Here is a 72,089-nt window from a genome sequence, read left to right on the forward strand (position 1 = left end):
CTGGTCCTACTTCTTCCTTAGGAGACCCTTCCCTTATCATTTCTTGGCCAGTTTCAAGCGTTTCCCTCAAAAATAGCCTGTGCAAAGAGGAAGGAAGGAAGGAAGGAAGGAAGGAAGGAAGGAAGGAAGGAAGGAAGGAAGGAAGGAAGGAAGGAAGAAAGAAAGAAAGAAAGAAAGAAAGAAAGAAAGAAAGAAAGAAAGAAAGAAAGAAAGAAAGAAAGAAAGAAAGAAAGAAAGGAGGGAGGGAGGGAGGGAAGAAAGAAGGGAGGGAGGAAGGGAGGGAAGGAAGGAAGGAAGGAAGGAAGGAAGGAAGGAAGGAAGGAAGGAAGGAAGGAAGGAGAGGAGGAGGGAGGGAGGGAGGGAGGAAGGAGGGAGGGAGGAAGGAAGAAAGAAAGAAAGAAGAAAGAAAGGAGGGAGGGAGGGAGGGTAGGAAGGAAGGAAGGAAGGAAGAAGAAAGGAGGGAGGGAGGAAGAAAGAAAGAAAGAAAGGAGGGAGAGAGGGAAGGAAGGAAGGAGGGAAGGAGGAAGGGAGGGAGGAAGGAGGGAGGGAGGGAGGAAGCAAGGAAGGAAGGAAGGAAGGAAGAAAGGAAGAAAGAAAGAAAGAAAGAAAGAAAGAAAGAAAAGAAAGAAAGAAAGAAAGAAAGAAAGAAAGAAAGATGGGAGAGAAGGGAAGGAAGGAAGGAAGGAAGTAGGGGAGGACGGAGGGAGGGAGGGAGGGAAGGAGGAGGGAGGAAGGAAGTAATGAAGGAAGAAAGAAAGAAAGAAGAAAGAAAGGAGGGAGGGAGGGAAGGAAGGAAGGAGCGAAGGAGAGAGGGAGGGAGGGAGGGAGGAAGGAAGGAAGGAAGGAAGGAAGGAAGGAAGGAAGGAAGTAACGAAGGAAGAAAGAAAGAAAGAAAGAAAGAAAGAAAGAAAGAAAGAAAGAAAGAAAGAAAGAAGAAAGAAAGGAGGGAGGGAGGGAAGGAAGGAGCAAAGGAGGGAGGGAGGGAGGGAGGGAGGGAGGAAGGAAGGAAGGAAGGAAGGAAGGAAGGAAGGAAGGAAGGAAGGAAGGAAGGAAGGAAGAAAGAAAGAAAGAATGAAAGAAAGAAAGAAAGAAAGAAAGAAAGAAAGAAAGAAAGAAAGAAAGAAAGAAAGAAAGAAAGAAAGAAAGAAAGAAAGATTTTTTTTCCCGCTGTGCTGGGAGCAAGACTAGTAAAGAAAACCAAAAATCCAGCTGACTCTTTTCGGAAACATAACCTAAAGCACAGCATCTCCTTCTCTGCCCCCCTCCCGCCTCACATACCCCCCCTCAAACCGTCAAGCCCTTTAAAGCAATGTCTACTATTTTTCCAACATCATTTAAGTTTCTAAAGTATTTTTGTTTTCTTTCTTAAGCAAACCATCTACCATATGTTCCACCCTGAAAGGAGCAATTGTTGACTGATAATTAAGACACTGTGGTTCACGCTCGGGGATCCCTGCACATTATCTGTCCCTACCGCTCTTTCAATGCCGCTTTGCAACTCTGCTTTTCTAACTTCCTTCTCGGGGAAAGAAATGAAAGAGCACTAAAATGACCTCTTCACAACTCTCCTGCACCTTCTTTTCACTGATTCCCATCAACACCCAAAAGTAATTATGGCTTGATGTTGTGCCGCTCTCCTCATCTGTTGCTCCGACAACTTGAACAGCAAAAAAATGGTTGAGATGCTTCATATTAGGGGCTTTGCAAACTTCTGCATTTGTCTGCTGCCAATGATCGTAAGGATTTGGATCATCAGCCCCCAAATCCTTAGGGATATACAGCAGCTGACAAAATGTTGGCTTGTCCTTCATCTGTAATATACTAAATTGCTTTAGTGAGATGTGGAAATTAGCTAGCTGAAGTATAAGCCATGGAAATGGTCTCTCAGGAAAAGAGCAGAATTTCATAGACTAGAGCATTCATTCATTGACTTAAGGAGGATGTACATTTACCATTGTACATAAATGGTGAGGAGGTGGAGAGGGTTGGTAGTTTTAAAATTCTGGGCATTTATATCTCGAAGGACCTCTCATGGATTACGAATGTTAACGTGCTTGTGAAGAAGGCACAGAAGAGGCTGTACTTCCTGAGAATGCTCAGGAAGATAAATCTATTTCAGCATCTATTTCTGTCCTACTATCGCAGCACCATTGAGAGTGTCCTGACATACAGCATTCTTGCATGGTGTTAGGGTGTGTGTAAAAAGTATTTGTTGCTTGTGCAACGAGCAGAGCAGAAACACACAGGGAAGGAGATAAACGTCCAGCTCGTGTGAGAATAATACTTTATAGATAACAAGCAGTCTCGGTGTAAGTAAAACAGTCCAAGGTCATAAACAGTAATATCAGTCCAGTAAGTATCTTCCCTTACCAAAGCAAACAGACTTTAGTAACTCTTGGTATACAGTACCATACGCAGTAAGCAACAGGATACAATCAGGTTATCAATCCGGAAGAAGCAGGAAGAACCAGGAAGAACGAACGCTTCTCTGTGCTGCTTATTTATGCACTGTAGCCTAATTACAGGGTTCAGCAAACCCTGATTACGTGGCTCAGTTGTTTCTTAAAGAAACAGATATTGCCTGACCAACAAGTTAGGAGTAAGCTGCAAGCTGAACCTAACATTCTCCCCATTGGGCAGGACAATATACACAATAGATACAGAAACAAAAATACACATCCAAATCATACATTGTACAGTGGTATCAGTTACATTTCAGATTCTTAATCCAAATCTTTCACAACAATTGGTGTGTTTAATGGCACCTTGCGCTTTAGTAAAGTTATCGGCAATATTGTCCTAGATTTCTAAGTTTAAATTTTGTTTGCAACTGACCGATAATCTCTCTGGCCTCAGCGTCAGTTCTGGTAATTATGGCAATGTCGTCTGTAAAGAGTAACAAGAATGAAACACATCCATCCTGTTCTTTTTTAAACAGACATTTATCTGCTACGCCCTCATAGAACCCAATGTTATGTAATTCCTGCACTATACATTGGTTCCACTCGTAACCTGATTGCCTTAAACCATATAGGCTTTTCTGTAGCCTCCAACACTCAGTTCTATCCTGTGTATCATAACCAGGAGGTTTCTTCATATATATTGTATGCCTCAACGGAGCATTCAAGTAAGCTGTCTCGACATCTAAATGAGTAATAGAGCATTTATTTCTAGCTGCCCAAACAAGCATCGTCCTCAAAGTGCTCGCTCGTAGACTTGGAGCAAAAACCTCATCATAGTCTCTATCTGTCTGTGAGAACCCTTGTGCAACAAGCCGAGCTTTATGGGTTACTACCCCATCTACACTTTTCTTTACCTTATAGACCCACCTACAGCCTATAAGTTTCTCATTTGGTGGTATTCTTACAACTTCATAGACACCAAGCCTCTTCAAAGAATCAATTTCTCTATCCATTGCCTCTTGCCAGGCTTTTTGCTCCTTTTCTGGATATAATTTTATATCATGATAAATGGATGGTTCAATATCTACTTGGCAAATCACTGTGGCTTTATAGCGATCTGGTGGATGCCGGTCCCTGGAAGATCGTCTAGGCATAACAGGACTAATATCAGGTATATTGGGTTCATCCTCCCCTAACCCTGATTCCTGTTCCTGTTCTTCCACCTTAATAGATGGTTTATCATCCATCTCAGATGAACTATCATCAGGAATATGGTCTATCCTAACATCTACATCTGTAAAACCATAGTCTGCCTTTTCTAACCTGTCCCAGCCTTCATGTTCTAGGAATTTAGCATTAGTGCTACACAAAACTTTTGTTGTTCCTTTTTCCCAGAACCTATAGGACCTATGGTTAGCCTCATAGCCAACAAAAATCATTTTCTTTGCTCTCTGTTGGTCCTTCCTTCTCTGACTAACTGGTATATGCACCCAGGCTGGTGCACCAAAAGTATGTATATAACTTAAATCAGGCTTCCTCCCGTGCCATAAAGTAAAAGGAATTTTTCCTGTAGAGGAATGCACCACATTATTTAAAATATGATTGGCACATAGTATTGCTTCTCCCCACAATTTATCAGGTAAACAAGCATCAGCCAGCATAGTCCTAGTCATAGCTTGTAGAGTCTGGCCTCTTCTTTCAATATATGCATTATGTTCTGGCCGAAAAGAGGCAGAACGTTTATGCTGTATCCCAGCATCCTTCAAAAACTTAGCCAACTGATGGTTAGTAAACTCAGTTCCATTGTCAGTAACAATGCATTTCACCTTAAACCTCTGCTTCCTTTCTACAAAACGAAGCCAATTTGTGATACATTGGAACGTATCACTTTTGGACTTCATAAGGTAGCAAAAACCATATCTGGTAAAGTGATCAACTATACTCAAAATATAGCATGCTCCCCCTAAACTGGGTTTCTTTGGCCCTATTAAGTCTAAAAAGACTACCTCCAAAGGTTTAGTTGTTTTAAACCCATTGCAGCGGTTTGCAGGTGTAACTTTACTTTTATGCTGGTTACAAGTATTACAGTTCAGGTATTTGCTGCAAGCCCTTAACTTGATGCCTTTAGACTGCTTAACAGTCAATTGCAACAACCTGAAATTCAGATGACCAAGCCTTCTATGTAGTAAATGTACGCATTCATCATGAGGCTTTACATTTCCAAATTTAGCTTTTGACTGAACTAACAGTAATGACTTATCCCTAATGACAAATAAGTCGTTTTCTAATTCTGCAGTAACTACAGTGCCTTCACATTCCAGCAAACATTTGTTGTTTTTAAAAGTTACTGTAAACCCAGAATGTAGTAATGACTTTACAGATAAAAGGTTATATTTCAAACTAGGGATATAAAGCATGGGTAAAGGGTGCTTACTAATAGAACATTGAACAAGTCCCTCCCCAGCTACAGTCACATTCCAGCCATTAGCTAATTTGACCTTTTTAGTACTTTTCTTCATGTTTAGAAACAGTTTTCTGTTTTTTGTTATTGATTGAGAGGCACCGCTATCAATCACCCACCAATCATCTTTTATATTATTAGATGAACTGGTTGCTAAATTACACCCTTTCCTGGGTTTAGCAAAGTTTCTAGCAGACACTTTCCTATTTTTACAATATTTTGCAATGTGCCCCTTAGCCCCACAAGCATAACAGCGTTTAACAATATTGACATTCTCATATACAGCTTCCGCTTTTGGTTGCTGTTGCATCCTTAACTGGTCTTGTTCTTGCCTACGTTTGGCCTCATCCAGTAACCTACCAGTTATACTGGCCAATGTTAGTTCATCTCTAGACAATACTTCTAATGATGAAACAAAAGAGTCATAACTGTCATCCAACGATGAAAGAATAATATAAACTTGCTGCAATTCAGTAAACACAAGGTCTTTCTCATGTAGCTCCTGGAAAAGCCCTGTCATGGAGTCCAGGTGAGCCATCATGTCTCCTCCTTTCTGAAGATGTAAGCGAAATAATTTCCGTGTCAAGTAGATATGGACACCCACAGAGTCACGAACGTAGAGCTTCTTTAGCTTTGTCCAGCACCTCGCAGCAGACTCTTCGCCCCGGAAATGGACAAGTTGCTGGTCTCCCAGTGTCAGGCCAATGATGCATAAAGCACGCTCGTTGTCCCTGTGAAACTTCGCTATCTTTTTGGCATCTTCTTCGTCAGCAGCATTCAATGCAGTTATGTCCGGTGGATTATTAACCATGTCCCACAGTCCTTCTTTTCGCAAAAGTAGACAGCATTTTGTGGACCAGGTAACATAGTTTGTTCCATCCAACCGGGTTATAGTAGAATAACTTGTACCTTGCTCAAAAACCATCATCTTGACTACTACACCCACTGCCTGCACTTCTCACTTCCACAAAAACAAATTAAAGAGCCCTGGAACGTTCTGGGCCCATAACCAATGTTAGGGTGTGTGTAAAAAGTATTTGTTGCTTGTGCAACGAGCAGAGCAGAAACACACAGGGAAGGAGATAAACGTCCAGCTCGTGTGAGAATAATACTTTATAGATAACAAGCAGTCTCGGTGTAAGTAAAACAGTCCAAGGTCATAAACAGTAATATCAGTCCAGTAAGTATCTTCCCTTACCAAAGCAAACAGACTTTAGTAACTCTTGGTATACAGTACCATACGCAGTAAGCAACAGGATACAATCAGGTATCAATCCGGAAGAAGCAGGAAAAAGGAACGCTTCTCTGTGCTGCTTATTTATGCACTGTAGCCTAATTACAGGGTTCAGCAAACCCTGATTACGTGGCTCAGTTGTTTCTTAAAGAAACAGATATATTGCCTGACCAACAAGTTAGGAGTAAGCTGCAAGCTGAACCTAACACATGGTATGGGAGCAACTCAGTAGCGGACAAAAATGCTCTACAGAGAATCCTTAAAACTGCCCAGAATATCATTGAGCTCCAGCTACCAGTCCTGGACGACATCTTCGAATCTCGCTGTTTGAGGAAGTTGCATAACATTCTTAGAGACTCTTCCTATCCTGCTTACAATCTTTTTGGACTGTTGCCTTCTGGCAGAAGATACAGAACAATTAAAACTTGGACCCCACGTTTTCTGAATAGTTTTTATCCCAGAGCTATAATTGCACTCAACAATGAACTAAAGGGCCACCATCAGCATTACTTGGTCTGTTGTGTGGATGTTTGGGTGGTTTAGGGGTGGGGAATTTGTGGTGGGTGGGTGGGGGTGTTTGGGGATTGTTATGTGGGTTGGGCCTGGTCTTTGGGTGTTATGTGAATTTCGTTGTATGGGTATACTGTGTATATACGTACAATGACAATAAATTTATACTTATACTTAAACATTTAGAAGGCACTGGAGCATGTCAGTATAGACTAGCGATCCTTGTGATATCTAAATTATGGATTGTTTATACACCCATGTTCCCCAACTCTTTGGGTGTCTAAATTGTGCTGAGCGACTCATATGGCCATCATGCATTCTGTTTGGTCAGTAGAAGCAATGCAGGTCGACTGAAGGAAGGACTAGGGGTGACATGATAGCAGTGTTCCAGTATTTGAGGTGCTGCCACAAAGAAGAGCAACCTATTTCCCAAAACACCAGAAGGCAAGGCAAGAAACAATGGATGGAAACTAATCAAGGAGAGAAACGAATCTGGACTTAAGGAGAAACTTCCTAACAGTGAGAACAATAAACCAGTGGGACGGCTTTCCTTCAGAAGTTGTGGGTGCTCCATCACTGAAGGTTTTTAAGAATAGACTGGACAGCCGCCATTTTGAAATGGTACAGGGTCTCCGGCTTGAGTAGGGGGTTGGACTAGAAGACCTCCAAGGTCCCTTCCAACTCTGTTATTCTGTAAGATTTGCATAGAGTATTTGTCTAAAGAACCTGGGCCAATTCCTAATTAATGTTGCTGATCTGTAAAAGCAGGGCGGGAATTTGCTAGTATTTTGAATGGGAGATCACAAGGAAATTTTATTTTTTAAAATAATTTATAAATGTTAACAGCGATTATTTTCATGTATTTATTGTTTTAATTTATTGTTGCATGCCACCCAGACTCACTTTCTGTGAGATGGGGTAGCTATAGAAATTTGATAAATAAATAAGGACTGGGAATAAAAAAAAAATCTATCTTGGAAGCAAGGAATAGTGAATCACTTCCATATTGTATGCCAGATGGGCCTAGGATAATCTGGGAAAGAAGATCATCTCAAAGGAGAATATACACTGCTCAAAAAAATAAAGGGAACACAAGCAGAAGACATCCGAGATCTGAATGAATGAAATAGCCTTATTAAATACTTTGTTTGTGACATACAGTAGTTTTGTGTTCCCTTTAGTTGTTTGAGCAGTGTATAAACTACTGTATTAAAGAACAAAGTATTTAATAAGGCTATTTCATTCATTCAGATCTCGGATGTCTTCTGCTTGTGTTCCCTTTATTTTTTTGAGTAGTATACTTTTAGGAGTGAAAAAACAAAGAAAAGTAAAGGATGATATACCAAGTTTCCTTAACAGGAAACATTGCCTCAAAGATTGAATATTCTTAGTTCAAATCACAATTAGGATCTAGATGGAAGATAGGAAACTGCCTAATATTAGTTCCCCAACCTGATGCTCTGCTGGGAATATAATCTAGCTAGGGTTAGGGTTAGGGTTAGGGTTAGGGTTAGGGTTAGGGTTGGGGTTAGGGTTAGGGTTGGGGTTGGGGTTAGGGTTAGGGTTAGGGTTGGGGTTGGGGTTGGGGTTGGGGTTAGGGTTAGGGTTAGGGTTAGGGTTAGGGTTAGGGTTAGGGTTGGGGTTAGGGCTAGGGTTAGGGGTGGGGGTGGGGGTGGGGTTAGGGTTGGGTTAGGGTTAGGGTTGTAGAGTTAGGGTTAGGGTTAGGGTTAGGGTTAGAGTTAGGGTTAGGGTTAGGGTTAGGGTTAGGGTTAGGGTTGGGGTTGGGGTTGGGGTTAGGGTTAGGGTTAGGGTTAGGGTTAAGGTTGGGGGTGGGGTGGGGGTGGGGGGTGACGGTTGGGTTAGGGTTAGGGTTGTAGGGTTAGGGTTGTTGAGGCCATTCTTTTGGATCAAAATCGTCAGGCTCACAAAGCACAACACCACAAGCTCTCCCCTCTTGCAGGCACAGGCAACATTGACACACATTCAAAAGCAGCGGGGCTCACATGGCAACTGTCTGCCAACTTGCTGATTTTTACCTGCCCATTGGATGCCGCTGGTTCCATGGATCATGTGTGAAACAGCTGGCCTTCTGGACTTACATGAAGAGAAAATCACATCACATGAATGTCTGTGGAGATTCTCAGTCATCCAGGTCATAGTTGTCCCAAAGGTGCTTTTTCAAGAGGCAACTGGACTTTCTTGTTTTTCTTTGAAGACATTTCAATTCTCATCCAAGAAGCTTCTTCAGCTTCAATCAAGAGCTGAAGAAGCTTCTTAGATGAGAAGTGAAGTCTTCAAAGAAAACCCAGAAAGTCCAGTTGAACTCTTGAAAAAAATCACCTTTGGGGCTTCACATGAATCTTTCCTCTTCCAAACACAGCAACAAAGAGAGAGAGGTAGTTTTCCTTTCCGGGACTTCATAAAGTAACCCTCCACAAACCGGAATCCACCACACGGCTAATGGAGGCGACTTTGAAGTTATACATATGGCCATGTGGCACAGTGCAAAGTTGTCCTATTAGCCATTTCTTGAGTTTGTGTGCTCATCACCTACTCCACCCCACCATCAGTCTTCTGAATTTGGGCTAAGAGTTCTCTATTTTGTGCCAGCAGAAGAGCCCTCACATGGACATTTGAAGGCACACAAAGGAGAAGCCTTTGGAGGTCCTAGGGAGCTTTAATGGGGCTACAGTTCTAGATGCACATCATCAAGCCACTGAACTCTGCACCTCCATTGAGCTGAGGGTGGTCACCTTGTAGGAGTTTAGCACCCACCCCTCTCCTAGAAGAATGAAATATTCTAGGAAATATTAAAAAGGCAGAATATTATATTTCCCTGGATGAGAAATGGAGAAACATGTTTTTTTAGGCATGAATAGCCCCCACCCTCCTCAATAGCCCAAGCAGATGTCCGCACTTAAGAGATAAAGAGATAGCTAGGTCTATTCATAAGCAAATACCCTCACCCAAGATCCAACAAAGGTAGGATTAGCCCTCTCTACCCATCTAGCAACAGAACTCACCACATGGCATGTGGGGAGATTGCATCATCACCCAGCAAGATTCAACCAGGAACCCAAAAGACAACCTACAAAGTTACCCCTACATCAGGGGCAGGTTTCAAAACCCATCGTTTCACTCATGGGTATGCTCACACACATGCCCACGTTTCTCCACATGTGCAGAAGCGTCCGGGAGTGGGCGGAGCCTCCCGACCGCTGCTGCTACTGGTTCACCCAAACCACGTGCGGCCCTCTCAAGCTCTGTTTTTGCTGGCAGAGGGTTGCAGGAGGCCATCCCAGCCGAAAACAGAGATTGGGAGCCCGTTTTCTCTGGCAGAACACTCGGGCCACCACAGTCACCCCCGACAGGGTGACGTCGAGCTGGCCACGCTCACCCTGGCCACGCCCTTCCCCCCCCGCGAGGTCAAACACAACCCTGATGCGGCCCTCAGTGAAATCGAGTTTGACACCCCTGCTCTAGTGGCTCTGGTGACCCCCCAGGGGGAGGGCCTTCTCTGTGGGGGCACCTACCCTCTGGAATCAGCTGCCCCCAGAGATAAGGAGAATTCGAGACCTCGGTGTCTTCCGCCGTGCCCTTAAAACTTTCTTTTTCCAGCAAGCCGGGCTGGCTTAACATAACATTTTTTAAAAACATTTTTAACTGGTTTGTCATTTTAAATTGGGGCCAAATTAATATATATCCTTTTAATTGTTTTTAATGTTTGTATTGTATGTTTTTAGCTGGCTGTACACCGCCCTGAGTCCCTCGGGAGAAGGTGCGGTATATAAATTCGAAATAAAATAAAAAATAAATAAATAAATTATTGTGAAGTGAGTTGCATGAATCCTCTCCCTGTGTGAAAATGTGGAGGTTCTAAACACGTTACAACATCCTTTCCCCAAGCCAGGTTGCTCAGTTGTTGTTGCTGTTTTTTCTATTAAAGAGCAGAAGCAGCCAAGAGATTCCGGAAGGGCAGCAGGTGGAGTCTTGGGAATGAAACTGATGGAACAGGTGCACCTGAAGTTGGTTAACTGTGAGCAAACAGCGCCCTCTGCTGACCAGAGTTGGATAACTTCTACCTTCCCTTGCTACTAGACAACACAGTATCAACAGTAGAGACCTTCAAATTTCTACGTTCTACCATATCGCAAGATCTAAAATGGACAGCTAACATCAAAAACGTCACCAAAAAAGCACAACAAAGAATGTTCTTTCTGCGCCAACTCAAGAAGCTCAAACTGCCCAAGGAGGTGCTGATACAGTTCCACAGAGGAGTTATTAAGTCTGTCATCTGCACCTCTATAACTGTCTGGTTTGGTTCTGCAACCCAACAAGACAGACCCAGACTTCAGAGGATAGTTAGAACTGCAGAAAAAACATTGGCTACCAACCTGCCTTCCATTGAGGACCTGTATACTGCATGAGTCAAAAAGAGGGCTGGGAAAATATTTACAGACCCCTCACATAAACTGTTTCAACTCCTGCCCTCAAAACAACGCTATAGAGCACTGCACATCAGAACAACCAAACATAAGAACAGTTTTTTCCCAAATGCCATCACTCAGCTAAACAAATAATTCCCTCAACACTGTCAAACTATTCAGTAAGTCTGCACTACTATTAATCATCTCATCGTTCCCACCACCCATCTTCTTCCACTTATGACTGTATGACTGTAATTTTGTTACTTGTATCCTTACGATTTATACTGATATTGTTTCCTGATTGCTTATTTGTACCCTATGACTAACGTGTTGTACCTTATGATTCTTGATGAACGTATCTTTTCTTTTATGTACACTGAGAGCATATGCACCAAGACAAATTCCTTGTGTGTCCAATCACACTTGGCCAATAAAAAATTCTATTCTATTCTATATTCTATTCTAATGAACATTTTAGTGTGATTAATCCAGAAGAGTGGGAAATCCCCTCTGCCAGTTTCTCTCACAGAACCATAAGGCTGGAAGGGAGGGACCTCAGAGGTCTTCTAGTCCAGCCACCTGCTCAAGGCAGAAGACTCATACCTGATTGCAAATGGATTCCCAGATGTCCATTTGGCTTGGAAGATTTCTGAACACAATAGCATTCAGGTCAGGGGCAGCTAATGGCTTTTATTCTCTGCTTGTTGAGCCCTTGAAGGAGATGAAGAGAAGCAGAGGGATATTTCAGGGTGATCGAAAATGTCAAGATGGCAACCAACACTCTTATGATCAAAGCCCTGCCTCTTTTAAGATATGCAACACACTTGTGGGGAAGTCAACTGAACAACAACTGTGGCTGCCATCTTTGAACTCTCCTAAAACAGACACCCACAGAGGATGCTCCCGAACGCAAGAAAATAGATTCCTTCTTTCAGGAATTTAAATTGTGGGGCCAAACACAAAACCCTCTCCCTCCCACACACATGAAGTTGTGGGAAGAAATATCCATCTGGTTCAGTTCCAAGCCGGGAGAAAGGCACTGGAGACAAAATGGAGTCTGGAGGCTGATTAGAAAGAGGGTCCACTTATTGATGAAGCAGAACCATGTGGATTTGTGGTTCTGGTGCAGCTGACCACATGGAGTTGGGGGAGGGGGGCATTATACCTTCTCTTGAGGGATGTGGCGGCTCAGTGGCTAAGATGCTGAGCTTGTCGAACGAAAGGTCGGCAGTTCAGCAGTTTGAATCCCTAGTGCCGCGTACTGGGGTGAGCTCCCGTTACTTGTCCCAGCTTCTGCCAACCTAGCAGTTTGAAAGCACGTAAAAAATGCAAGTAGAAAAATAGGGACCACCTTTGGTGGGAAGGTAACAGCGTTCCATGCGCCTTTGGCATTTAGTCATGCCGGCCACATGACCACGGAGATGTCTTCGGACAGTACTGGCTGTTCGGCTTTGAAACAGAGATGAGCACTGCCCCCTAGAGTCAGGAACAACTAGCACATATGTGCAAGAGGAACCTTTACCGTTACCTTCTCTTGGGCTTTGCACTTGAGCTACCTGTTCCTGTGCAAGAACATGTATTCTATTGACTGTTGTCAGACTTCCATGGGGTTATGTAGGGGTCATAGCTGGCTCTATAAGCAAAGTACAGGCCTAGATGTTTGTCTGAGTTAAGTTTGGTTGATGTTTCTGAGGGTGATGCAATGAAGGGGCTTCTGTTCTGAAAGGGTGTTGGGAATTCCTATTGTGGCTTAATGACTTTTTCCTGTGTTGGATCTTGAGTGAGGGGCAGAGGTGGGTTTCAGCAGGTTCTGACCAGTTCTGGAGAACCGGTAGTGGAAATTCTGAGTATTTCGGAGAACCGGTAGTAAAAATTCTGACTGGCCCTGCCCCCATTTATTCTCTGCCTCCTGAGTCCCAGCTGATCGGGAAGAAATGGGGATTTTGCAGTAACCTACCCCTGGAGTGGGGAGGGAATGGAGATTTTACAGTATCCTTCCCCTGCCACGCCTACCAAGCCATGCGCACCAAGCCATGCCATGCCCACCAAGCCACACCCACAGAACCGGTAGTAAAAAAAATTTGAAACCCACCACTGGTGAGGAGCTGCTTCTAATCCTACCATTCTGCCTTTGTTTCAAAATATCTTGTCTTGAATGGATTACCAACTCTGCTTTTCTAAAAGCTGCCCTCACCATCTGCTGGGGGCTATTAAGAAAGACTTGGAGGCTGCTTTCTGTCTCCAAGAGTATGTTTCTCCATTTCTCCTTTGCGGAAATATACTAATCTGCCTTTTTAAAATATTCCTCAAAATATTTCATTCTTTTAGGAGAAGGGGTGGGTGCTAACTTTCCACAATGTGTTTCGGTATGTTGGGTACAGTACATTTATTCTGCAGAGGGAAGACCCAGTGTTGCTATGCGTGTTGCAACATCATTGTGCAAATTATGCAAATTACACCTTATGTAATTAATGCCGTGGCCCACAAAATGTCATCATGGCTTTACCAGAAAGTTGGATAACTGGATACAAAGTTAGATCCATGGATATGGAGACAATTATTTTTTTAAAAAAAAACCCATAATAATACAACAGCATATAATAACTTTATTGTCACTGTACGTGTATACACAGTATACCCATACAATGAAATTCACTTAACACCCAAAGACCAGGCCCAACACACATAACAATCCCCAAACACACTCCCACCCACCACAAATTTCCCACCCCTAAACCACCCAAACTGATTGTTCAATTCTTGGAACAGGCAGGCAAGGTAACAGTAATCACTATCCATGACTCGCTCCGTCAGCTAACACCAGTGAGAGCAAGCGCTTCCTCACGATTGGACAGCTCTTTTATACTAGAGCTATCAGCGTCCTAGCCAATGGGAATGAGCCTTTTTCCTGCCGGCTGCAGCGCCACCATCTAACGCGCCTCATTCGTCATGTCCTCTGACATAACGCAACACTGATGGTGGCCCTTTAGTTCATTGTTCAGTGCAATTATAGCTCTGGGATAAAAACTATTCAGAAAACGTGTGATCCGAGTTTTAATTGTTCTGTATCTTCTGCCAGAAGGCAACAGTCCAAAAAGATTGTAAGCAGGATGGGAATATTGAATCTAAGGTATTAAACAACTATCAACATTGTGTGGGAAAGCATGAAATAATTATTAAAGGGAGTACCAGGTAACTTTTGCAAGCTGTGGCAACTTTTTGTCCATAGAAATTTGACAGCCCTTTTGGAAATGGCTTTGATCTCAAAGTGATGACTTCCTGTTCAGAAGAACAATTAAGATTCCTAAGAATGGGTGTTCTGTGCTTTTGTATAGCAGATACTCGGGTCTAGCAGCACATGAGGAAGTGATGCATCCAAGGGCAAGTACAGATACAATTTTCATGGTGGTGGATCTGCCACTTGTTTCCCTGACTGTCCAAATCAGATGAAAATGAAGTCTCCTACATGAAATGTTTAAATATTTTAGAAGTTTCTAGGAATGAACCAGAGGTGGTATTCAGCCGGTTCGGACCAGTTCAGGGGAACCGGTAGCGGCGACTGTGGCTAGGCCAAATCCACCCGCCCCGGCGTAATGCCATCCTATTTAGCCACATTTTCAAGGCCGGGCACCAGGGGAGGGTTCTACTTACCTTTACTACCGATTTGTATCGTGCCCGCATGCACATGCTCGCTTTGCTCACACGCGCGCTCTTCTGCACATCCACAGATCACTTCTGATGATGTCCGGGTCAGTGGGCAGAGCCTCCCACTGGTTTTATTACCGGTTCTATAGAACCGGTCCGAACCAGGGGCAACCCACCACTGCCGGGCACATGCACAGAAGGCACACATACGAGCAAAGTGCATTCACGGAAGGCTGGGAGCATGCACAGAAGATGCACACACATGCACGAAGCGAGTGTGAGCGCGCAGGGTGAACTAGTGATAAGAATATGTGAAACCCACCACTGAAATGAACTGTTGCATTTGTTTCCCGGAGGCTGGAGACGTGTGAGATGAGTGAAAGGAAAACATCCACGGATAGCAGAATCAACAGCAACTTTATTGAGCATCAGACATAGTTTATATAGTTTCTAAGTTTCTCAGTTCTCACCTACTATGCGTGTTACTTTATTATTGGTTAACAAATCTCCAAGGCACAATAATTGGTTAGTAATTACATCATTGGTTATCGTGAGAATATGCACGTGTGCATGAACAATACAAGCAGCAAATGTTACAGATTATACTTTGTTTCATCCTGTGTCCTTGTACATGCTAGTTTCACTGCTCAAGGATGAGAATTGCTGAAGTTTGCAATTACGTGTAACTGCATTTTCAAAAACCATACAGATGAACAAAGTAATAACCCTACAATGAACCAATTACTGAGCTAGGTGCAGTTTCCCCTTCTATATTATTTATTTATTTATTTTATTTTATTAAATTTCTATACCGCCCTTCTCCCGAAGGACTTAGGGCAGTGAACAGCCACGAGATAAAACACATAAATACAAAAATTTAAAATGAATTAAAAACTCAGTAATTAATTTTCACTTCAAGATAACGCTGTTAATATGAGTCATTACGCTGTGGTCTGCTCTGATATGACTACCTCTACTGCCATCTGGTGGCATATCAACTTGTAAAATGCAATAAGCATTTTCGCAAGGCCTCAGAAAGACAAAGGCAGTGAAATATCCTTTCTGTACAGCAACTTTAAGACTTGTGGAGTTCAATTTCCAGAATTCCCCATCCCATGCTGTCTGGGGTTACATACCCTTACTGTACAGCATCGAAATAAACGAGGCCTGAGTATACAGCCACAACTCAGAGCTCTAATTTTTAGAATCAGGATGATACCTGCTTGTTTATTAAATAAGATTGATAAATAGATCGGTAGAGTGCTAATGTTATTCACACTTACAAGGGTAAAAACTAATGCAAATTTTAAAAATATAAAAAATAGAAGATGCAGAAAAGAAATAAAAATAAGAATACAATATGCTCAAGGTTGATTCAGCCTTCCATCCTTTCTAAGGTAGGTAAATTGAGGACCCAGTTTGTGGGGGCAATAAGCTGACTTTGTATAAATATACAAAAGTATGAAGGCTATTGCTTAACGCACTGTAAGCCGCCCTGAATCTCCGGAGAAGGGTGGCATATAAATCAAATTTTTTTAAAAAAAAAATTAAATAGATAAAGTGATTTCCCCTTTCATCATAAATATAAACAATTTTAGTAACTTATCACATTTTCTTAATATACGTACATACAAATCTTCTCTTCTCTCCATATGCATAAAGCCATAAAATATATGGATTGTTCGCATTGCATCTCCTCAGCGCATTGACCCCCTAGGAGCAATACATGTAATCCAGTTGTGAAATCCATTTTTTTTTACTACCGGTTCTGTGGGCGTGGCTTGGTGTGTGTGGTGTGGCTTGGTGGACGTGGCTTGGTGTGCATGGCAGGAGAAGGATATGGCAAAATCCCCATTCCCTCCCCACTCCGGGGGGAAGGATATTGCAAAATCTACATTCCCATCCCACTCTGGGGCCAGCCAGAGGTGGTATTTGCCGGTTCTCGAATTACTCAAAATTTCTGCTACCAGCTCTTCAGAACCTGTCAGAACCTGCTGGATTTCACCCCTGATATAATCAAAGGTAGTTTGAGGATGCCCCATATGAGTCCTTTCTACTCCTTCTGTTGCTACCTATCACATCTCCAGCTAATTAGACTAATGTTTATAGAAATGTCATCACTTTTGGTTTTTGTTCCTTGGGCCCACAGTACTTTCCTCTCCTCTGGATCTAGGTACTACAATAGTGGCCAAAATTGTGGAAAACTTTTGATGGCTATGTTAAGGATATTCTTGGCTCATAACTGATGTTATGGGTTATTGAGCAGAGTACCCCTTGAGTATGCACATGAAAGCAGCTGAGAGTGAATAACTACAGTTAATATACTGACACACTGAGTTGTGGTAGTCTTTTACTTTTTAGAAAAAAGTAAAGCAAAGTCCAATAACAATCCAAGTCATACACAGATAAGGCGATATCAGGGATATTCCAAGTACAAAGTCTTCTTACCAGTTGTTGTCATTACACAATAAAACAGTTCTTCTTGAGTTTCAAACAGGAACAAGTTCAGTATTAAAACATTCAATAAATAGTAGAAAACAACAAGTAGCAATGATCAAACAGTGATCATACAGAGAGAACAGGTAGAAAAGTAACAGCAAACAAGCAGTTAAAATGGTGTAGTGTCCACAAGCCATGATTCAGGCTTCCCCTTAAGTACATTGGCTACAGAGTTTAGCCAATCAGGATACAGGATGATGCAATACAGTCTTAAAGCAATATAATACCTTTTGACAAACATGTATTGATAGTTTATATATTGCCTGACCAACTAGTTAGACAATAGCCATTTCCTAACAGGCTAATAACACCACTTTTTTGGGGGTAGAGTTTCAAGATAATCCTATTCCACTGCTGGAATGGCCTGGGAATAGCCCAGACCTTAAGCCAATTGAAAATCTATGGAGCCGACTAAAGAAACTTGTTAGTCAGAAGCAACCCAGCAATAAAACCCAGTTAATGGAAGCAGTCCTTCAATCTGGGTTTCACATAATAACAGCTACAGAACTAAAAGACTTGGTTCACTCCATGGGAAGACTTTATAAGGCCGTAATTCATGCTAAAGGATACCCAACTAAGTATTAACTGACATGGTGATAATTTTTATATATCTTGTTTTTCTATGGCGATTTTTGTATATCTCGTTTTTTTCTATGGTAATAATTTTTGTATATCTCATTTTTTCTACTTGTTTCACTTTTCTTCTTTATACTGTAACTGCTATTCTAATAGCAAATCCTTCCTAAAAGTTATTACATTACATTCTTGATTCAATTATCTTTGCATTGATATATAATTTTATGGTACTACTCCAAAAAAAAAGGGGATGTTATTAGCTAGTTTTAGAAAATACACTTTTCTCAAAAGGTTTCCACAATTTTGGCCACTACTGTATATCAGATCACATCTTCCAGGTCCCATAAGTTCTTCATTTTTTGTAGGCTACCCAGTTGTAGTTCTGGAATCTAGTTATTGCATCCTAAGATCTATTTGCACCACAAAAGGATAGTCACATCTGAAGATACTGGTCCATATTTTTCTTGAAGACTTCAATGTGAAAGGATTGCAATCTTTCACCGAGTCCACCTTTGCTCAATTGGGTGACCAAGCTAAGCTGGCTGGGGAAGATGGGAAGTCTAGTCCAACACATCAAAAAGTTTCCCACTTGGGAAAGGCTCCCATAAAGAAGAGCTTCTGATCCTACTACCAAATTCTCCTTTATATGCACCAAGGGAATCTAATCTACTCTAGGTCCAGTTTTGGGCATTATCTTGAGTGTGATCAGGATGGGGGTTTTAAACCTTTTTTTATTATTATTATTATTTTTCCTAGCCATAAATCCTAAGAATCAGAGTTCTGCATATTTTCTGAACAAAATATTTAACAGATATTAAATATCTATTTATTTATATTTAACAGCCTGGATTCTTTAGACAAGTACTCTATACAAATCTTATAGAATAACAGAGTTGGAAGGCACCTTGTAGGACACTTAGTCCAACCTCCTGTCCAAGCAGGAGACCCTACACCATTTCTGTCAAATGGCAGTCCAGTCTTTTCTTAAAAGCCTCCAGTGATGAAGCTCCCACAACTTCTGAAGGAACTTCTGTTCCATGGGTTGATTGTTCTCACTGTCAGAAAATTTCTCCTTATTTCCAGGTTGAATATCTCTCCTTGTTCAGTTTCCATCCATTATTCCTTGTCTGGCCTTCGGGTGCTTTGGAAAATAGCTTGACCCCCTCCTCTCTGTGACAGCCCCTCAAATATTGGAACACTGCTATCATGTTTCCCCTGGTCCTTCTCTTCGCTAGACTAGCCACGCCCAGTTCCTGCAACCGTTCATTGTCTGTTTTAGCCTCCAGTCTCCTAATCATCTTGGTTGCTGTTCTCTGCACTCTTTCTAGAATCTCAACATCTTTTTTTTTATAGTGTGGTGACCAAAACTGGATGCAGTATTCTAGGTGTGGTCTTACTAAGACTTTATAGAGTGGTATTAGTACCTCACTTGATCTTGATTGTATCCCTCTGTTAATATTATTTGTATCCCTGTTATTTGCAAATCTTCAAATCATATCTTGCCAGCTACTCTCTGTTTCCTCTTTCGTGATGGGTGAATAAAGTCTGGAATTATCAACTTGTACAGATACCGTGTTTCTCCGAAAATAAGTCCCTGTCTTATATTTTTTGAACCCCGAAATAAGCGCTTGGCCTTATTTTCGAGGAGGTCTTATTATTTTGGGGCGCGTGGAGCAAGACGGGGCTCCTCTTACCATCTTACCTGATTTCCAGCTCTGTCTCCCTAATCCTAACCAGAGGAAATGGCGGGGACCGGCTGTACATGCAGTTAAATATTTTCAGGGAGGGTTTATTTTCGGGGAGGACTTATTTTAGGCGCATGTGCTCAAAAGTCCAATTGGGCTTATTATCCGGGGAGGTCTTATTTTGGGGGAAACAGGGTAATATGTGGGGAGAAGTGAAAAACCCTTTTCAGGCACCAAGGATTTGACACACAAACTCAGGAATTTAAGACCAAAATGCCAAATTTGTAAATTAACATCTAGGATAACATGGAAAGATTTTTTTTAAAAAAAACCTTCCTATTTCCTATCTTCTTTTTGAAAATCAATGGCATCCCTGCAAAGACTTTTATCCATCCAGCAAGGCAATTTCAATGTTAAGCTGGTTTGCATTATGACCCAGGATCATAACGGTAGAGAGGAGGAGCAGAATACAGAAGCTCAATGAGGCTTCTTCTGAAGCAAGGGAGGAACTATCTTAATTAAAGTTAGCTGATTGCAGCCTGATTTAAGAGGTAGCCCTGATCCCTGTTTCTCTTGGAAATAACCCTCCATTCTCCTGTTCTGGGGTTGTTCCTGTGAAGTCTGCTTGCAAACCCTGAAACTGATCTTTGGACTGGCTGACAAACCTGATTTGGTGCTCCAAATCTCAAAATTGAATGTTGGCTTCTCATCTGAAAAACTACCCAGGCAAGCTTTTATTCCAGAGACTGTTTCGATTTTGATGTTATGTTCCTTTCCTTGTTATCTACTTGGCCTTGAGTAAATTGCTGGTCTGATCTAGCAACTGTATGTGAGTTGGAAACCTGAAACGGGACTGCTTGTTCCAGACAAACACACTTTTCCTGCCTGAGAAAGAGTGGGAAAAACTTTTGAAACTACAATGGAGCAACTCACAGGTGAACGTGTTCAGCCAAGCCGGCAAATGACTCCATCTGCTACTCGGCAGCAGGGGCTATTAAACCAGCCAAATGCTGAAGATCACATTCCTTCTCCTCCTCGCAGGAGAAGCTTGGTGGTCAACCCAGACAAATCTGATAAATTGCTGGACCGTTTGCCAGCTTACCTGACAGGGTCCAAATTCCAGCTGAGCGTATGGCCTAAAAACCTCCCAAATGAATTCTAATCAATTTGTTGTCTAGAGTTAAGAGCTGCTAAATGGGCTACTCCTTTTGTTGTGGCAGCAGAACCTTCTGGTAGGTAGGTTTGATGACTTTAGCCAGCAATTGTAGTTGATCTATAACCTGTGAATAACCTTGGCGTATCAACAAGCGCATTCTTGAATTGAAGCAAAGGTGTGGCCCATCAGCACCTTCAAGTTATTGTACCAAGATTTGGACTGGAATGTTGTAGCTTTGACTGACCCTTTTCAGAAGAATCTGTCCCAAAAAATGTCTTGTTGAATTGGTTCTAAGTGTCCAGGAACCCTTCGAGAATTAATGCAGCTCTGTCTACAAGATGGACGTCTACAGCAAAAAAGGGCCAGAATTCAAGCTTCTGAAAGATCTTTCTGGCCATTCCTGCAGCTGAGGAACCCATGCAAGTAGGCAAGACCCAACCCAGTCCATTCCAGAAGACTTAGACATGGGGGGAGAGGTTATATTATGGGGACCTGAGTCACATGGCTTCCACATGTCTGGTAAGGCACTACCAACAAATTAGATGGTTGTGAAATGAGAATCTGAGATACAATCTTTGTTTAGATTGCAAAATAGGATTTTGTCAAATTAGTTGTTTCCACTGAGTGAATATCTTTGTTCTCTTCTTGATAAAAAAAAAAAATCAGGAAAGCAAGAAAGGAAAAAATCTAGACTTATTCTTTTCCTACATTTATTCAAGTCATGCAATATGTTATTGCATGCTCTCCTATAAATTGTTTGTGTCAATCCTGAGATATCTTGAATCCTCCATAGAGTTAGCCATAAGGATATATAATCTATGTCGATCAGCTGGTATCATATTTCAAGTTTGGAGCCACTAAACTACTTCAGTTTTTGAATGCTGTAAAATCTTAAATTTAATCCTTGGTCTTTTTGGGAGCCATGTGTAGTTCCTTTCCTGTTTATGCCAAACACGTTATAACTTGTTTTCAATATGTATTGGGATCATTTGGAAAAGAAAGTTAAGTCTATTCATTTTGATGGTTGTATTCTTCCTAACCGAGTTCAGTTTAATTTTTTTCCACCTCTGAACATATAAGCTATATCTGATTTATTTTTAAGAAATTATTTTTGTCCAGGAAATACTGTACTTTAGTATTTCATCTGTTTTGCAATAATGTTAAACCTCTGTCAGATGCAGAATTTTGTCCCTTTGTTAAATTCCATGTCATATTTTGAGTTTTATCTTCATTGATCTAATAACCTGATACAAACCCATATTTATGTATATATTCCAATAACAGTATTAGGCAGTCCTCCAGCTGAGTAACTGTGAATACTATATAATTGGCATATAATTTCCATGTGTGTTCTTGAATTGTTAGTTTAACTCCTGGTATTCTATTTCTTAATGTTATTTTTGTTACCAGTAGCCCTAATGCTATTAAAACTACAAGAAAAAAATTATCACCTTCTCTGTTCAATAGGACTCCTGCTTTGTCAAATTGCTGATAAATGCATTTGCACGTTGTTTGATTTGACTCAAGATCTGCAGTGTCTGTTCCATGCTTGCTTTCAGCTTGATTGGAAGACATTTCTGTTCTGTATAGTATTATGAATGTTTATAAAACAACTGCCATGAATTCTCTTTGCTTTCATTTTTAGAACATTTTCCGCTCTGAATTTTAGAACTGGGATCATTTCTCCCCCAATTATGATCAATATCATGCCTGATTGATCATGATCCCAGTTGGAGTTTAATCAGGGGTGAAATCTAAATTTTTTCCCTACTGGTTCTGTGGGCGTGGCTTGGTGGGGGGGGTGTCCTGTGACTGGGTGGGTGTGGCCAACTCAATGTCACTCATAGCCACACCCACTCAGTCAGAAGACTCCCTTCCATCAAGCCACGCCCACAGAACCCGGTAGGAAAACCTTTTAAATTTCTTTCTCCCGTGGCTCCGCCCACCCGCCCCATTCCCCGGACTCCTACTGCTCATCTTTCTCCCGCGGCTGGCTGTCAGGGAAGGCAAGCGCCCGAAAGGTACCGGAGTCGCTCACTCTCCTTCTTGAATGAGCCGCTCTGGTCCACGCACTGGCTGCGCAAGTGCACATCGTTTATTTAATTCAGCGGCAGGTTGGGTGTGCGCTTGCACAGCTGGCGCGTGGACCAGAGTGGCTCATTCATTGCCTTCCCTAACAGCCAGCCGCGGGAGAAAGGTGAGCAGTAGGAGTCCGGGAATGGTGCATTCCCCAAGTCCAGGGAATGGGGCAGGTGGGCGGAGTCTCCAGCTGCCATTGCTACCAGTTCTCCAAACCACCGGCCATCATCGCTACCTATTCGCCCGAGCCGGTCCAAACCGGGAGCATTTCACCCCTGAGTTTAATCCTTGGTGTAGAGTTCAGTCCTCTTCATTGTTGCTTGGCTTGATAATGCCAATTCCATATTGGAGAGGCTAACCTGAATTAAATGATCTACAGATACAGCATTAAAAGGTTCCACAGTTTGCTAGGGATTGGGAAGGGGAAAAGATTTGCTGAGCTCAAAATGAATTTTATTTCCATTTGCGTCACTCACTTTTAGCGTTCGCCCCAACTCCCCCTCTTTTCAGAATTGCAGTACCATCAATTTAATTGTAAACTACATAGTTAACTCGTTACTCTTGTGGTGAAATATTCTAGGAGCTATAATGTATGCCCTTGTTTCTCAATCTTAACTAAGATGTGTTCAAAAAGTGACAAAGGCTTCTTGAGACCAAAACAAAATGACAACAGGCTGTTTGAAGAGCTTTGACTTGTTAGGAATTAGATACCAGTACTTGTTTCTAAACATTTCTGGGTGTTGGAAGACACCACCCAATTTACCTGGAATTCTCTAGAACAATGACAATTTTATGTTGTGTGAACTTCAACTCCTAAAATTCCCTAGCTAGCATGCTGGCTTGAGAGTTTTAGGAGTTAACATCCATATATCATAAAGTGGACAAGGTTTGAGACCCTGCGCAGTGAGTAAGGAAAGGATAAAGTACCTACAGTACAAAATATGGAATGCCTGCATTTCCTGTTTCTGTCTGATTTTGTTAGGTTTTCAGACTAATACACTTGATTACAGTAAGGGACCAAGAGAAGGGAATTGCCACAACTTGAGAAACTTACAGAAGAAAAAAAGATTGAAAATGTGTGAGGGGGATGATGGAGAGTGGGAGGGGACAATTTTCTCTGACTCTTGGAAGCCTTAATGTAATCAAAAACAACTATCTCTTAAAAGAAAAAGAAGTTGTTTGTACCCAAGTCCTGGTGCATACCCAGGCTTTAAAAAAAAAAGGGAAAAATCTCCAAAATTTTGAGGGCTCTTGGGGGGGAAAAGGAAAGGGGAGGGTAGTCATCCCCCAAAGCTGTTCTGGAATATGAAAGAAATCCTGCCAATGGTGAAATCCAATTTTTTTTTACTACTGGTTCTGTGGGCGTGGCTTGGTGGGCATGGTGTGGCTTGATGGGCGTGGCTTGGTGGGCGTTGCAGGGGAAGGATACTGCAAAATCTCCATTCCCTCCCCACTCCTGGGGGAAGGATATTGCAAAATCTCCATTCCCACCCCACTCTGGGGTCAGCCAGAGGTGGTATTTGCTGGTTCTCCGAACTGCTCAAAATTTCCGCTACCGGTTCTCCAGAACCTGTCAGAAGCTGCTGGATTTCACCCCTGAATTCTTCACAAATGTCACCTAAAATGTTCCATACCAATGCAAACTCATAAGATGCATAAATGTTTACTTTTCTCATCGCCAACATTTTGAATAAAAATATGTATACTTGGGACAGATGATTAGTGTATATTTCAAACGGTTTTATTATGGACAATTGCATAAAAACCTGTCAGAGGAAATGTATTAAAAATGCTTGTGGGAAAACTGCATATACTACATTGGATAAATCTGTGTGGTAGAATTTGTTTTTGTCTTGCTTGCTCAATGAACAATAGTTCATTGTTAACATTAGTTCTTTTGAAATGTCTTTGAATATTAGTAGCATGGGTTGGTAATTACATTGTTGGTTTGAGCTCCAAGACTGCCAATTTCGTTGCAAATTAGTTCTTTTATTCTGTTATTTCATCTTCAATATCTACATGTAAAAATCCATGCTGAGAGTATATTTTTTCATGTTTTAGCCAATAGCAATAGCATTTAGACTTATATACCGCTTCACAGTGCTTTACAGCCCTTTCTAAGCGGTTTACAAAGTCAGCATATTGCCCCCAACAATTTGGGTCCTCATTTTATCCACCTATTTACTCATTAATTAACTAACTGTTGACTAGAGAATGCTGTTGCAATAATGTATGTCTTATAGGTATTAATCAATTGCATGCAACATTTCTAGGCTAACTTTTTGCAGAGGGAGAACTATTATAGCCTTTAAAAAGAAATGAAACATTTTATGTCAGGAAACCCACTCAGTTTCCCCAACTCCAAAGCGAAAAAATTATATTTTTATTTTACAAAACCATAACTTTTATTTTTCATGTAAACAATATAATTTTTCAGTGGCACATCTGTACACCCCTGAATTCTGTTTAGAAACAGAAGACAAATACATTAATTAAGGATATCAAATATATGAAACTCCATACAGTTAAAAACAAATTTTAAAAATTGGCATCAAAATAAGCAGCTTTTAGTTAACTGATCACACAGTGGATTAGATCAGGAACGTACAAAAGACACAGCAAAGGCCCCTAAAATTCCCAGTTATCTGTTAGAAGCAGCATAAAAAGTTGATTGCACAAGAATGAAAATCAAGTTCCTTAAAATACTTCATTGGCTAGGAATCAACACAGAAACAATTGGAAAGTTAAATGTGTTTACCTAGACTCCCACACAAGACTTCACATTAGATTATTCCCAGAAAAATTACAGTATTATGATTTGCAGTGATTATGTAATCTGCATGAAGAGCTTGAAAATTACGTTCATTTTAAAAACAACACTGCAGCAAGCCCGAGTTTTTAAAAAAGCAAGAATTCACCCAATTAATAATACATAGGAGCCAGATATATTATCCTTCCATAGAAAAAGAAGAGTGTGTGTGTTGTTTCTGACACAGAATTATTTTATGGTGGGTAATCAATACAAATCTGGATTTGTGAAACATTTCCTGCACTGGCTGACTAGCCATATTCTAGCAGTAATGGGGGAAAAAAAGTATAATTTCACCTTGCTATATATACTGTTAGGTAGATCAATTAAGTATAAAGTCAGTTTGCATATAATAATTACCTTAGAATAAATTATTATTTCTCTCCTGGATTATCATACAGCAGGAAACTGGCTAGGCTTTTTTTGGATGTCACAAAAGAAAAGAGATTCCAACATAGGAACAAATCCCGCTGTAATAAGGAACACTTGGAGATATCTTCTGTTAATGATGTCTGAAAAGTGTCAGGACGTTTGTCATCTATTACTTACAAATCACAGTACATTCAAGTTTACATTCAAGGCACAGTGCAAGGGGACATTAACTGTTAGTCTTGGTCAAAGGGCAACCTGGTGTTACTCAGGAAAACACATACAGCACCCAGCTCCAGCTGGCTCATCATCACCCCTCTGTCTCCTTCTTGCTTGAAGCAGGGACTCATTCAACTTGTGTTCAGTAATTATGTCTTCTACTCGGGTGATGTACAGCAAAGTGATCATCACTCCAAAAAACTGTCAAGCAAACAAACAAACAAAATTGTTCACGGACTATCTGTTTTCCAATTCAGTGGTGGTATTCAATTTTTTTTACTACCGGTTCTGTGGGTGTGGGTTGGTGGGCATGGCAGGGGAAGGATACTGTGAAATTCCCATTCCCTCCCCACCCCACTAACCTGCTTTCCAGCTCCATTCTCCTGTGCAGGGCAACAAAAGAAGACCCAGCCAATCAGCTGGGACTCGGGAGGCAGCAAATAGATGGATGTGGGGCCAACCAGAGGTGGTATTTACCGGTTCTCGGAACTACTCAAAATTTCTGCTACCGGTTCTCCAGAACCTGTCAGAACCTGTCAGAACTACCTGAATATTGGCTCTGATCCAATAGCCCTTCAGAGGACAGCAAGGACCCATGATTTTTGCCCAACTTTGACACTGCATCATGAACATTACACAAAGCCCAAAGAAGTAATGATGCTGAGTACGAGTTGTGAGTTCTAGCTTTTTCTCCTATGATCAGGAGAGGTTCCTGACCAGGCAGGACTCTGCTGCAATCTATGGTTCAGGATTCCTTGCCCACCCAGCAACCTGGGCAAAAGGAGGTGGTGGAATCTAGACCAGGGGTGAAATTCAGCAGGTTCTGACAGTTTCTGGAGAACCAGTAGCGGAAATTTTGAGTAGTTCGGAGAACCGGCAAATACCACCTCTGGCTGGCCCCAGAATGGGATGGGAATGGGGATTTTGCAATATCCTTCCTCCAGGAGTGGAGAGGGAATGGAGATTTTGCAGTATCCTTCCCCTGCCACGCCCACCAAGCCATGTCCACCAAGCCACACCACACCCAAGCCACACTGACAGAACCGGTAGTATAAAAAATTGAATTTCACCACTGATCTAGAACCAGACACAGAGGGAGGGAGGGAGGGAGGGCAATGCTCCATCTATCTTATAAAAAGAGTTACCTGCGGAAGCAATATACCCAGCAAAATCCAAGCCATGATGGCATAGTTGTCCGTAAACCAAATGAATACAGCATTTGTACATCCTCTGATATATATGACGTGTTGAACACTCAGGTGCTGTAAAGTAATGAATTACAAGCTTGTTAATGCAGGGAGAGAAAATGGCTTTCCACTTTCTTAATTGCCTACAGCTCTCGCACGTTTTATGCAGACAACCCACTATTGGAGTAAATTGGCAAGAATAGCTTCTTGTCAAGCAAATTTCCCGGAGAAGGCTTGGCATGGCTGAGATATCTGAGTGCCCATGACCAAATTCTATTTGATCATTTAGATTGAGGTGCTGGGGAAACAACAAAGTCACAACGGTGGCTTTGATTACCATCTTCCTTGTAGAACTTCCTCTCCAAGGAATTCCACACAGGCCAATTTATTTTTTTATACTTCGAAAGCATTCCTCAATCTGGCACTTTGAGATAACGGGCACACCTGGACAGCTTTATATTGCTTTATATTACTAACGGTTTGCAATGGGAGTGCATGTGCGCACTTCTGCGCATGCGCAGATCATCCATTATGACGTCCAGGCGGGTGGGCGGAGCCTCCCGCCGCTTTTACTACCAGTTCGCAAGAACCGGACAGAACCGGGAGCAACCCACCACTGATATGGATGTTATAGAAATTATGGAAGACAAATCAAGATTTCTACCGTCTCTCTAGTTATAAGACTGTGTGACATCATACTGATGTTGCTTCACCCCAAACTAATGGACGATTTTTCTCAGTGGTTTCATGTAGAAGTTAAACAGCGGGTGGGGAGAGAGACTTGAGTTTGAGGCACCCCACAACTGAGCACCCACTGTGCTGACTTTCCTAGCACCACCCACAAGAACTGAGAAGGAGCACGATGCCTCTGACTCCCAATCTTTATAGAAGATACCATGGTCACTGATGAGAGATTAAATGCATGGCTATCTGACTAGAGAAATCCATAGGCCATTATCTGATAAAAGTTTTATGTTTTTTGATACAAATAATGTTTTTATTAGTTCAAATTGTATCTGCATTTTATTTAAGGGTCCTAATTTAAATCATGAAGTATGGATAAGAGAAAGGATGTGCAATTCACTCCTCTTTTCTGACTGATATTATTTACATCGTAGCAATTGAAACTAAATGCTACCCCACACTGCAAATAATAGAATGATGAATTTACAGCGATTTCTCCTGGTCTACCTCTCAAAATCTGGATGTGGCTTGCATTTTGTCCTGTTCTCCTTGGTGTCTGTTTCCATGAAGTCAATACTTTTATCAAGCTTTTAATCACAAGGAACACTGGAATTTATGTACTGTCTTTTTTGTGGGTGTGTTTGCCAAAACAAAATAAAGAGCGTAAGACGAAAGTAAGTAGTGGAAGGCTACTAAAAATGCATTAAGAAAAAATGCATAGAGTTAGCCTTCCTTAAAACAATAAATGGTTAAGTGCTAAATTTTGTTCTTCAGACACTATGTTCTGTCTGATTTCTCGCAACCCCATGGACTATGCCAGGCCCCACTGCTCTCCGCTGTTTCCTTGAGTTTGCCCAAACCCATGTTCTCTGCATCAATGACACCATCTAATCATCTCGTCCTATCCCCTTCTCCTTTTGCCTTCTATCTTTTCAACATCAAGGTCTTTTCCAATGAATTCTCTCTTTTAATTTGGTGACCAGAATATCTGAGCTTCAGCTTCAGTATCTGTCTTTTCAAAGAACCTTTAGGGTTGATTTCCTTTGGGATCGACTGATTTGATCTCCTTGCAGGCCATGGGACTCTCAGAGAGTCTTCTCCAACACCACAATTGAAAAACATGAATTCTTCAGCACTCAGCCTTCTTTATGGTCCAACTCTCACAGCCATACGTTACTTCTGGGGAAGCCTTGACTATAAAATGGTAAATTTTATTTATTTATTTATTTATTTATTTATTTTTATATTTATATATATATATATAGTTTGTCAGCAGAAAAAAGGCCCAGAAACTTGTGAATGAGATTTCACAGAACCAGGGCTGTAGAACAACTTAGTTTATGTAGGTAAAACCTGGCTAGAAAGAATATGCACATAAAAGCCTACGAAAAAGGAAAAAAGACACATTGTACCTTTACAGGGAGGATATCTGAGAAGTGGGTGTGGCTCACTGATGACGCCTTAATAGGCAGAAATAACTATCTGAGTCTCCCAGAGAGCAACACAGAGTTGCAGTTTGTCAGCAGAAAAAAGGCCCAGAAACTTGTGAATGAGATTTCACAGAACCAGGGCTGTAGAACAAATTAGTTTACGTAGGTAAAACCTGGCTAGAAAGAATATGCATATATATTCACTTCCTTACCTCTTCATTAATCACTTTGTATCCACACATGGTATTAATGACCGTTGTCTGGGGAAAAAACACATATAAACACATTTACTTACAATGTACCATGAACAGATTTACAGTTTGTTTTAGAACTTGATATAAAAATTATAACATAATCACATATTTTTTTACTTTTCCTTACGTAAAAATTAAAGAAACAAGAAAAATTAAAACCCATTATGTGTATATTACAGTTTGAGTACAAAATATTCATTTGTTGTATGAAAAATATTTTCTGTTAATGTTCAAATAGCTAAGAAAAACACTAAAAGGTGAAAAATCACTACCTAGTTCTGCCACATTTTTAAGTATCTTTTTAAATAATTTGATTAGCTTTCTTGATATTTTTATTAGGTTTATAATATCTCAAGAGGAAGTATTTGGGAGCACAAATGAACCTCCCTGCATCAAATTATTACAATTCATTTTAAATAGGATAAAATGTATTAGTATCTAAATGCTCAAGCTTCTATACATGACTTTGACATCTATAATACTTGTTTGAATGTATATTTCAGTTCGTTGATTTACTGTACATACTTGGCCATTCAACTATTTTCCTTCATAAACTTGGTTTCATTAGACCACTATTTCTCTTGTAAATAGCTGGTGAAAGGATTAAGCCAAGGATCTTTCCCTGAATATCCCTGAAAATTCAAGATTTGTTGTCCCATATGTTTAAGTCTTGAACAAGAGCATTCAAGTTGAATTAAGCAAAGAAAGTTACAAATTTACTGGGATTATACTCTGAATGCTAACCCCCTAAAGGGAATCAATTTAAAAAAACACACAATTTCCACCCATTTCAATTGCTTAGTACCTGAATAACCCTAAGTACTATCTTCCAAGTAATCATACTTGTACCAAAAAAGATGCTTGTCTGATTTATTTATCATTATAAATTTACAAATTTACAGAGGGAAAGGATCTGGACTGAGTCAAGCCACGCTCAGCTTTAAATCATGAATCTTTCCCTGAATACCCCTGAAAATTCAAGGTTTGTTGTCCCATATATTTAAGGTTTTTTTTTTTTTATTTGATTTATATGCCGCCCTTCTCCGAAGACTCAGGGCGGCTTACAATGTGCTCAGCAATAGCCTTCATCCTTTTGTATATTTATACAAAGTCATCTTATTGCCCCCACAAACTGGGTCCTCATTTCACCTACCTTAGAAAGGATGGAAGGCTGAGTCAACCTTGAGCCTTGGCGAGATTCGAACCCTGCAGTAATTGCAGGCAGCTGGTCTTAATAACGTCTTGAATATTTATTTATTAACGTCTTAATAAATAAAGTATTGAACAAGAGCATTCAATAACATGAGTTAAGGTATAGGAAAGGATCTGGACTGAGTCAAGCCACGCTCAGCTTTATCCTGTGTCAACTATTTCATAGCCCTACTGTACTTAGTTGAATGTTGGCAAATATACATGTCCCTGGATAATGATGCAAAATCAAATGTCTTATGCTAGAGCACAGGTGTCAAACTCGATCACGTATCGCAACATGTTTGCCTTTGGGGATCCAGGATCGGTGTGGCCTACGTGTGATGTATCCGGCCTGCGGACTGCCAGTTTGACACCTCTGTAAATGGGCTTGACTCATGCAACATCCTTCCCTAGACCTGATAAGTACACTATTATAGATAGCAAAAAGTCAGCTTTTTTGATCTGGCAAGATTTTCTGGGCTTGAAAAGCCTTTATTTACACTATCCCAACAAATTTTCACTGAAATGGCAAAACCTATTATCCAGATCTTATCTATTCCATGAAGCTCGCCCAAAAATAAAGGCATCAACCTCACTTATTAATTATATTTTTCCATGACCGTAGAATAAATGAATAACTGCTGCTCACATTTGTATTTTTCCAGTGAAAAAGCCAAGCTACTTTTGGTAACTATGTCAAACAGTTAATATTTATTTGGCTTGATTTATTTTTAGAGTGGTGGTGTGGCATCTTTCAGATAAATGGGTATAACACAAGACAGCTTTGAAAAGATGTTCAGGAGTATTATTTTGGATGTTTACAGTTTTAATTTTATAACTAAAAACACTGCTATTTTTATCCTTCTGAAGGCATTTGAAAAAAATACATAAAGGCAGTGGGTATTACCCTCACATTGCTATTGGTATTATCCAATAAGACTGAAAATAAATGCATACATTTTTCTTATTGATAATCATATCAGAGTCTTACAGTTAGTTTACCTCCGAAAACTATTGCCTAGAGATAAATTACCCTATTTCCCCGAAAATAAGACCCAACCGGAAAATAAACCCTAGCACGATTTTTCAAGATGCTTGTAATATAAGCTCTACCCCCAAAATAAGCCCCAGTTAAGATCATCAGCCAGATGGACACAATTAGTACCATATTTCCCCCAAAATACGACTTAACCAAAAAATAAACCCTAATGCATCTTTTGGAACAAAAAATAATATAAGACCCGGTCTTATTTTCAGGGAAACACGGTACTATAAACTTAGCATTATTGAACCTAGATTTACTTCCTTTCAGGAACTGTAATGATACATATCCTGGATATGAATTTATTATTAGAATTGTATGGCCTTTAAAAAGCCATATTTCATAGTGGATTTGTGACTGTCACAAAAAGAGTTACATCATATAATAAGCCTCAATGATGTGATAGAAGGAAAAAAGTCTGGCTTGCTTCAAAAATATTTTTAATAAGGCAAAAGTTTTCTTTATCAGTAGAAAAGCCTAATACCAACAAATTAATTTGTTTTTAGGTTTATCCATGTGTAGTCTAGTAAAAAGTTTTGTTTTTAGATTTATCCAATTTATTCAAATTCTTGTTAGGGAAATTGTACTTAGAGTCTATACTCCTAATATAACCATGAATTATGTTTCCTTTTGGTTTATTTTATACAATCTTTGTGTGTTGTAGTTCTTCAAGTCAAACTAGATTTCTGGCAACTACTACATGCAGTTTTCTTGGCAACATTTGTGAAACCAGTCTGCCAGTACCATCTTTTCTGGGCTAAGTGGCCAGCCCAAAGTCACCCATTATAACTTCCGCTTTCCTAGCCTTTTAACTACTATATCAAACTGATTCTCCATATACAATCTTGGCATGTACAAATGACTTCAAATAAACTGATGGATAGAACATAGACTATAGAACAATAGGGTTGGGAAGGACCTTGAAAGTGTTCTGGTCCAACTTCCGGCTCAAGCAGGAGACCCTATGCCATTCCAGAGATTGGCTGGTCCAATATCTTCTTGAAAACCTCCAGTAATGGAGTACCCATAATTTCCAGAGGTAAACCGTTCCACTGATTAATTGTTCTCACTGTCAGGAAATTTCTCTTTAGTTCTAGGTTAGCTCTGATCTTCTACCCATTACTTCTTGTCCTGCCCACAGGTACTTCGGAGAATAAGTCAACTCCCTCATATCTGTGACAGTCCCTCAAGTACTTGAAGACTGCTATCGTATCTCCCTTAGTCCTCCTTATTAGACTAGACATACCTAGTTCCTTCAATCGTTCATCATATGATTTAACCTCCTTTATGTCTTTGTTGCTCTTCTCTGCACCCTTTATTATGAATGTTTCCACAGACAGATTATTCTTTTTTGTTGACAAGCTTAGCTTTTAGGGGGAAACTATTGATTTTACACAATGTGACAAAAACTAAAAAAAGCTTCCCAATTCATTGAGAATAATGCATTGTTTTTACCTTATTTGCGACACAACAAGAGTATGGGACTCCACAGGCTAATGGTCCTGGAGCAGAACAATCATGATACTGATTTTTTGACCAGTCTTTAAAATCTTCTCCACCACAACACTTAAACTTGAAGAGAAAAAGGTATTATAAAGTAGCATACTTAGCATCATTGCAGAATGTAAATATTCCTCATTTAAAAATCACGATCCAGTCAAGGAAAAAAAATACCTATTAACAGTGGTTATATAGTATGTGATAAGCAATAATCTTCAGAAAACAGTTTTGGAAAAGATTCTATAGGGGAATAAGGCCTTAAGATTTGATCTGACTAGATTTCAGTCAAATCCCAAACTACTGTATACTTCAAAGATTAGTGATTAAGGAGTATATTGTATGTATGCAAGAAAACATTTGTTGAATCATAAAGAAAAAGAATGTGAGTTAGTTTGAATTTTAAAAATAACAGTATTAAAGTAAAAAATAAAGAAATGTAAAAAATTAAATGATTACATTTTTAAAAAGATTTTTGAAAATCCCAATGCATATTTGAATCCTAACATAAATACAGAAAAAATGTGAGAGCTGGAAAGCAGTAAAATCGTAAAATACAATATATTTTTTCTTCCAAATAATGATGCCATTGTACTTTAATTTAATTATTTTTAAAACAATATAATACAATAAATATAATTAATATAATATAATATAATATAATATAATATATAATATAATATAATATAATATAATATAATATAATATAATATAATATAATATAATATAATATAATATAATATAATATAATATAATAATATAATAGATCCGTTCCAGTCGGGCTTCAGGCCTGGATACAGCACGGAAACGGCATTGGTCGCATTGGTAGATGATCTCTGGAGGGCCCGGGACAGGGGTTGTTCCTCTGTCCTGGTCCTATTAGACCTCTCAGCAGCTTTTGATACCATCGACCATGGTATCATGCTGCACCGGTTGGAAGGGTTAGGGGTGGGGGGCACCGTGTTGCGGTGGTTCTCCTCCTTTCTCTCTGATCGGTCGCAGTCTGTGTTGACAGGGGGGCAGAGGTCGACCCCGAGGCCCCTTGTATGTGGGGTGCCACAGGGGTCGGTTCTCTCACCCCTTCTGTTCAACATTTATGTGAAGCCGCTGGGTGAGATCATCCGTGGTTTTGGGGTGAAGTATCATCAGTATGCTGATGATACTCAGCTATACATCTCCACCCCGGACCACCCCAATGATGCCCTTAAAGTGATGTCCCAGTGCCTGGAGGCTGTACGGATCTGGATGGGGAGGAACAGACTCAGGCTCAACCCATCCAAGACCGAGTGGCTGTGGTTTCCGACGTCCCGATATAGTCAATTGGTGCCATCACTGACTATTGGGGATGAGTCATTGCCCCCCATGGAGAGGGTTCGCAACTTAGGCGTCCTCTTGGACTCACGGCTGTCTTTAGAAGAACACTTGACGGCTGTGGCCGGGAGGTCTTTTTATCAGGTTCGCCTGATTCGCCAGTTGCGTCCCTTTCTGGATCGGGACTCGTTAAATACGGTCACTCATGCCCTCGTCACTTCACGCCTGGACTACTGTAATGCTCTCTACATGGGGCTCCCCTTGAAGAGCACCCGGAGGCTCCAGCTGGTCCAGAATGCGGCCGCGCGGGTAGTTATGGGAGCAGCATGGCGCTCCCATGTGGCTCCCCTCCTGCGCGAGCTGCACTGGCTCCCTGTGGTCTTCCGGGTGCGCTTCAAGATCTTAGTTACCACCTTTAGAGCGCTCCATGGCTTAGGACCGGGGTACTTACGAGACCGCCTTCTGCCACCAATAGCCTCTCACCGCCCAGTACGCTCCCATAGAGAGGGGCTTCTCAGGGTGCCGTCAGCCAAACAGTGTCGACTGGCGGCCCCCAGGGGGAGAGCCTTTTCTGTGAGGGCACCCACCATCTGGAATGAGCTCCCCCCAGAGATACAGAAGATTCCGGATCTGCGCACTTTCCGCCGTGCCCTCAAAACATTTCTGTTTCAGCAGACCGGCCTGGCCTAACTTTCCCTTTATATTGCTTTTTTGATTTTATTTTAAACTGGGATGTCTTGAATTATCTAGGACCAGAGTGTTTAGTATATTTTAATTGGTTTTTTATTAACGTTTGTATTACATGTATTTTTATCGTTCGCTGTTCACCGCCCTGAGTCCCTCAGGAATAGGGCGGTATATAAATTTAATAAATAAATAAATAAATAAATAAATAAATAAATAAATAAATATAATATATAATATAATAATATAATATAATATAAATTAATATAATATAATATAATAATATAATATAATATAATATAATATAAATACAATATATAAATGTCACTGCTCCTCCACACCTCACATTCATTCCATTCAGCTTGTGTTCCAATGTATCTATATGATCATAGGGGATTCACAAGTTCATGAGAATTTTAATAACCTATTTCCTTCACAAAGAGTTTCAGTTTCAACAAACTTCTTATTGATCAAAACATTCAGCTCCATCCAGGCTTTCATTCTATTAAATTCAGTGGGGCTTATTTCAGATCAGATATGTTTATAATTATGGTATAAATTGTAATACTGTAGAGCAAATGATTAAACAAATAAATCTCCATTCTTTGATAGTCTTTTATCATAATTTTATTATAATGTCGCAGTTTTAGTATGGTAATGTGTCAATCTTAGAGACATATTAATATCTAATATATTATTACTACAGAATTGCATTGAAACAGAGAAATTTCCAGTTATCCCTTTTCTTACCCTATCTGAGAAAGGACTCCCCACTCATCCACTATTTCTAGAGCAGTGGCACTAGAAAAGCTAACGAAGAATTTTCTCTATATAGCTAGAGGCTAGAGTTATCAAAATCAGTGGGAAAGCTATATATATGGTTAAATATAAACTACCGGTATATATTGCAATGAAGAAAGCCACACGAGCACCCAAGTTTTATAACTGATGTTATACATCAGAGATGAAATATGGTGTATGTGAGTCAAGCCTAACATAAACTAATAGAGATTATCATGGTTGGAAGGAACTGGAGAAAATAATTTTTCTTTTTCTTTCTGCTGATAGATGGCTTCTGTTTATAATCCAATGGATGTCACCCATTAATTTTATTATGTTCAATGGAAGTTGCTCATGGAAGGAGCAGAAATGGCCTGCAGTTTTGGCAGATTTCCACAAAAGCTTTTAAATATATTACTATGAAATGAATTTTATTTTTCTGACTGCGTACACCATAATACAATATATTTTTAAACTGAAATTATTTTTGAGACTTTGTGTGCAATCGCCAATATTTCACAAGCTCTCCTAAAGAAACACAAAAATCTAGCATGTCTCTCCTGAAATTCTGAAATTCTTAAGGCGCTTCAGGGGAAGAAAGTATCGTCAACTGCTAGAATATTAATGAATCTATATAGCAGTTTGGGCAAGATTGAGTTGATATTGAAAAACAAACCTCCTTTTGAACAAAATCCATAATGTTTTTGAAGTCCAAGTCATCGTAGTAATTCTGAATTCCTCTTCCAATATTTTCATTTAAAAACTCAATTGTCTTTAAAAGGAAAAAGAAGAAGTGGGGAAAAAACGAGTCAGCATACATTCATATAAAGCTGAGTACAGTAGTTGACAACAGAGCTTCTTGGAGACATCTATAAAATTGTAATTTTTCACCATAATAATTCAAGCTCCATCCCTTTCCTATGTGTGATATCACAATGCAGGTACAAAAGATTTTTTGTTTGGGATTTTATATTGGCTGTTTTTAGGATTTCTTATTGTTGCATGTTTTTAATTCTGTGCGCTGCCCTGAGTCCTACGGGAGAAGGACGGCATATAAATTTAATAAAATAAATAAATAAATAAATAAATAAAAGGGGTGCAGCTTAAAATGCAACAGCACAACCTTGTTTTCATCATTTGCCCTCCCCAAATACCTCTGTTTACGTGCCTCTCCCAAGGCCTCCTGATCTCTCCCAAGTTACCAAGGGTGTCACCAAGTTAATATGGTAGCCGTAACCTATGATCAATCCCTGTGACCAATTTTTTTCATCAAACATCAACAAGGGCAGGATGACTTTGATCACATGGTTGCAGCTTCCATTATGACTGTTTTGACCCCCTTCCCACCCCTGCTCACTCTGTAGACAACCAAATAAACAATAATACTGTACAACAGCACAATCAAAAGGCTGCCTGGCCTTGATACAGAATCAATTAGAAACTACTTTAATGTAATTCATTAGTGAAGCTTAAGGTGACCAGATTTTAACATTGGTAAAGAGGGACATTGTGGGCGTGGCTTATTTTGTGGGCGTGGCTAGCTGGTCATGTGACTGGGTGGGCGTGGCTAGCTGGTCATGTGACCGGGTGGCCATGGCTATGTGTATAGGGTAAGGTGAACAGATTTTAACATTGGTAAGAGGGACACCATTGTGGGCGTGGCTTATTGTGTGGGCGTGGCTTGGAGGCCATGTGACTGGGTGGGCGTGGCTAGCTGGTCATGTGACCGGGTGGCCATGGCTATGTGTATAGGGACTACTCAGAGGGCTGGAAAGTCATTTCTGACAGGTCCTCACACTTTTGACTGGTCCTCATACTTATGACCATCCTCACATTTATGCCCGTGCAGCATTCTTAACAACCATGTCACTCATTTCACAACTGCTTCTCTTCACCATGATGACAAGATAGGGCAAAAATGTAAAATGTGAGGACAGTCGTAAGTTCGAGGACTGGTCAAAAGTGCGAGGACCAGTCAAAAATAACTTTTTCAGCCCTCTGAGTAGTCCATATGCACAAAAGGACTAACCAGAGGGCTGAAAAAAGTCATTTCTGACAGGTCCTCGCACTTTTGACTGGACCTCACACTTATGACCATCCTCACATTTATGCCCGTGCAGTATTCTTAACAACCACTTCACTCATTTCACAACTGCTTCTCTTCACCATGATGACAAGATAGGGCAAAAATGTAAAATGTGAGGACAGTCGTAAGTTCGAGGACTGGTCAAAAGTGCGAGGACCAGTCAAAAATAACTTTTTCAGCCCTCTGAGTAGTCCATATGCACAAAAGGACTAACCAGAGGGCTGAAAAAAGTCATTTCTGACAGGTCCTCGCACTTTTGACTGGTCCTCACACTTATGACCATCCTCACATTTATGCCCGTGCAGCATTCTTAACAACCATGTCACTCATTTCACAACTGCTTCTCTTCACCATGGTGATAAGATAGGGAAAAAAACGTAAAATGTGAAGACAGTCGTAAGTTCGAGGACTGGTCAAAAGTGCGAGGACCAGTCAAAAGTAACTTTTTCAGCCCTCTGAGTAGTCCATATGCATTAAAGGATTACAGCAATAGAGAGGGATGAAGGAATGGAAATTAGAGTAGGAGTGAGGGTAAGAGAGGGAGGAAGAGAGGAGGAGAAGGAGAAAGAAAGAGGAAGTAGGGAGGAGAAAAAGAGGGTGGGGGGAAGAGAAAGTAAGAAGGAAAGAAAAGAGAGAGGTGGTAGGTTTGAGGAGAAAGATTGCTGTACAATAAAAAAGATGAAAGGGAAGAAAGCCAACCCCAAGCAAATATAAAGATATTAAGATAAAGAATGAATTGTTAAACTTTAAAGAATAAAAGAGAACAAATATGAATAAATAGCAATAATTAGAAACATACATACAAACATACAATGTATTTTCTTTGAACAGAATATTTGGCTGGTTCACAAATTTAAACAGCGTTTAGTCATTTCAATTAAATTTACAATTTCTATATTTCCTTTTTGCCATATTTATTCCTCATCTATTTTTTTAAAAAACCAATATTACCCTTCATCCTCATCTCTAATCTTAATCAAATTCAATTTTTCCCTTCTATTCTATATTATACCCCTTCCCATTATCATCTATTTTTATATCCATCCTCACATTGTTTAATTATGTAATTATGTAATACAGTTGTTTAATACAAATTCAACATTTTAATATAAATCAATTAGTTATAAAACTATCTTTTTTGTATATTAATCAATATGAACATGAATATTCCAATTATTTCCATGCCATCCAATTTCTTACAAATCAATTAATTATATTTACCAATAATAATAAACCAAATAATTTCTCCCATATATTCCTCCGAACCACAACTTAACCATTTCTGCTTTCAACACAATATACAATTAATAGTATCTCAATTATTACAATTCCCTAGTTAAATACAGCTTTTTTTCCTTTGTGTTTTAAAATCTTGAAGTCTCCTCCTAAATTTCCCATTGTTTGCAGTTTTTCACCTACCTTTTTTGGGGAGGAAAAATAAAAATAAAAATAAATCTCTCTCTGCCTCATTTTGTCACGCTGCACCAAAGACCCTGGTTTCGGTTTCGGTTTCGTTTCTGAAGCTTAGCTAGGGGAAAAAAAAACTGCTTTACACTGATTGCCTGTAGGGCGGCCCTTTGAAGCCCCGGGCAAGAGTTTAAACAGTTTTTTTTTCTTCTAGCCATCAGCTGGGGCTCAAGAAAAATCGGGACTTTTTTGAAACGCCGCGGGACGCGGGACAAATTGCTCAAAAGCGGGACTGTCCCGCCAAAAGCGGGACGTCTGGTCACCTTAGTGAAGCTACAAATGAAAGATATTGAGGGAGAGGAGCTTAATGTGTTATATGACAAGTAGTAAAGTTTCTATTTTTCTAACCAGTGGTGGGTTGCCCCCAGTTCACACTGATTCTATAGAATCGGTAGTAAAACCGGCAGGAGGCTCCGCCCACTGACCCTGACATCATCAAAATACTTCTGCGCATGTGGAGAAGCTTTTGCGCAGAAGAGCGCGCGCACACGTGAGCAGAGCGATCACACGCACAGCCCCATTGCGAACCGGTAGTAAAGGTAAGTAGAACCCACCCCTGTTTCTAGCAGAAGTTTATTTATTAAACTGTTCTTATGTCACATTGCCTTCATCTTAGAAAAATGACATTATATTAAATTTAATTGAATTATTAACGGAAAGCAATCAGTGAATTGATAATTGTGTAGGCAAATAAATGATTTGCCAAATCAGCTTGACCAAACTGTAGCAAAATCATGAATTATTCATACTAGACAAAGAGCTAGTTTGGTAAAGCAGTTAAAGGTACCAGACTAAAAAAACGGAGGCTGGGAATTCTAGTCCTGCCTTAGCCGCAAGGCCAAGGCCAAGTGACCTAGGACCAGTCAGTCTCTCTCAGCCCTGGGAAGCAAGTAACGGCAAACCATTTCTGAAAGAAACCTTGCCAAAAAAACCTGTAAGGACCTATCCACATATTCACCAGGAATCAACACTGACTGAAAGGCATAAACAAGCAAACTGAAACTCCTACAAAATGATGGCTTCTTTGAGATCTTTCAGATGATATTATTATGCAACAATTTTTGTTATTCATTTCATATTCAGGATCTAAATAAACATCTAAACAAATAACTCATCTGCTTCTGTTAGACAGGTTTAATTCTTCCAAGTATTCCAACTGCACTGTTTTTCCTCTATTTCACTGTGTTTCATGGGATCATATGGCTACAAAGTGAAAATTTTCAATAATAGTGGTAACCAGTGGTGGGATTCAGCCAGTTCGCACCACTTCGGGAGAACCGGTTGTTAACTTTCTGAGCAGTTTGGCAAACTGGTTGTTGGAAGAAATCATTAGGGCACAGAACCGGTTGTTAAATTACTTGAATCCCACCACTGGTGGTAACGCATCCTGAAGTTAATCTGTGGGGTAGACCTGGAAGTGTCCTACTTCCCTTATGATTTCTCATTTACAGCTACATGTCTTGCAGCCAGTTTCCATCCTGCTAGTTTATTTAGAGCAAGGGTGGGCAACTGTAGCCCCTTTATGACCTGTGAACTTCAACTCCCAGAATTCTGCAAAGGTTTCCCAGGGATTTCCAGCCAAACTATCTTCTACCTGAGTCTGTTCCCGTGTGAAGGACTTTGTGTTGGGAGGAAGGGAGGGGTGATCAGTCCGATTCTTGTTCCCTCCCCCTAACCTCCCCCCTTTGCACCCAGTTCCATCTCTTGCAGAACCAAGTGGAAGTGGTAGGCAGCAGTGGGGCTGGAGTTGCTGGCTGAAGTTCGGAATTACTCAGTTCTACAGAGGAGGGTCAGGCTAAGTGGGAGTCCTGATTCCAGCCCCTCTTTGCTGCTTCAAAGGGTCACCGGGAGGTGCATTTAAGTGTCCCACACACAGCAAATTGCCCAGGGACAAACGTCCCGCAGTGAATTGTCCAGGAGAAGGAGGCGGGGCAGGAGCGCTGGCAGACCATTGCCAGGAGAGGAATGCAGGTGGACGGCCTACCAAGCATAAATGCTGGTGGTGAGTTAGCTGCTGGGGGGGGGGCTTCAGAGAAGGGGGCATGGTAATATGACAATATGTCCTTATGACAATATGACAATATATCCAATATATCCCTATTGTTTCTATATTATTGCACACATATTACATCAGAAAAACCCCTGAAGTATAATAAAATACCATGGGCAACATACAGATGTTTACCTGTCTAAATCTTTTTAAAGCAATGTAAATCTTTATAAGCTTCCTAGTGGCATATATAAAGCTGATTTCAGTTTTGGGCTTGTTATCAGAGGTTTCAGTCATTAATTTTAAATTTGAAAGTTGCTTTTAAAAACTACATTAGAGAAAAGACACATTTATGATACTCAATCATCAATATTTCACTGACGCAACAGATCCATCATTATTTTAATACATGAAAATGCTATCAATTATATAAGAATAATTTTCAAAGCTTAAAGTTTCCAGAGTGAGAATATTCTAAAGAGTTAAAGATTATGCAAGAGAAAAAGCTAATTCTATAATGCCGAATGAGTTTAAACAGATGCTTGCATTCTGTTATGGCACAAAGGCACACAGGATATTGTATTAAATACTGGCTCCAACTTCCAAAGAAATTAATTTTTCTAGACTTCATGGTTATCAAGGTAGTTAAAAATATGTTAGAAAGCCAGAAAAATTAATGAAAACTAGTCTGGCTGGGATAACGTCAAATGCAAAGTAATAAACATTGCAGAATAAATTGTACAAAATGAAAAAAAAATTAATTGCTTGGTTTGCAGAATAGAAGTTGTCAAAATTCAGTTTATGAGGTGCTTTCTCAGAGCCAAGTATAATCTACCCTACATATCATCTTACTTCAGACACTTAGTTTTTAAATTAAGTACATTTTTAATTACTAAATTTTAATTACAATTTAAATTTAATTTAAACTAAATTGATCATCACTGCAGTCATTTCTCACAATATTTTTGTTAATAATATACATACATGCAATTTAATTAATAATGTTAATATATTAGTCATGCAGAATCCGGACTCTCTTTTAACCTGGCTTTAACTGGTTAATTTGGCAAACCATTTTCTTACCTTATTTCGGAAAATTAAGGCTGTAACTCCACCAATTAGTTCAATGAGCAAACAAATGCCCAAAATGTACATGAACTGCAAAAGAAGGATTAAAAAAAAATTTACATAAAACTTGTACAATCCAAAAGCCTTCGTTTTGAAATGATGAATGTTTACTTTTACAATATTTAATAGGAATAACTTTCAGAACAATCGGAGATGAGTTTAGTCAAGTGTATTTGAGATCTCACCAAGAATGTCTGCAGGGTATGGTCAAAAAAAGATATGGCTGTATGGTTACAGCTCTACATCAGAGGTGTCAAACTCAAGGCCTGCGGGGCCGCCCTGCAAACAGCAAAGGACTGTGGTGTCTCTGCCAGTGAAAATGGAGGTTGGGAGGGTCGCTGTTTTCGCTGGCAGAGGGTTGCAGGAGGCCATTGCAGCCGAAAATGGAGCTCGGGAGTCCATTTTCACTGGCAGAGAACTCGGGCCATCACAGGCGCTCCCGACATGAGTGACATTGAGCTGGCCATGCCCACCCCGGCCACGCACACTCCGGCCCCCCAAGGTCAAAGACAACCCTGATGCAGCCCTCAATGAAATTGAGTTTGACAGCCCTGATTTCTACCTGGTTTCTATATTCATCATGTGTGTTGGTGTGGGTCAGGTAGAGCTTTGATTGCACCACTGTAGCCACCATTTTGACTTTTTTGACCAAACCTTGCCAACAGCCCTAGTCCTTAGCCATGCTCTGGGAAAGATTTTGAATTTAATTTACTCAGTTGAGAAGGCAGCAGGAGAAAAGTTATTGTATTTTTCGGAGTATAAGATGCTCCGGACTATAAGATGCACCTACCTTTTTTGGTGAGAAAAACAAGAAAAAGAAATCTCCCTCTGCCTCGGAGCAATTTTGCCTCGTTGCAGCAAACAGCAAACAGCCTGCTTTACTTTCATTTTCGTTTTCAACATAGCTTGATTAGCACAAGAAAAAAAATCTGCTCCCAGCAATTTACCTCTTTGCAGCAAGCAGCAGAGGCCCACGCAGCAATAGACAATGGCAATCCCTGCAGCCTGAAACAGCTGAGAGTCGGCAGGCGAATCCAAGGGACTATCAACTTGTGCTAATTAGGCTGTGCTGAAGCTGAAATGGGCTGTTTCTTCTGGCTGCTTGCTGCAAGGAGGTAAATTGCTGGGAGGCAGAGGCCATAGGGTGTGGGTCAGTGGATGGGTGGGGCTACATTCAGTGTATAAGACGCAGCCAAATTTTCACCCCCTTTTAGGGGGGGGAAAGGTGCATCTTATACGCCGAAAAATACCTTTTTCCCAATCTCCTTAATTTCATATAGAGACACGCTGCTCCAGGCAAAGTGAGATAATTTACCGCAGGCAACTCACTGCAGATCAACTCGCCGCAGGGCAATTCAACAAATAGTTAAATTAAACTGCAACTGGTGATGCTGCAATGGTTGTAAGTGTGAAAAACAGCGATAGGGATGGTCACATGATGACTCACTGAACAACCATGGCAATTAGTGACAGCAGTTCTGGTCCCAACTGTGGTCGTAAGTCAAAGACTACCTTCTTTTCTTGCTGGCAAGGAAATGTCACTGCTGTTCCTCTTATTTGTGTGCAATTCTCAACAGCTTCTTCTAAGGGCCCTCCTCTTATTTATAAAAAGTTTTTGCAAGTCCTGACAGTTTTCCTGTCTTGAACAGCAGAAGAACAGCAGCTCTGAATATATACACAAAGAGTACAAACTATATTTATCAAGCCCAAACCCTTTGTCCTCCTTATCTCAATTTACCAACAATATAGTCCTCTCAAAACCAGACTGATGAATATTTTTTTTTAAAAAAAGCAACCACCACAGAACATTCTGTTCTTGTATTTCCTGAAAAGATGGGGTTTTCCTTGGGTTTTTTTTTAATGTCCTGGCAATGAAATGATTGTATTTTGAAGGAGTCCAAAGAAAACAGCCCTTTCCTGTCACTCATTCAAGGTAAAACATATTTGGAAACAAACAGCAAAACAACAAAAATTGAGAAAAGCCTCTATCAAGAAATAAACGACAGGAAGTAGCATTATGTTGGAAACATAGATGAGCGAAATATTTGACATTTTTTAAATAAGGATGATATGTACCGTAATTCCTTTTCAGAGATTTTATTACTCTTATCTGTAAAACACTAAGGCTGATGGAAACTGGAGATGAGGAACAACATCAGTTTCCTTCAACTTTTCCATCAAATTCTCTGCTCAATTTTTTTTTACTGATTCTAAACTCTAATGTCTCAAAAAAGCTAAGTATTGTAGGAAGTTAGCACCCACCCCTCTCCTGGAAGAGTGAAATATTTTAGGAAATATGAAAAAGGCAGAATATTATATTTCCCTGGGATAAGCACGTTTTGAAGCAGCTCCCATCTTCCTGCCCCCACCCTTTGTCAATGGGCCATTAAGGCCTGGGCCAGTCTATTCTACATAACAAAGATCTGCCTCCTTCAGGCAGAACCATAATAGAAATTGCCAAAGATCAAACAAAGATAGGATTAGCCCTCTACACAATAGCAGCAGAAACTCACCACATGTGACCTGGGAAGCACATGTGACCATCAGCCAGCAAGGCCCCCACTCCCTAGGAGTCTGACAACCAATCAGAATACTCTTTTGGGGCCCCAAGAAATGCAGAGCCAGAGAGAGCATAAAAACCCAAGGATTTACTGTATCTGCCCCCTTTTCTGTTCAGGAACTCAAGCCATATGATCCTGTCCACCATTAAACCATCTTTCCAACCAGTCTCCATGTCTCCAGTGTCTTTTTCCCCACTTGGAGCAGAACCTAGAAGGATGTTTCTTCCAACAGTATATTTGACATAATTACATATTCTCAAAACTATTACAAATTTAATTTTTAAACATTGGCTGCGTCTAATTATGTACAACAGACTTTCACAAGTTTGTACTACATGATTAAAAACGTGTCTGATTACAATATGTATAAGATTGCAAAAGTCACCACAAATTTGTCTCCACAGGTCAAAAGTTTCATAAGTACTAATCAGGTTTTTCCTTATGCCTGAAACAACAAATTCTCATCCTATAATTTCCATTTCAAATTATATCTTTATTAAAAGAGATTTCTGAATTTTTAAAATCATCATCATCATGCAATTTAGATAATAAGGTTACTATTACACTTGTTCAATTCCAATTCTGATCTCAGCCACTAGGCTAACAAAATGTTAATAATAGTTCTGGTCATAAAGAGTTAATTGGCACTATAACATAATTAAATTCAAACATATTTCATTTAAATTTATTAATAAGAAAACAAATAATTTACATCAAAATAATTAGTTTTGTTAAGGAAGTGAACAACATTCTAGCATGAAAGAATAAAAGACTCTTGCTCAGATTTGCTTAATTTCTAAGAAAGATGTATATCTAGAGTCTAGACTATACAGTGTTTTGAATGGTCTTGACTTGTTTTTTAACATTACATTATGCAAGCATATTTATCTATTTATTAAATTTATTTGCCACTCATCTCGCTGTGGGGCTACTCTGAGCAGCTTACAACAGCAAAAACATAAAATTATAAAAAAATGTACACATAACAATAGCCAAACAATGAAACAATAAAATAAACAATGAAAATACAGCAATATGAATTAAAAGACAGGCGGAAAAGAAGCAGGACACGTAGGAGAGAGGCTGATTAAATATGGGTTAAATATTAATTAAGAATAAAGGCCTTTAAAGGCCTGAATTTTCTTAAATGACTTTTCTTACTTTTGTACTTCCACTTAACTCTTTTTTAGAAGCATTTTTTTCCCCCAGATTCCTATCAGGAGTCATATAAACTGCTTTATTGACAGACTGACATGAGCCAACAATGACCTATTGAAATTTCTTTCTGCTATTTCTGAAGGGAGTTATTAGACAAGTTTTCTTAAAACTGTTTACAGACAGGAAAATGAAAGAGTTTTGGAAGGGTCAAGGAAAATAGACTTCTACTTAAATAAAAGTACTTACAGCTTGAAGAAGGGATATATTGTCCCTCAGAGAAGCCAATACTCCAAGGAAGGACACAAGGAACATCACGATGCCCAAGAGAATCAGGATGATCGCTGGAGCTAAGAAGGCACTTTCAAGGGTTTTATATTTCTGTCTTTCAACTTCTGCATAAATGCCCACCGCTAAGACAAACGCCCCTAGCAACTGCAACAGGAAAAAAAAAGGGGGGGGGAATGCCATATGCTTACAAATTACAAATTCTGTGCATTTCAACTAAGTACAAGACATTTGATAAGCATCACTAATCCAAAGAATGCAATTGGAATAGGTTAATGTACTTTTATTTTTTTGCAAGCCTGCAACTCTCAAAAGGAACTAAATGCCAGTCAGATCTCCCCATTCCTGGCCAGCTAGGAATAAGGAGCACTCATCAACTTCCCGCAGATTTCTGCCAAAAGAAACAAATCCCTCCATTCTCTGCTTTGAAAAACAAATTGTAAGAGAAGAGGCAGAGCCTGAAGGGGAAATCAAGAGAGGAATCAGTCTGGAGTCCTTGCGTTGTCACAAGTGATCCAAATCCCTTGAATTCCATTGACTCTCATCTAGTGTCAATTTAGTGCTGGCTGTTAGTTGAATAGATTCGTGCATATAAGCATGAGCAAATAAATCTTCTTAACTAGAACTTAACATGTGGTCTTGATTCTTTGTGCATGACACAAACCTCAAACAAGCATTTTGGAGCTTGTTTATGATAACAAGTATTCCCTATCATCTCCATTGTGGCCTTTTTTACCCAGTCCGGATTTCCTGTTTCCAGGCTTGGATATTGGTGATACAGGCAGTCCTCAATTTACAACCATCGGTTTAATGACCATTCAAAGTTACAGTGGCACTGAAAAAGTGACTTATGACCATTTTTCACACTTGTGCAGCATCCCCATGATTAACATTTGGATGCTTGGCAACTGGCATGTATTTATGATCATTGCTGTGTCCTGTGATCATCATTGCAACTTTTTGACAAGCGAAGTCAATGGGGAAGTCAGATTCACTTAATACCCCTGTTACTGACTTAACAACTGCAGTGATTCATTTAACAACTCTGGCAAGAAAGGTCATAAAATGGGGCAAAACTCACTTAAGAATAGCCTTGCACAGCAAGAGAAATTTTGGACTCAGTGGTGGTTGTAAGTCAAGGACTACCTGTAGTCTGGCATCCACTTTAATGACCACCTGGGCTACACGGTGGCAACATAACTTTTGCATGGACACTTAACTACCTGAAAATGGTTTTCCTTGTTTTCGACACACCTTCTTACTTAAGCAAGACGGAGCTGGGACACCCATGCCAAGTGAGTCAGCTGATCAGTGAAGGGCATTACAGTTGCACCTCAGCTGAAAGGGATCTGACTCATGTTATGACCTCATGCTCCCTAGTATATACTTATGCAAACAGGTATCAATCTATCTTAGTTTCGATCTAGAAGAACCATACTGTGCTAGGTAGACTCTAGACTCCATGTTATTTTGACATATGTAAGGAGGAGAAAAGCTTAGCAGACTTACCCAACTGAAAATAAGCGGGAATAGATCCAAAGAAAGGAAATATGTTGGCATGTAATGTTTCTTGAAAGAGCATAAAGCAACTCTTCCGCCTATGGTTAATTAATTGTTATTTAATATCCTACTGAAGAGCAATCTCTATTGTTGAGAGATTACCGGAATGCAGGAATGAAATGTAATATACATTAGATACACATTTTTATATATTGTGTAGTTTTCTCAAAACCGTAAACTTCTTTCCGTTTATTTTTGATCAAAAATGCTTAAAGAGATTTCATCTGATCTATACTATATCTCATGATTTAAAAATTAGATCCATTCTGCACTACCTTATTAACTATGATTCCTAAATTAATTTGCCAACTCTGCAGGTCATGGGTCATCTAATAATGAATTATAAAGGATCTGAGGAAAATTTAAATTGTAAGGAATGTGATTAGATCACAAAGCAATTACTGGCAGCTGGATCACAGAACTATTGAGCAGACTGGTTTTTTCAAAGTTGAAGTCATTGGATTCCCAACTCAAATTCAACAATGAATTCTACAATTGAACAGAATTCAAGAGGAATGTGGAAATCCAAAGAGGAAATTCCATGTTATTGCTGTTGACCTGAAAGATGGGAAAAGAGGTTACATTTGCTGCATTCTGTATCAAAAGATGCATGAGATTATTGAAAAGACACGTGCAAGTGTGTGAGAGAAAAGAAAATATTTAAGTGTTGTGGCCCATCAGCGGCCTGTGTAGTTAGTAGCTGATTCCGACAACGAGGAGGCTGGTGTGATGCTGCGCCAGCAGCCTGTGCAGCTGGCGCTCAAGTCAGACAATGAGGAGGCTGGAGAAGATGTGGTGCCAGAGGCAGGGATTCAGCTAGGGCTCCCGTAAGTGAAGAGGAAGAAGAGGAGGAGCCTCTTCTCGATGCACAAGCTTGCAGAGCTGTTAAAAGGCAGGAGTGGCTCCTCAAGAGGAGGTCTCCTCGAGAGTAAGGCTTGGGGCTAATTGGCCACTCCCCTAGCCTATTTAAGGAAGGACGACGACTGATGCAATTTGCAGGAAACAACTTCGTTCATATTCCTTCGCGTCATGATTCCAGAAACGTTTGATTCGGCTCTTGTTTCTCTCGTCAGTTTTCCTGCAAATTGCTTCTGGGCATTCTGCCAACCACAGTAAGATTACGGTTATCTGAAATACTGTGCCTCAGAATTGAGTTATTATTCTTTGGATACTTGTCGGCTGTTAATGAAGTTAAATTAACAGCCCTTGTTCAGAAAAGACTGATTTAAACTGTACTTGTGTTCGAACAACTACTAAGAAAGCTCATTAGTAGTCCTTAATTAGTAAACTAAGGTTTGTACGGACTTTGTGTGTGCTGTGTTCTTAGGAGTCTGTAGCTGGGGCAGAACATTAAGTTTTTCAAACAATTCAGCCTAAAACTGCATACTGGAAATATGTACTCTGACACAATCCTAGGCAGTAAGGTACTACCTAGGTCTGTAAAATCTGGAAATGTCACTGGAAGGTTGAACCAGTTTAACCAGTAACGTTTATTTCATTAATAACCAGCGAAACCAATGGAGGGCTCTTAAACAAACAAAATGCAATAGTCTTATCCCTCTTCCTCTTACAAACACTACACAGGTAACTTAACATGTTCTTAAGTAGTTTAAATACAAGAAGCACTCATCCAACTACTCTTTACCCAGTTAGAAATGTGATATAGTAAGGAAGAATGTAAGCCAATACATGTTTACTCAAGAGAAAAAATGAAATGTGAGTTTCAAGAAAGCATGTAAGCTTTTTGCAAGGGTCTTAAGCATATTTGCACTGTGAGCATAAACCCTTGTCTAAAAAAATCTTCATCTAAGTCCATAAATACACTCACAACCAAAAGAAAATTAGTACACTAAACTAACAAAAAACTGATAACTCTATTCAGATGAGCACAAACATATTGCAGCAACCCCGAACAGCAGAAAAAGGAAACAGATCATCTATACAACATCTATTAACAAAATGGATAATACCCAAGTAATTTCATCAAAAAGTGCCTGATCAATCAATCCAATATAGTACAACCAACACAAGCAGTTAAAAGGTTAACACTGTAATACATCAAAAACATATCAGAAACCACCAACAGACTATTAAAATCAGTGTAGCACACGAACCAACTAAAGGCCTCCAAAACATCCTAAGTAAACCGTAAGACCCAGCAGCCCCAGAAGTAAAAACAGGAGTCCTCTACAACATACAGTGTAAAGATTGCAACAGCCACTACATAAGACAAATAGACAGAGGACTAGTATAACACATCCATAAATACCAACTAGTAGTCAGAAGATATGATGAAAACTGCTTAATTTCAAAACATATGTACAGATTTAACCACAGTTTCAACTGGGAAACTGTGACCATTCTAGACCAAGCAAAGTCCAAAAACAGAAGCCTGGCACTCTGACAATTTGGCCAACAATAGACACATAGACATAAACAATGTCTATATATTGTGCAAGAGAGACAATAAATAAGCCAAAAAGGGAACAAAAACACCTTAACGTTTCCTCACCAGCAATCAACACCCAGATTCTATACCATTTCAGACAAATGAATGTCCAATCTCTTCTTAAAAATTTCCAATAATGGAGTACCCACAATGTCTGGAGGCAAGCTGTTCCACTAGTTAATTGTTCCTATTGTCAGGAAATTTCTCCTTAATTCTAAATTGGTTCTCTCCTTGATTAGTTTCCATCCAGTGCTTCTTTTCCTGCCTTCAGGTTCTTTGGAGAATAGATTAATCCCCTCGTCCTTGTGGCTTATTAAATATTGGAACACTGCTATCACATCACCCTTAGTTCTTCTTTTCACTAGACATACCCAATTCTCTCAACCATTCTTCATATGTTTGAGCCTCCAGCCCCGTAATCATCTTTGTTGCTCTTCTCTGCACTTTTTCTAGAGTCTCAACATCTTTATTATATCATGGTAACCAAAAAATGGACACAATATTCTAATCGTGGTCTTACCAAGGTGATACTAACACTTCACATGATCTTGATTCTATCACTCTGTTAATGCAACATAGGACTGCATTGGCTTTTTTGGCGGCTGCAACACTGCTGGCTCATATTTAAGTGGTTGTCCACTAGGACTCCTAGATCCCTCTCCCATTTACTGCTATTGAGCCAGGGACCACCTATTCTGTACCCGTGTATTTGGTTTTTCTTACCTAAGTATAAAACCTAATTTTTTCTCACCTTGAATTTCATTTTGTTAGATAGGGTCCAGTGTTCTATTCTGTTGAGATTCTTCTGGATCTTGACCCTATCTTCTGAGATGTTGGCTATTCCCACCAGCTTGATGTCACCTGCAAATTTGATGAGTTCCCCTTCTGTCCCCTCATCTAAACCATTTATGAAGAGGTTGAAGAGTATTGGGACTAGGACAGTGCCTTGGGGTACCTCACCGCATATTTCCGTCCCTATAGATGTAGTTTCATTGAGGACTACACTTTTAGTGCAGTTTGTCATCAATACTGTCTAGTCCACATCTTTCTATCTTATTATGAAGATTAACATCAGACTAACAAACAAGAAGTAAACAATAGCCCAATCATGGACCTGCCAAAGAACCTAACAGTCAACAGCCCAACCAAAGAACTACCAAGACCATACCCACCAAATACTGACAGGGCAAGCCACTGAAATGTAAATTGTGAGCAAACCTAACTCTTTAATAGCACTGATGATGTTACCTAGTTTGGGTAATGAAACATCTTCAAGAAAACAACCAAGCTCAGAAACCACTTAGAACCCCCCATTTCAACCCTGAGCTACAAATATTCTCCTTTATTGGAACTGAGAATCATAGAATAATAAAAAAAAATCAGGTTTCTATAAATGCTCAATGAACAAGAAGACAGCATGGAATGGAAAGCATAAAATCTTTACGATATATGTTTAAAGAGAGTTTCATTTTGAGAAGCAGAGTGTATAATACAGCTGATTTACTATTGATGTGTTGTTCTTGTGGTTTTTATCATTTTCATTTATTGCATTGCTGCATTTATCATTTTAACTTGCTGTATAGATTCTTATAAACTGGGTGGCTTGGTTATAAAGGTTGTGAAGTTAAATGAATAAATAAAAAACATATGCAGAGCAAAGAAATTTCCTTTAATAGCACAGAAAACACAACTTAAAGGAAAATATTTCAAGAAAAGATGGAAGAATTTATGTCTATGTCTCACTTTCAAAGAGATTAAAGACTCTAAAACAATTCAAGATATCAAGAAATAATGCCAGGGTATTATCAGGCATGTTTCCACATTAATTCAGAGTTAATCACATATGCTGCTTTCAGGACTTGCTATAAATTTTGTTTTTGTTTTCAATAGAGAAAGGGATCTGATTCAAACTGGTATTCTAAAGGGAAGAAATGAAGGCTTTTAACTTCCTTATTTGGAGAGGAAAGTACAGTCATATATAAACTTCAAATAATTTTTCATGCTGCTCATATGTTGAATACAGAACAGTGGATGTATTTTCATTAGGTAAACCATGAATAACAATTCCCAATGGTATTGAAATGTTTTCTAATTAATTTATTCTAGAATTCCAGAATTTCCACAACCAACATGCCTTTTTAAGACTACTTTAGTTATTCAACTTATTATTATTTTTTTGAAGAACAAAAGTAATGTATTTCTTGTATGTTTCTTGTATTCTACCCAGTTGTTGTTAAGAATTGGGCAGCCTACAAGCTTAATAAACTATTATGATTGTTTAGGTATAAAAATAAGTAATCTCCCTGAAAATGAACATTCTTTATTATTTAAAAAAATCATGATTCTGTGAAGAGGCATAAAGCAACTAAACATTGTTAAGAGTACAGTATAAAATCCTATTTATAGCCCTTCAAGGCACTTCCTTTGTCAATTAATATACTTTCGCTAGTATCAAGAATAGTGTTTGAAAAGGTATAGTGAAGTGTATTTCTTAAAAATACATTTAAAATGTTTTATGTTTCATATGGTCAGGAGTTTTTCTTTCAATTAAAGCACCTTTTAAAATTCTGTATTGATGTGAATATGGAATGAGTTCATATACAATAGTCCCAGCTTTATAATTCTGATATTTAAATCTTCAAATGAAGGATATATTCATAAACAAATATTTTTCCTACCACAAACTTGATTGACTACAGAAAGAACATTTCCCTGATTCATCAGAAAATTTAGTTTAATATTAGTTTACTAAACAGGAGATGGACACAACATCAGACCAGGCTTTAAAAAAATTAATAGGTTTACTTTTTACAAACAAGCATTAGGATCTTACTCTAAAGCAGTGTTTCTTAAAGAGTTGTCAGAGGAGACCTAGGAATCTTTCAAAATCCTCTGAGGGGTCCATGAAGTCAAAATTATTTGCCAGCTATTGAAGATTTGGCAAAAATTTATAACAATGTAACTCCACATTATTTTTTATTTATTAAAAATATTTTTTTTCATGAAAAATATTGCAATATTTCATGAGTCAGTAAATTTCTATGAAAGCTCCATTTTTAATTTTAATATAGTAAATATCAATAAACATAACTTATCCCAATAAAAGCTCTTTTGGAGTCCTCCGTAATTTTTAAAAACGGGAAAGCATCCTGAGAGCAAAGCATTTGAGAAAAAACTGCTCTAAAAAGAAAAGGGGTGTTAAATTGCAGTTTTACAAGCTGGGAAAACTGAGTTCTAATCCTTCATCTGGGTCAGTCACTCTTTCAGCCCTAGGAAGAATGAGCAAGAATTGCTTCTGAAAATGTTAAAAAAAATGCATGGACTAATCTCTGTAATCCTCAGGAGTCAGTGTTGACTGATCAACATAAGAAGCAGACGTAGCTTAGTTTCATTAACTACTTCATAAATCACAACCATATATATAGAGCGAGCCAAAAACAATCAATCCACTGTCAGCTATGTTTTAATAATATCTACTCATGACAGCTAATATTATCTGTATTTGATGGTTAATTAATCAACAATTCACAATAATTTCATTACAATTGTGCAACATGCAAAAAGCCTCTAAACAGCTGTCAGTTGCAACTATATTGGAAAGTATGGCATTACACAGAGGAAAAAGAATGTGAAAGTAATGATATTTGAACTGTATTCCTCATCACACAAGAGCTTGGAGTTTCTACAATCACAATAATACGTCTTATCAACAATAGATTTTATTCATGAATATTCATAACTATTTGTTTACTTGTTTGTTTCAATGACATCAGCAATGCGCAAAGCGTTTTAAATCAGTACTAGTCCACGAATCGTTCCCCCCAAAATTTATCTATATTCAGCTCAAGGAAAATAAAATAGGAGAGGGGAAATAAAGAGTACTAAATTCAAACAAAGAAATAATATATTTTATGATGTAGTGTAAACATCAAAGGATCTACATGACTAATTGTTCCACATTTTACATTTGTCTCCCAATTTATATATCTCTGAAATTGATTTGGTTGCCCAACTTGAAAGATTGTGACTCTGGGAAAGAAAACAAAAGAAAATTAATAATAATAACAAGCAACCAGATATCAAATTTCTGTTACATCCCTCCAGGTGGGAACTCCAATGAACTTGCCCCAATTCCTGGGAGAGAACTATAGTTTTTCCCCTTTCTAAAGGCCAATGGGCTCAGGGCAAACCATATATCAGGGAAGTGGGGGAGATCATTTCAGAAACTAGGTGGAGTAAAGGAAAAAGCTGACCTCCTGGGTCCTGCCAGATGACCTTGCTCCAGGGAAGTTACCCCAAACTTGCCCATCCATGTGGGACAGGCAGATGCCACTGAAGAGAGCGGGTCCCACAAATGACCTAGTCTTATTCCATGTAGAGTTTTATAGATGACAACCAGCACTTTGAATTGTACCCAGAAGCTTACTAAGATCACTAAGCACTGGTCCTACACAGATGGACAAAGATGCATCCACTTGCTGCATTCTGTACCAACTGAAGCTTCCAGAGGCTTTTCAAGGGCAGCTTCATGTAGAACACAATGCAGTTATCCAAATGATGGATTACTAATGAGTGACAGCAAGCAGAAACTCTCCATCCAGGAATGGGAGCAACTGGCATTGAGCAAAGACCCTTGTTGCCCACTGCTATGACCTGCTTCTCAAGATACATTCCCCAAAAGACATATTTTATTTATTTATATATACATACATACATACATACATATGTGTATATGAGTTGTCCACCCCTTTTAAAGCCTGCTGGCTGGCTGATTCTGGGAGTTAAAGTCCATCCATCTTAAATCATGCAGGCTGGGGGATTCTGGGAGTTGAAGCCCACCCATCTTAAATCATGCAGGCTGGGGGATTCTGGGAGTTGAAGCCCACTCATCTTAAATCATGCAGGGTGGGGGATTCTGGGAGTTGAAGCCCACCCATCTTAAATCATGCAGGCTGGGGGATTCTGGGAGTTGAAGCCCACCCATCTTAAATCATGCAGGCTGGGGGATTCTGGGAGTTGAAGTCCATCCATCTTAAATCATGCAGGCTGGGGGATTCTGGGAGTTGAAGCCCACCCATCTTAAATCATGCAGGCTGGGGGATTCTGGGAGTTGAAGTCCATCCATCTTAAATCATGCAGGCTGGGGGATTCTGGGAGTTGAAGCCCACCCATCTTAAATCATGCAGGCTGGGGGATTCTGGGAGTTGAAGCCCACTCATCTTAAATCATGCAGGGTGGGGGATTCTGGGAGTTGAAGCCCACCCATCTTAAATCATGCAGGCTGGGGGATTCTGGGAGTTGAAGCCCACTCATCTTAAATCATGCAGGGTGGGGGATTCTGGGAGTTGAAGCCCACCCATCTTAAATCATGCAGGCTGGGGGATTCTGGGAGTTGAAGCCCACCCATCTTAAATCATGCAGGCTGGGGGATTCTGGGAGTTGAAGTCCATCCATCTTAAATCATGCAGGCTGGGGGATTCTGGGAGTTGAAGCCCACCCATCTTAAATCATGCAGGCTGGGGGATTCTGGGAGTTGAAGTCCATCCATCTTAAATCATGCAGGCTGGGGGATTCTGGGAGTTGAAGCCCACCCATCTTAAATCATGCAGGCTGGGGGATTCTGGGAGTTGAAGCCCACCCATCTTAAATCATGCAGGCTGGGGGATTCTGGGAGTTGAAGCCCACCCATCTTAAATCATGCGGGCTGGGGGATTCTGGGAGTTGAAGTCCACCTATCTTGAAGCATGCTAGCTTGAAGCATGCTAGAGAATATACAGACAGATAGATAGGTAGGTAGGTAGGTAGGTAGGTAGGTAGGTAGGTAGATAGATAGATAGATAGATAGATAAAATTAGATATAGATACTATATTTTTATTTATCATAATATACACTACAAATTAATAATTTATTCTTTTATTCATTTAATATTCTTTTAAAAGTATGCCTAATTTGATTTACTTAATTTTTTAAAACAATAATCCCTCTTTTTAAATTAGCCATCTGAAAGACATACCGCCTCAAGATTTTATTATACAAAACATAAAAGCTGTAGGTCTTTTTAAATAAACACATTTTAAAAAAAAATGAGTCGTCCTTTAGCCCCAAGTAGGACATTTATGCTCCTCGTTTCTCCCTGAGAGTAAAATCTGATTGATAACTTGTTCCTGTATTTGATGGATTCAAATTTGATGGATTCTGAGTTGAATTTCTCAGGGAAATGTTTCTAATCAGCACCAAAATGTTGCCGCACTGTCATTTAATTGACTTAAATACGGTAGTTATTTTCAACTACAGTATTTAAGTCAATTAAATGACAGTGAATGCAGCAACATTTTGGTGCTGCTTAGAAACATTTCGCTGAGAAATTCAACTCAGAATCCATTTTCATTAACCAACACAATGCAAATACAACGGGGGGGGGGGGGCGGGTGCGTGTGTGTGTGTGTGTGTGTCTAAAGATGAAACTAAAAAGTACTTAGAACACACGACGGAGAGTAAATTAAATAGAAATTCGAAAGCAAAGCAGTAGAAGAAACCAAAAGGAATTAATTCCCTTTGGGGGGAAAAAAACAAATAACGGGGCTCCTGACAAGGGCCAGCGTGCCGTTAAAGTCTCCTCGTGAAGTGCCCCAAACGAGCCGAGCCGCACACTCGCTTTGCGCCTCATAACTGAACGGCCGGCCGTCTCCTCTATTTGCAGGGACGACGTTGTTGCGCTTTCAACCCGACCCCCCCACCCCCCCACGACCGGGCGAGGCCGCCTCAGACCGCGGATTTCCAACGGAGACCGAGCCATGCTCAGCCTCCCCTCCGCGCACAGCTCTCCAAAGTGCGCGGAAACTCCGACCGACCGACTCCTCCGCCGGCACAAACTCCCGCAGCCTTCCAGCCTAGTTTCACCCGCGCCAGGCGCGGCGTTTCCCTCAGGAAAAGTCTCCGCCTCTCCGAAACAACCACCTGTGTGTGTGTTTGGTGTGGCCCTCCCGGGTTTTGGGAAGCGGCGCCTTTTCCCCCCAACACTCCCCGAGCATCCCTCGCGCAGTTCGGGGGCAGCGAGGCGAATGCCCCCGTTCCGGCTCCGTCCGCTTTCCGCCCTTCCCCAGCCGGTCTCGGCTCCCAACTCCCCGGGGGCGTCTGTGGCAGCCGCCGCTTCTCGCAACTCACCCAAAAGACGGTGGAGTAAGTGACGAGCGTGAACTTGAGGCAGAGGTAAGGGAAGCGCGCGCAGTAGCGAACCTGCTCCGAGTCTCCCCGCGCCGCCATCGCCGCCCGCCCGCCCGTCCGTCCGTCCGCCGCCACCTGCGGCTCTCCCTGCCAGCCAGCCCAGAGGCGGCGACGCTGGCGGCGGCGGCTCGCCTGCGCCAGCCGGGCCTGCGTGGCCGAGCGCGGCAGAGCAGCTATCGGGAGGAGGGATGGGCGCGCCCTGCTCGGGCTGGAAAGCTGGGCTGCGGCGGCTGGAAACGACGGCCTGAGTGTCGGAGGTCCGCAGGTTTCGTGTCGTGTCGGAAAGGAAGCGCTTCAGATGAAGGCCGGGACTGGGAAGTCTGGGCTAGGCTTGGTTGGGTCCCGAGTGAATCCCTATTTCCAAAGCGCCCTTTGGAATCCTTAGAATTTGAGAATCACTTTATTGTCGCTTTGAATGCAGACTAATCGGCATGCGTTAAAATGAATTGTTTCCTAGTATGATTTGATTGCTTATTTGCACCCTAGGACTATCATTAAGTATTGTAACTTAATGATTCTTAACGAATTTATCTTGTCTTTTTATGTACACTGAGAGCATATGTACCAAAGACAAATTCCTTGTGTGTCCAATCACACTTGGCCAATAAAGAATTCTATTCTATTCTATTCTATTCTATTCTATTCTATTCTATTCTATTCTATTCTACTACTCTACCCTACCCTACCCTAATCTAATCTAATCTAATCTAATCTAATCTAATCTAATCTAATCTAATCTAATCTAATCTAATCTAATCTCGTTGCATACAGCTCTCAAAGGATCACCACCACCTCCAATATACACTACATTATATTGTAGATTGGCCACTTAATGAGAAGGAAGGGGTCATTGGAGAAGAGCCCAATGCTGGTGTAGGAAGTCAGCAGCCACCCCTCTCCTAGAAAAATGTGTTTGGAATCCTTAGAATTTGAGAATCACTTTATTGTCGCTTTGAATGCATTCTAATCGGCATGCGTTAAAATGAATTGTTTCCTAGTATGATTTGATTGCTTATTTGTACCCTAGGACTATCATTAAGTGTTGTACCTTATGGTTCTTAACGAATTTATCTTGTCTTTTTATGTACACTGAGAGCGTATGCATCAAAGACAAATTCCTTTGTTCCAATTCTTTGTTCCAATCCAAATTCCAAGTGTCCAATCACACTTGGCCAATAAAGAATTCTATTCTATTCTATTCTATTCTATTCTATTCTATTCTATTCTATTCTATTCTATTCTATTCTATTCTATTCTATTCTATTCTACTCTACTCTACTCTACTCTACTCTACTGTATTCTATTCTAATCTAATCTAATCTAATCTAATCTAATCTAATCTAATCTAATCTAATCTCGTTGCATACAGCTCTCAAAGGGTCACCACCACCTCCAATATACAATACATTATATTGTAGATTGGCCACTTAATGAGGAGGAAGGAGTCACTGGAGAAGAGCCTAATGCTGGTGTAGGAAGTCAGCAGTCACCCCTCTCTTAGAAAAATGAGATATTTTAGGAGATATTAAAAGGGCAGAATAGTTCCCCTAAAAGGGAGGCAGAAACTCAGCCCCACCCCCTCCCACCTTTGTCAATGGGCCATTAAGGCCTGGGCCAGTCTATTCTACATAACAAAGGTCAGAGGTGGGTTTCAGCAGCTTCTGACCACTTCTAGAGAACCGGTAGCGGAAATTTTGAGTAGTTCGGAGAACCAGTAGTAAAAATGCTGACTGGCCCCCATCTATTCTCTGCCTCCCAAGTCCCAGCTGATTGGGAGGAAATGGAGATTTTACAGTAACCTTCCCCTGGAGTGGGGAGAGAATGGAGATTTTACAGTATCCTTCCCCTGCCACATCCACCAAACCACCAAGCCCACCAAGCCATGCCATGCCCACCAAGCCACACCCACAGAACCGGTAGTAATTTTTGAAACCCACCACTGACAAAGATCTACCTACTTCAGGCAGAGCCATGATAGGAATTGCCCAAAGCCCTTTCATTACATCTTAACCCAGCAAGGCTCAACCAAGCTTGGGACTCAAAAACACAACCTACAAAGTTACCCCTGCATGGCTCCATGCGCATCTGATAACCAATCAGAATACAAGCTCAAATTCAAAAGCCCAGAGAGGGTATAAAACTCAGGCACTCTCAGCATCTCTGCCCGTTTTTTCTTCACCCAAGATCTTCAAGGCATGTGATCCTGTCCACCATTAAAACCATCTTTCCAAGCAGCCACCATGTTTCTCCCCACTTGGAACTGAACCCAGAAGGACATTTCTTCCAACACTGGAAATGATTGAGGGCAAAAGAAGAAGGGGATGGCAGAGAATAAAGTGACTGGATGGAGTCACTGAAGCAGTCAGTGTGAGCTTAAATGGACTCCGGAGGATGGTAGAGGACAGGAAGGCCATTTTCCATGGGGTTGCAATGGATCAGACACAACTTCTCAGCTAACAACAACATATTGTAGAATCAGAGTTTCTGGAAGTGAGCTTAGTGATCACTAATCCAAGCTTTCCAGGGCACAACTGCTCCAAGTCCCCCACTCCTCTATTTGAGATCCACAACTGGGTGACAGTGTTCAGGATGGCTGCTTGGGAAGACCAGTTTGGTTATTCCAAAGGTGCTTTTTCAAGAGGAAACTGGACTTCCTTGTTTTTCTTTGAAGACTTGGTCCTTCTGGGTCAGTCATCTAATCTTCCCATTAAATGCTACCCATTTATTTCTACTAATCTTGGAGGAAAGAAATCTACAAGATTCTACACCTGTATGGAGTGAAAGTCACTTCACTTGCTTCTGCTAACCTTTTAAGAGTGAGCTCTTAGGTACACGTAGAAGAGCACACTGTCTTAAAAGTTCAAAGAAATTAATGTTAGTATATCAAGAATAACAGAGTTAGAAGGGACCCCAAAGCAGGGGTGGGCTGCTGGGGGTTTGCAGGGGTTTGGAAGAACCTCTAGCTAAGGTTCTGTGTAGTTCGGAGAACCCCCAAATCCCATTCCTGGCTGGACCCGCCCACCCCGCCCCACCCCTCCCAGGAGACTCCCATGGCCCGTTTTGGATGCAGGTAAGTACAGGGCACACGTGGAGGCTCAGGGAAAAATGGGCCTACCAGAAGTTCGGAAAGGCTGGAAACGGTCCTGTTTCCGGTCTCCAGAGGGCCTCCGGAGCCTGGGGAGGCCGTTTTCACCCTCCTGGAGGCTCGTAAAAAGCCTCCGGAGACCTAGGAGGCAAAAATGCCCCCCACCACCATGGTGCAGGAGGCTGACTAGGCCACGCCCACCATGGCCACACCCACCCAGCAACCAGGCAGAGAACCCCTTGCTAAAATTTTTGAAGCCCACCCCTGCCCCAAAGGTCACTTTTCAAGAGACAACTGGACTTTCTGTTTTTTCTTTGAAGGCTTTTCGCTTCTCATCTCTTCAGAGCTAAAGAAGCTTCTTGGATGAGAAGAGAAACAAGGAAGTCCAGTTGCTTCTTGAAAAAGCACCTTTGGGACAACCGTGACCGGGATGACTGAGAATTTCCATAGACACCAGTTCGGTTACCATGAGTACGATCAGACAGCATGGGTACAAGAAATCTCATTTTGCAGAACCACATTAAGAAAATGAAAAGTAAAGATAATAAAGGTGGCAGAACATGAGCATCACTTTGAAGGTTTACATAGAAAAAGTGTTTCTTTTTTTACTGCTTCCACCTGTACATTTCAATGGGGAAGTTACACATGAAACTCTTTTATACACATGTATTTATAGCCTCAAAGCATGAAATCTTCTGGTCTATAGAGTCTACATCTTCCCAGATATTTGTTTAATTTACATCTCCACTCCTTCCTTTCCAAGTAATTAAACTGGCTTTCCTTCAATTTTTTTTTTTAATCACAAAACATCTTTGAAAAAAATCTAAATAGGATGGTTTTAAAAAATTAAACGCTTGGCTGGGCCTAAGCTAAAATACCTCATCCACATAATAGAACAGAAATTTCACAGTAGACCAGGGTTGATGCAGACAAGAACACTTTTAAATGTGGTAAAATAAATTTGAATTTCTCGTTTGTGGTAGTTGAAGGAAACTGATTAGAATATTTCCACACCAACTTTGAAATTACATCTGTTTTCACTCTTCTTTATAATTCAAAGTCATAATTATTCCCTCTAGCACCTAAAGGAACTGCTTGTTGCATTGTGAAAATTTTGTCACAAGAATGTCACCAACATGGATGTCCATTATTCAAGCATTTATTTATTTATTTATTCATTCATTCATTCATCCAATTTATATGGCCCCTCTATCCAAGAAACTGGGCGGCAAAGAAATCCAAAACAGTATTTCAGTAAAAGCAATTAAAACTGGACCAAGGCTCAAGAAAAATACCTAACCACTAGACTCAGCCACTCATTTCAGGTTTCCCATGGTAACTTGTTCCCATCTTTTAATTGTAAATAAAAGTAAATTGTAAACTTCTCCATCCTCTCCATTTTTAATTGTAAATTATTATTCTTGTTATTATTTTTTGTTTTATCATTTTAATGATTACCAATTTGTAAGCCACCCAGAGTTGCCTCAAAATGTGATGGGCAGCACATAAATCTAATAAATAAAAATAAATAAATAAAAATAAATTTGGAGTCTTAGTTGACAACCAATTAAATATGAGCCAACTGTGTGCGGTAGCAGCCAAAAAAGCCAATGCAGTCCTAATTTACATTAAGAGAGGGATTCAATCAAGATCAACTGAGGTGCTAATACCACTTTATAAAGCCTTAGTAAGACCACACCTAGAATACTGCATCCAGTTTTGGTCACCACACTATAAAAAAGATGAGACTCTAGATTAAAGTTGTGGGAGCTTCATCACTGGAGGCTTTCAAGAAGAGACTGGGCTGCCATCTGTCAGAAATGGTGTAGGCTCTCCTGCTTGGGCAGGGGTTGGACTAGATGACCTACAAGGTCCCTTCCAACTCTGTTAATCTGTATTAATCTGTAAATTTCCCAACCCCAATGCCTGGGAAGGTCCAGATCTTCACAACTTTGCAAAAGATCAGTTGAGAAAGGGTTGTCTACATTTGAAGGGGGAAGCTGTTCCAGGAGGTAGGCACTATAACAGAGAAGGTACACTTCAGGGGACCTGCCAGATGATATTTTTAGAGATGATACCTGGGGCCAAATATGGGGGAACCAACTTTGGGGAAGCAGGCAAATGCCACTGGGGATGCATGATTCTTCCAGTAACTGGGTCCCATGCCATGTACAGTTTTAAGATGATAACCAGTACCTTGAATAACACCCAGAAACCTACTAGGAGTCAGTGCAGTTTGTGTAGCAGTGTGTTACACTGGAGTGCATCCAAAACTACATATGCTGCTGCTTTCTGAACCAGTTAAAGCTTCTGAATGCTCTTCAAGGGCAGACTCATATAGAATGTGTGTAGTAGTGCAATCAGGAGGTGAGTAAGATGTAAGTGACCATAAACAGTGCCTCCGAATGCATGAATGAGCATATCTTGCATACAGGATGCTCTGATGGCCATGGCTGTCACCTGCTCCTTGAAAATAGGCTGAGAGTCCAAGAGAAAGCCCAGATTGCACACTGAGTCAAATTCAGGGTTACCAATGGACAATTACTAGTTATGGTGGCTGCTAAACCCACAACCATTCAATCATGTCAGACAGTGGCGAGTTGCTCTCGGTTAGGTCCGGTTCTTGCGAACAGGTAGTAATGGCGGGAGGCTCCGCCCACCCGCCCCGACGTCATCACAGACGATCTGCACATGCGCAGAAGCTTCCGTTGCAAACCAGTAATAAAGGTAAGTGGAACCCACCCCTGATGTCAGAATTCAGCCCAATTTGTTCTTCTCCCAACCCCGCATAGCCACAAGGCACTGTGGAAGCATCTCAGCAGCATTACTTGGATGACCTGGCCAAGAAGTGTAACATGTTTTAATGTTTTTAGTGCTTTAATTGTTTTATAGTTTTAGAATTGTAAGACGCCCAGAGTCACTCGGCTGAGATGGAAAGCTATAGAAAGTGAAGAAATAAATTAAAAAGCACCCTGATGATAATTAACTCCATGCCCGCAGATGTGCTCACCCAGCAGCTTCATGTAGATGTTTAATAGGAGAGGGGAGAGAGTTGAGCTCTAGAGCACCCACAAAGCAGGGACCTAGGACTGGATCTCTCCCCCTGTACCAATACTGACTGACTCCAGAAGAAAGAGCAGAACCACTGAAGAACAGTGCCTCCCACTCCCAACCCTCTCAACTAGTTCAGAAGGACACCAGGATGGATTGTACTGAAAGACACGAGATATCTAGGAAAGATGTATCAGCCCCATCCTGAGCCCACCAGAGATCATCAGAATGTGCAGTCAATATTTTCTCAGGGCTAAACTCCACCTGTACCTTCTCTGCCACAGAACCAGATAATCCGCGTCCTCTTTTGGAGTTACAAGCTATAAAGAGAAATTTGGAGAGTGGACGAAAGTTGCCAAGTACAGATGGGTCTAGTGATGACCTCTGCGGAGAGGGCAATACCACTACCTCCTTGAAGGTGGGCAGAGCAGGGGTGAAATTCAGCAGTTCTGACAGGTTCTGAAGAACCGGTAGCGGAAATGTTGAGTAGTTCGGAGAACCGGCAAATATTACCTCTGGTTGGCCCCAGAGTGGGGTTGGGAATGGAGATTTTGCAATATCCTTCCCCCAGGAATGGGGAGGGAATGGGGATTTTGCAGTATCCTTCCCCTGGAGTAGGGTGGGAATGGAGATTTTGCAGTATCCTTCCCCTGCCACGCCCACCAAGCCACGCCCACAGAACCGGTAGTAAAAAAATTTGAATTCCACCACTGGGGCAGAGCCACCACCTCCTGGAAAGAGACCTCATCTTCACTTGAATCCAGCCAAGACAAACCAGAAAGAACAGGGATCTAATAAGGGTGGAATTCAACCTCGTAAGGATCCTATTCACTTCCTCAGGATGAAGCAGATCAAACTCTGCCCAGGTAACTGGATAAGACTGGATCCCAATCATCTTGAGAAGACCAGCACAGTTGAAGTCCAGGGGCGGGTTTCAAAATCCATTGCTACTGGTTTGCTTGTGGGCGCGTGCACATGATGCGTGGGTGGGCGGAGCCTCCCACCACTGCCACTACTGGTTCGCCTGATCCAGGGTGAACCAGTAGCGACCCACCACTGTTGAAGTCCCATCTTCAAGCAAATCTCAGCAACTCTGTCCATCAGTGTGTCTAGCATAAGCCTCATAACGATCTTGCAATGGATTCCCTGACCCCTCCTTTCCCAATGGACCAAGATATCCAAAACAGAGCTTGCAGGCAACTTATTTGCAGATGCAATAAGGTGGAGAAATATATGCATGGATTAATTAATCAATTAAGGTAATCCTTAATACACGCTCTTACCTCCACTTACCTGTAAATGTGCTTTAAGATCTGGATGTTGCTGTGGAGGTCATTTTTATTATGTTTGGCAATGATTTGGAGCTCTTGGCTTGGGCCTGTTTCTTTTGAGATTTATGGCAGGGAACTTTTTAAGAGCAGATAGGATGAAAAATGTTTTCACAACATTAAAGGTTTATTGCATTGTAGCATTATATATACCAGCACTGTGGAATATATTGTTGGTGCCTAAAGAACCTGCAGTTAGAATCTTTTTCTCCTAATAAAATTTTCTATAGGGCAAAAATCATCATCATCATCATCATCATTATTATTATTATTATTATTATTAATCTCATTATTATTATTATTAATCTCATTATATCCCCATGCTGAATTCAAAGAAAAAAAGTGAAACGTTATGATGTCATTTAGCTAGCATGATTGATATTAACCTAGCTAAAAGAGAGAAATGTGTCACTTCAGGCCTTACACAAAAAAGCTATTTTCTTGAGGGAGAATAGCTCATTGATATGGCCAACAACTGCAGAATTTGTTCTTGCCCCGTTGCCAACAAGCAAGCTAATGAATGAAGGGATTGAGAATAAATAACTAGCATTACAGGAGCTGTGAAATGTGTCAGTGTCTAATATTAACATATTTGAGTAGCTTTCAGGTTTTATACATGGTCCATCTCATTGAATCTTATACTTAGCTTTTAACAAAACCCCTGTGTTTACTAACACACTTCTTTTAATTATATTCACAGGTCATCTCTGTATCTTAAAACTTTAGTATTACTTGATAAATTGTGCTAAAGATTTATAAATAATTCCATTGTGCAAAAATACAAAAACTTGCTTGAAATTCTTCTGGACTTCCTACATGTGACCTTTAAATGTATTTTCTTTCTTTAGTAGCAGAGCAGAATCTTTCTGCTAAACCCAAGGAAGACCTCCCCTTAGTGCTTAAGCCCAGCAATAAAACCTAACAACTGAGTTTTGAAACTTTCCATCAAAGCATGCAATTACCATTGGAAATACTGTACAGCTGTTTAAAATAATCATTAAGAATCCATTAAATCCAGGAAGTAAGATATAAATATAAATTCATTTTAGTTGGAATTTAATGAAGTACTTTCCCAGGTCAAGTACAGAATATAAAATTATGTCGGTTTTTTCCATTCTTCCATGCAGTTGTGCAAGATTTGAACCTGTGAGAAAAATCTCAAAAGTTGCTAAAAGTATTTTCATCAGAAATTTTAAAGATTCAAATTTAAGTAAGTGCGTTCTCGAATTTGTTTATGGATTGGTTTACATGAATTGATTCTAAAACCATCTAAATCTAAATCTAAAACCTAAAATCTTGTTCAAATGAGTTTGAAAACTGGCCAAGGTCTCAAGGAAATTGAAGCTGGGAAACCTTGGGATACAGGGTGTAGTTTTAGCTTGTTTTCCTCAGACAGTAATTTACAAGACAAAAGGTTATATCATTTCTACAATATATACAAGACTTGTATTCTTTGTAAGTAATTGGAGTTATGCGTCTCACTGGACTGAATTGAGACCTTGTCAGATTTATTCCCTGTGAAATTGATAGAACAATTCTATTCATTCATATGAATCAAACCCAGCCTGTAACACTAAACATTTGGGATAATAGCAGCATAAAGGGAAAAATTAAATGCAGCATCATAGGTAGCATGCTATATCCTAAGCTAAGGCAACTTCCTCCTTTAATCTTGGTAGAAGTTACCGTAATCAGTTTGTTTTTGTTTGTTTTAGTTGTATTAATCTGCTAGTATAATGGGAGTGGTGTTTCTATGTTGAGAGCTTTTTTTACAATCACTATGCAATGCAAACTTTGGTTATGCTTACAGAACATGGATATTGAATTAACCAGTTTTTCTGGATTCGCACAGTACATTGGACCACAAAATAACTTGATAATCTTATAGAATGCTAAACCACAAAAAAGCTAACCAAGTTTTAAACCAACCACATTAATGTGTGAATGTAATTATCAACAGACCTGCTTGAACTTTAATGCAATATATAAGATTATTTGACAGAAGCATATTGTCACAAATTCCCACACAAGGGGATAATTGCAGGACCTTCTCCTGCCTGCCTATCACCGTCCTGTTCGCTCACATAGGGCCGCTCTCCTCAGGGTTCCGACGGCGAGCCAATGTCGTCTTGCTGTGCCCAGGGGTAGGGCGTTATCTGCGGGTGCTCCCACCCTCTGGAATGAATTACCTACCGAGCTCCAGACGGCTCCTGATCTCCGCTCCTTCCGTCAGGACCTGAAGACTTGGCTGTTCAAGCAAATAGGCTGACTCTTATTCTGGGTTTTATTATTTATTATTAATTAGTTATTTGGTTTAAAATGGAATTTTATTGTACATGTTTCTTAACTTGTGTTCGTCGCCCTGAGTCCTTCGGGAGAATGGCGGCATATAAATACATGTAATAAATAAATAAATATTATCCATACATATTGTGGAGAGAGACCACATGTTTTTCCTTAGCTGCTTCTTGGTTTTGGAATAACACTGAAGAGCCCTTTGAGTACAGAGGAGAGATGGGTTTCAGCAGGTTCTGACCAGTTCTGGAGAACCTGTAGCGGAAATTTTGAGTAGTTCGGAGAACCAGTAAATACCACCTCTGACTGGCCCCGCCCCCATCTATTCTCTGCCTCCCGAGTCCCAGCTGATCAGGAGGGAACGGGGATTTTGCAGTAACCTTCCCCTGGAGGGGGGACGGACTGGAGATTTTACAGTATCCTTCCCCTGCCACGCCTACCAAGCCACGCCCACCAAGCCATCCCACGCCCACCAAGCCACGGCTACAAAACCAGTAGTAAAAAAAATTGAAACCTGCCACTGGTACAGAGGTGGCAGAAAATATATTCTAGGAATCTAAGATAACATATCCTGCATGACATCCTGGTTACATTTTCTGGGATTGCCTAGAAATGTTTTGAAAGTTAGTAGGCAGTTTTTTTGAAATATGGGTTTTCCTTGGACTTCTAAATCACTTTCCTGTCTTCTGTATCTTGGCTTTGGGCTGTTCTCAAGCTCTCCTGGCAATATTTCTGGTGTTCTACAGGCCACATTCTGCTTATTGAAACTCCCACTGAAGTCAAAAAGTCAAATTACCCAAGGAATTAAAGTCTTGATCCTTGTAGGGTAAAATCTGGGAGACTTCTCACTTTAAGCGGAAGGTAGAGTCAACATAGATTAATGCAACAACTTTGGAGAGCAACAAGGAACCGGTTTTCTGAAATCTGATTTGGTGCACAATTTTGTATACTCTTGTCTCTCCACCTCCTTTTGAAATGCCAGTGTAGATTTCCAATCCCCATTTGGCTGCTTCCGTAATGGTCTGAATTGCAAAGGGAGAGCAAACTAAAGTCTATCAACTCCATGCTGCATTATCAGTATCTTCTTTAATCTCTCTCTCTCTCTCTCTCTCTCTCCTCTCGCTGTCTCTCTCTTTCACATGCATACACATTACACCAACATTTTTAAGAAAATTCTTTTTGTCACAAATTGTGGTAATATGAATGTAAAAGAGCAGCAAATGAATGTAAAAGAGCAGCAATCTCATCTCGTTTATTTGCATCAACTGAAAACCGGAATGCGATGAATCAACTGCTTCTAAATTCAGTCTACAAAATTATGATGAACTCATTATTCTATTGATTAAGACTGAGATCCTCAAATCGAGTCAATTGCAGCCAATTTCTTGATTTTGTTTTTTTGAGCAGAAGAAAGAACTGAGAATGGTTTCCTTCTCAAGCATAAACAATACTTCCAAGGATCGGATTTTTCAGAATGATGTTAATTTGACTGAGATGACTACATTTTACCAGCCTGGATGGCAAATAGCACTTTGGGCCATTGCCTACTTAATGATAGTCACAGCATCGATTGTGGGCAATGCCACCGTCATTTGGATTATCCTGTCCCATCGGCGAATGAGAACAGTCACCAACTATTTCATTGTGAACTTGGCTCTTTCCGATCTGCTTATGAGTGCCCTAAACACAGTTTTTAATTTTATTTATGCCTGTCATAACGTCTGGTATTTTGGCGAGGGATTCTGCCGTTTTCATAATTTTGTTCCCGTTACTGCAATGTTTGTCAGCATTTATTCCATGACTGCTGTCTCTGCGGAGAGGTAAGAAAAACGATGGTGAAAAGTTTACCGTTGGAATTAATAAAAACAACACCTATAAATCTGCCGGTGGGTGTTCAGCTGTAATAAATACCGATATGTAATTGTAGAAAATAGTTGTTCTTAGAATATGAAAAAGTAACTACATGAATATGGAAGAATACGAAGATTATTAAGAATATGTAAAAGCTTGCATATTCAGATGTTTTGAGTGCAGATACTGTAGTAAAGAGTTAAATGTTATAGTTCTAGATTATGGTGCACATTTGCCTGGTCATAAATCCCATGGAAGTGAAAAATACTTACTTCTTGTAGACATGCATAAAACTAACTTAATCTAATCCTAAATTGTAGGTAGACATTCCTTATCTACTGCTATGTACATTTTGTGCTATTCTGTTGTATAAGATCTACTTTCTGTGACCATCTTACAAAAACGTGCTTGCCAGTTTTACATTATTTGTTCAGATTTGTTCTGATTAGGACATCAAGAGAATTACGAGCCACCTCACAACTGCTGGTAACAATTCACTCTTTTCTGGTATTCCACGAAACATTAGTCAAATGTTGTTTCACATTTCCAGGAGGATATCTTTATTTGCCTTTTGCAATAGGTTTATTCCGTCTTTGTTAGTACTCTACAAACTTTAAGTACTTTTTTTGCACTTTAAGACCATGTAAGACTCTTGATATTTCTCCAGCTCTGTCCTTGGCTAGTATCTTGCTTTTATAGAGACGGTGTACCAGAGGTGGGTTCTACTTATCTTTACTACCGGTTCGCATCGGGAGCATGCGCAGATCACCTATGATGACATCCATGTGGGTGGGCAGAGCTTCCTGCTGGTTTTACTACCAGTTCTTGTGAACCGGTCCGAACTGGAGGCAACCCACCACTCCTGTGTATATTCTGACCAAAATAAGCTATATGCTTATGTGCAGGGGTGTCCACAGGGAATGGGGAAGTCAAGAAATCAAAATGGCAGCCAAGACTATGACATCAAAGCCCTGCTCCTTTTCTGCATGCCTTACAACCATGAAAAAGGCTGAGGAATTGGAAGCCACCATCCTGACTTTTTTGATCCTCCCCAAAGATGATCCTGCTTGTGTGGAAAACAAAACACACATCAAAACTCTGCCTTAATGGATCAGCTCTAAGGAAATTAGTGGATTACCTCAGGCAGTGGTGAAATCCACATTTTTTTACTATGGGTTCTTTGGGCGTGGCTTGGTGGACATGGCAGTGGAAGGTTACTGCAAAATCTCCATTCCTACCCCACTCCAGGGGAAGGATGCTGCAAAATCTCCATTCCCACCCCACTCCAGGGGAAGGATACTGCAAAATCCCCATTCCCTCCCCACTCCTGGGGGAAGGATATTGCAAAATCTCCATTCCCACCCCACTCTGGGGCCAGCCAGAGGTGGTATTTGCCGGTTCTCCGAACTACTCAAAATTTCCGCTGCCAGTTCTACGAACTGCTCAAAATTTCCGCTACTGGTTCTCCAGAACCCATCAGAACCTACTGGCCTCTGGTCTCTATAAGAAACTGAGATATCTTCCTCAGGTTTTTTTTTTTTAATGTCCTTAAGTTGACAGAAAATCATCCGGGGTGGTATTCACTTACCTTCACTACCGGTCCGCAAATGGGAGTGCATGCACCACCTCCGTGCATGGGCAGGACCTTCCGTGCATGCACAAAGTGTCAAAAAACAGGACATGATGACATCCGGGCGGGTGAGCAGAGCTGCCCGCAGTGGCCGCTAGCAGTTCTCCCGAACCGGATACAACCAGCTGAATACCACCACTGAAAATTATGTAGGCTTAACTTGTAGTAATGGGGCTGGACTACCCTCAAGCCACTCCAAGTTTCTTATACAAAGAGATGGGCAGTATATAATTGTGATTAATAAATAAATCATTAACATTTCAATGCTGAACAAAGGTGGTTCCCCAGGATCATGGGAAATGTTCTCACCAGCTGTGGTGAGCTGGGTAGATAGGGAACTGCTGGGCCCGGAAGGGAAGAGAAGTTGTAAGTAAAAGTACACCTTCCTGCACAGATACCCTACATTATTCAGCTCTGTCTGTAATAGATTAAAAAGACAAAATTTGGGGGTATAATCTCTCTGCTCCACTTATTACCACCCTGGACTGCATCTTGCTTTGTTTGAACCAGCAGGAAGATGAAAGCCAACTTAAATTTTGATTGGTTCAAAAAAACCAACCAATCAACTTCTTACCTTTCACAGGTATTTCCTTCTGCTACACTGCTGAGCTGCAAATGCGTTCATGCATAGGCAACTTGCTATTTGCAAAGAAAGTTCACAAAATATAAGTAAATGCTAGTGATTTACAACCCCCGTCAACTCATTCCAATTATTTGTCTGCTACAATGGCATTTATAATCAGAGCAAACTAATGGGAAAGGTATGTAAACTTCAGTTAATCTTCAACAAGGAGAGGGGGATAGGAGTA

The 72,089-nt window shown here is 40.4% G+C and overlaps 2 protein-coding genes across 2 annotated transcripts in view; one reads left to right on the plus strand and one right to left on the minus strand.

Annotated features, from left to right (window-relative positions):
- Nucleotides 1–25,906: 25,906 nt before the first annotated feature.
- TSPAN15 (tetraspanin 15) lies at nt 25,907–58,079 on the minus strand. The gene is made up of 8 exons (XM_070945093.1): nt 57,981–58,079; nt 46,768–46,953; nt 42,758–42,832; nt 36,808–36,903; nt 33,315–33,431; nt 29,585–29,632; nt 27,217–27,333; nt 25,907–26,272 (listed from the first exon to the last, which is right to left on the minus strand). Exons 1-8 carry the CDS (start codon nt 58,077–58,079, stop codon nt 26,117–26,119), a joined length of 894 nt encoding a protein of 297 aa, XP_070801194.1. The 3' UTR covers nt 25,907–26,116.
- Nucleotides 58,080–69,221: 11,142 nt separating this feature from the next.
- TACR2 (tachykinin receptor 2) overlaps nt 69,222–72,089 on the plus strand; it is an 18,091-nt gene continuing 15,223 nt past the window's right edge. Inside the window, exon 1 of the mRNA XM_070945092.1 lies at nt 69,222–69,619. Coding sequence (XP_070801193.1) covers nt 69,222–69,619 — 398 coding nt within the window. The remainder of the gene's footprint in view (nt 69,620–72,089) is intronic.

Source organism: Pituophis catenifer, unplaced genomic scaffold (genome assembly GCF_029215685.1).
Source record: "Pituophis catenifer annectens isolate HBS135680 unplaced genomic scaffold, rPitCat1.0.hap2 SCAF_6, whole genome shotgun sequence".
Classification (NCBI taxonomy): Eukaryota; Metazoa; Chordata; class Lepidosauria; order Squamata; family Colubridae; genus Pituophis; species Pituophis catenifer.

Coding starts and splice junctions, on each gene's coding strand:
- TSPAN15 (XM_070945093.1), bottom strand. CDS start 58,079: ATGGCGGCGCGGGGAGACTCGGAGCAGGTTCGCTACTGCGCGCGCTTC. Junction 36,904..42,757: donor CCTTAATTTTCCGAAATAAG/GTAAGAAAATGG, acceptor TTCCTTTTAAAG/ACAATTGAGTTTTTAAATGA. Junction 29,633..33,314: donor CTTGTTGTGTCGCAAATAAG/GTAAAAACAATG, acceptor TTTTTTCCCCAG/ACAACGGTCATTAATACCAT.